Source organism: Phoenix dactylifera, chromosome 12 (assembly GCF_009389715.1).
Source record: "Phoenix dactylifera cultivar Barhee BC4 chromosome 12, palm_55x_up_171113_PBpolish2nd_filt_p, whole genome shotgun sequence".
Lineage (NCBI taxonomy): Eukaryota > Viridiplantae > Streptophyta > Magnoliopsida > Arecales > Arecaceae > Phoenix > Phoenix dactylifera.
The window spans coordinates 2,853,953-2,920,995 of record NC_052403.1 but is presented as its reverse complement, the minus strand read 5'-3'; the positions used below and the strand labels follow the sequence as shown (position 1 = coordinate 2,920,995).

The 67,043-nt window shown below is 40.6% G+C and overlaps 4 protein-coding genes and 1 non-coding gene across 20 annotated transcripts in view; 2 read left to right on the top strand and 3 right to left on the bottom strand.

The window, feature by feature from the left end:
• Positions 1-6,528: 6,528 nt before the first annotated feature.
• On the bottom strand, positions 6,529-11,497 carry LOC103705053 (protein FLX-like 3). 2 transcript variants are annotated; one of them, XM_039132301.1, is made up of 5 exons: positions 11,379-11,497; positions 7,992-8,527; positions 7,720-7,865; positions 7,026-7,105; positions 6,529-6,891 (listed from the first exon to the last, which is right to left on the bottom strand). In XM_039132301.1, exons 2-5 carry the CDS (start codon positions 8,516-8,518, stop codon positions 6,811-6,813), a joined length of 834 nt encoding a protein of 277 aa, XP_038988229.1. In that variant the 5' UTR covers positions 8,519-8,527; positions 11,379-11,497; the 3' UTR covers positions 6,529-6,810. The 2 variants fall into 2 exon arrangements, with proteins under 2 accessions (XP_038988229.1, XP_026659652.1); XM_026803851.2 differs by having other exon boundaries at positions 6,542-6,891; positions 7,992-8,524.
• A 2,765-nt stretch (positions 11,498-14,262) lies between these two features.
• TRNAA-UGC lies at positions 14,263-14,335 on the bottom strand. Its single transcript has one exon. It is a non-coding gene; the product is annotated as a tRNA-Ala (tRNA).
• A 1,870-nt stretch (positions 14,336-16,205) lies between these two features.
• Positions 16,206-36,617, bottom strand: LOC103705055 (protein DGS1, mitochondrial-like). Of its 2 annotated transcripts, XM_039132300.1 has the most exons (15): positions 36,304-36,416; positions 34,123-34,417; positions 31,559-31,673; positions 31,235-31,438; positions 30,780-30,917; positions 30,473-30,640; positions 28,034-28,228; positions 26,793-26,893; positions 24,293-24,382; positions 22,041-22,113; positions 21,917-21,945; positions 21,692-21,815; positions 21,005-21,115; positions 16,686-16,786; positions 16,206-16,590 (listed from the first exon to the last, which is right to left on the bottom strand). In XM_039132300.1, the coding sequence occupies exons 3-15, from the start codon at positions 31,625-31,627 to the stop codon at positions 16,470-16,472; spliced, it is 1,524 nt and encodes a 507-aa protein (XP_038988228.1). In that variant the 5' UTR covers positions 31,628-31,673; positions 34,123-34,417; positions 36,304-36,416; the 3' UTR covers positions 16,206-16,469. The 2 variants fall into 2 exon arrangements, with proteins under 2 accessions (XP_038988228.1, XP_008786869.4); XM_008788647.4 differs by lacking the exon at positions 34,123-34,417 and having other exon boundaries at positions 36,304-36,617.
• A 17,344-nt stretch (positions 36,618-53,961) lies between these two features.
• Positions 53,962-57,801, top strand: LOC103705056 (p-coumarate 3-hydroxylase-like). The gene is made up of 3 exons (XM_008788648.4): positions 53,962-54,585; positions 55,803-56,197; positions 56,904-57,801. The coding sequence occupies exons 1-3, from the start codon at positions 54,096-54,098 to the stop codon at positions 57,546-57,548; spliced, it is 1,530 nt and encodes a 509-aa protein (XP_008786870.1). The 5' UTR covers positions 53,962-54,095; the 3' UTR covers positions 57,549-57,801.
• Positions 57,802-61,529: 3,728 nt separating this feature from the next.
• The window catches only part of LOC103705058 (dr1-associated corepressor-like), a 13,817-nt gene continuing 8,303 nt past the window's right edge, over positions 61,530-67,043 (top strand). For 10 of the 14 annotated variants that reach the window (XR_003385267.2, XR_005514329.1, XR_003385269.2 and 7 more), the window contains exons 1-2: positions 61,530-61,866; positions 65,520-65,591. Coding sequence is in view for 4 of the 14 variants with exons in the window: in XM_008788652.4 (XP_008786874.2) it covers positions 65,537-65,591 (55 nt within the window). In the remaining 10 variants the exon portion in view is untranslated. Of the gene's footprint in view, positions 61,867-62,579; positions 62,675-62,899; positions 63,091-65,519; positions 65,592-65,939 lie in introns of all 14 variants that reach the window. The other 4 variants (XM_039132298.1, XM_039132297.1, XM_008788654.4 and 1 more) reach the window with 4 other exon arrangements.

The window sequence follows — 67,043 nt, the reverse complement described above, 5'->3', positions numbered from 1 at the left end:
GAATGCCCTTGTTTCACACAACCATTATTATGGAGAATTTAAGGTGGAAACTAACCTCTAGAAAACTGAAACTAGTTGACATTTAGTTAATGAGTACCAGATTCTGTTCTACATAATTCGTTAATGGATAATTGATTTTTAGTATTTTCAATTTTTTATGTTGGTCTGCACTCTGGAAGCTTAGAGTGAAAAGGGTAACCAGTGATGGCTCCTGCCCTCGCCTGGGCGAAACTTAAATTCAGTTACAGACTTTATCAATCACATTTTCCAGTAGATGATCTGGAGTTCTCAGATGTTTTTGACAAGTCAATAAATGTGAGTGGGCCTTATAACACACAAGCTGGAAGGTCAGTCAAAGAAGCTAAACATCATAAAAACAGCGCAGAACTTGCACTACACCATGCTCATGAGTAGAATATAATAAACAACAGGCCCAAGAAGGATTGAATTATAGAATAATAGTTGTCTCTGATAACAAACCATGAGGCACATATAATCTGCACGTGGATCACTAGCATTATCAATATTGTAAGTAATATAATCAATAAAAGTTGACATATTTCTGATTTATAAAAAAATATATAATGTTTATGTAGTTTGCTGATGTTCCCACTAGATCAATTTGTTGGAATAAATTGTTCTTTTGAGTCAATAAAGATTTTTCTCTTTTTTTCTTTACAAAAAAGAGAGCAGTCTCAAGAACTGAACTATTGCATACATGTTACACACTTTTTTACTAAAGAGTCATTTAAGTAGACACATCTATTTAAAAGACTTCGCATGTTAAATAGTGGAAAAAGAAGGTTTGAAGAAAGGAATTTAGTTAGCCTCAGCACTTTCAATCTGCTTGGTGATTCATTTACGCAAAGATGCAAGATGCATTATTTAAAGCATTTTTCCTTGGAAAAAGAAGTGAAAATAGGAATATAGCCAAAAGCCACCATAAATGTATTTAGTGAAAAGAAAACCATCAAAATGAGAGAGGTTCTTCATGAATTGAAGAGGTGTGTGATGTTCAGGATGCACCATTACGCCGTACAGATGGTTGATGAGGCAAACATAAGCTCACATGCTAGAAAGCAGAAAATAGACAACCAGTAGCCAATATGCCAGATGCCTGGAACCAATAAGTGAAGCAAATAAAATAAGTCACAGTGGCTCTGATAAATATCAGACAATCATATTACTGGCAACAAGTACAAGGTCGTTAATGCTCCTTCACTATTCCAGCCAGCGTCCATCCTTCTATGAAAATTTGGTGTATGGAAATCAAAATACAGAAGTGATCCCATAGAAGGGTGGTAAAGGGCCCAAGACTAAGCAGAGTGCCAAGAACAAGGAAAGAATGCATTAACCATCACATTATGCAACATTCTAGACACTCAATGGGAGCAATGTATCCAATCAGAAACATTTCCCAGGAAACACTTCAGAGAAGCCTATTGCATACAGTTCCACAAGACTAAAACAAAGTGCACGTGAAGCAGACACAGAAGGGAATAATAACACAGAAATGGCTCAAAACACTAGATACTAAAATAATGATAAGACATGAAATGAAACATATACTCAATGGCTTCAGTTTGTGTATCAGTTTTCATACTCTTTCCTCTATGCTGCAACTGTGATTCTAACTCCAACATCCTGCATGATCTGGACTATGCTCTACTTTAGGCATACCGTTAAGTTATAATGGCCTGGACTTTCCAATTTCTTCTTAAATTTCCCTCAAATATTTGACTGCCTTCTGTTTTTCCCCAATTTCCTGCATGATGTTAACACTCTTCTTGACTGTATCTTAAAGCCACCTCATCACAAAAGCAGACTGTTTGATATACAAAAACTCATCCTTCATCAAATCCTAAAATCCATCATCATGACTCCCATATATTACTCTCGCAGATAGGGGAGAACTAAATAGAATAATATCCATCCAAATCCATTTTCGTATCTGAATCTATTCGGATATAGATAAAAATTTGAGCATCAGACTAATATCTGTATCTGTATTCAAAATTGCCAAAGAAAAATCGATATGGACAACTATCCGATCCATATCCAAATATCTGATTTTATTTGTAATCCTATTTAATTTTATACAGCACTCATAAACTTCTAAGAAAAATATATGACTATATTAACATGCTATTAACTTAACTTACCATCCACTTAGTAATATTTTTGATTTGTGGTCATAAAGTTTAATTATCCAACTTATACCTGTATTTGTATCTATACTTCCTCCAATTTGTATTCATATTCATTTAAACAAATACGTAAATGAATTTTTGCATCCAACTAATATCATATCCATATGTGTATCTGTCAAACAAAATAAATATGAATATAAATATACCAATATCCAATCCATATCCGATTTGGTTTCCGCCCTATTCATAGATGACAAAAGAATAGTAAAATAGCCTCCACTACCAATATTAGAGCGTTCATTTTCCATCACCTTGTTAAGACAATAGTATGTTTTGTAATACTTTTGAAAACGTGCAAGCAAGATTCGCCATACCGGTACCAAACCTGTATCGGTACCATCATATTACAGTGCTGGTATGTGGTACAGTACGGTAAGGTTCAACATCCCAGATGTCGGTAACGTAAGGTACCACGTACCGGTATGGTACCATATACTGGTATGGTACGATACAATACCACACACCGATACGATACGATATCGACCGGTACGGCAAACCTTAGTGCAAGAAACTACCAAAAAAAAATGTGGTACTCTACAATCCTAAGTTACCAAAAGAAGAAAATCACACAAATCATACAACTCTTATCTTCAAAAAATGCATAACAAATCATAAACTTCCAGCCTTTTTCTAGTGCTTAAGGCTCGGCCTCCAATTGCCCGTTCCATCAATGTGCACAGAAGCAATCAAACTACTGCAAGGTATCTCATCTAGAGCTTTAGTTTTACCATCAACATCAAAGTCCTTTCAAGTTGTTTATTAGTCATCTTCCACCAGCAGTTTTATGGAAGAAAATGGGGTTGCTATCCCTCCTCTTCAACTACAACCTTGGATTTCTATCTCCAAGCTAGTTTATTCCCCTCCTGACGGTTTTACTCTTTCTTGAGATTTCTATGCAACACCACTAAAGGCCTCTTTCTTGTGGTTAACACCTGACTGTTTCCAGCATCAATGCATTTGGAATTCAACATTCGCTAAAATCTCCTCAATCCGCTGCCTGAGCAGAATTATTCTAATCGGTAGCTTCAACCAACGCACAATGGTAAAGGTTTCAATATTGACAAGATCCAATCTTTGATATGTCCCTTACTCCAAGGTTCTGGTACCCATCAAGGGCCCTTAAATATAATAGTGGGTTGCAGCAAGCTTAATTAGCTAGCAAGATAGAAATGTTCTTACCAAATGTCAAAACATCCATCAGTTGGTCCAAAACCATCCAGATGAAGAAGAACTTACTGCAAATCCTCTTCTAGCTCATAAAAAAAAACAAGTTGTCAACAGAATACAAAATTTAATTGACAAGAAATGAACATAAATTGTTCAAACACACAAAAAACTCACATGAGTAATATAGTATAATGTAGCCATTAAAACCATGAGACACTAGCTGAGAAGCTAACACTATATTACCATTAACTAATTATAATCCTGTCACTAAAGCATTACTCAGGCATGGGGGGCGTATAAGGCTCTCAGCATAGCTGAATATTCAATTGGTCAGTATAAAGTTGCCACAAAACAATTGAACAACTGGAGAACAAGATGATCAACTTCTTGCTTTTAACCCTCTCTTGACCCAATGCCTTATAGCTACCTATACCACCCATTTAGCCCTCTTCCACGTAAGGAGCACACAGATCCCTAAAAACCTATATCTAGATCATAACTAGCACGCAAGAATGTTTTATTTTTCTTTTTTTTTTTTACAGGAAGATAATTTCAGACAGCCACTGTTGTATCATGTCTTTGGTAGCCAGTCCAAATCATGTTGCTCAACTTCCAAACCTGATCCTTTCAAGAAAATGCAGAGCATGTTGGTGTCATAATTATTCAATTTGCTGTCCTAGGTCTCTCACAGTTCAGGGATGATTAAGTAAATAAATCTTGACTAAACAAAAGTCCAATATGCACTTAAAAAGCTAGAGTATACTTCAGAATTTGTTAGACTCCTCTTGTTTCTGAGGTAGATATTTTAGTCATCACCTAGGCCAAACTCATGTAAGAACTCAAAAGAAAGGATCTTAAGCCCCAAAATTTTTCCAGCTCAAATTGTGGTAAATAATACATCGTTCATGCCCATTGCGTTGATTGACCAAGTAATAAGCAAAAACAAACAGGTGATGCATGAAATTCAGTACAATACAACTGGGTTTGTATCAGAAGCAGCAGAAATATGTACAGGAGTGCTGCAATCCACTTCAGAATCCAGAAAGCTGTGATAGAAGCAGCTCTTGTGTAAACTATTCAAGGGTCTATGCTGAAAGTAGTTAAAGCAATCTCTAAATATCTAAAGGATAAGAATAGGGGGTGATCACCGATCAACTAATACAGAAACTACCATTTATAAGCGTATGTAACAGTCTCCGAAAGGGAACATTTATGAATAATCTTATACCTGACATAGAAGAAAAAAGTTACTCGCCTTGCGATAAGTAGCCAGCTGTCTGCAGATGATCCGCATCATTTGAAATAATCCAGGATGATCTCCAATCATGATAAGACACAATGTATATCATAATGTGTGCACATATTTTTTATCAATAATTTTTATAAGGCAAACTACAAATTAATAAATAAGCATTAGAAACTTGAAACAGATTATGAACCTAAAAAACCTAAAATCCTGTTCTAGATGGATAAAAGATTGATCAAGGCAACTTGCTGGACACTCAGATACACCTCTCTAAGGTTCAATATTCAATCACAAGCTTGGTTGACGATTCTAGATAACAAAGTCCAGAAAAATATTGATGCTGCTATCCATATTCATTTCAGAAGCACCATCCCTATTGAGCACCTTTAAGTAAAACCTTGCAATTTATTGCTGAATTATCATTTGAAATAAGTAAATAAGTTTGGTCAAACAGGCTTTTCCATGCTATATTGGTGCCTGCAAAGCAACATGAACATCAAATTTTCTGTTAATGAAATATCATGAGCAAGCATATTCATGGCACTTCAGCAAAAGGCCCTTTGTAACACACAAACTAGCACATTTGCAATTACTTGGCTGCAACCCAGAAACCATACATATGGTACACTTTTTTTGGCTCATAATCTACACATCCACACCCACATTTTTCAACGGCATAGATCTCCTTGTAATTTAGCATGGCAGAGTGAAATCAGTTTTACCCCACTCATAGTATGGAAAACTGAAAATTCTGAAAGAGCACAACATCAAACCACTTATACCTGATCCGAAATAGGTCTTCTTGGCCCATCAATCATACTGACTCTGCACTCCAACTGCAACTAAAAGGAGTCATAAACTGACTTTACGACACCTATGGACAGAAAAAGGACTCCACCAACAAATAGTAGGTTCTACAATAGGGCACGTTAATATTGCACATGTCAAGAGGTGATATGGTAAATGACGCTGTGCAGATCCATTGAGAGAAACCTATAAAGACAGGCTAGTCTTTACACTACTAAGCCATTCAGATCCACCTCTTTGCTTCAATGACTAACTTCATTAGTCCACAAATTTATAAAGATAGTCCACAAATATACTAGAGAGATGAAGACCATGTCTTGTTTCTCGACAACATGATCCACCAGCTTGATAAGTTTGGAGATATAATATTCTGATCAAATTACAAGGTGGATGCATCAGAGGTAAATGATGACTAATTTTCAGTAGGTTATACCTCACTATTTTCCATCAAAACCTAAAGCGTATGTCCTGTTTCTCATCCATCTGTCGCCATAGATATTTTTCTCTGTCACCTCAAGAGGAAAATGTCCAAGGAAACAATATGGTAACAATTATCAGGCGAAGATGCCCAGCAAACAAATTGGTCCTCTTAGATCATTTTGGCCAAGGAAAATCAACTAAACTCTAACAACTTGACAAAATCATGTCAAACATCATGCATAGCCACTGGATGTCACTTACCAATAATCTGTCACATTATTTCCTGAAGAATTAATGATATTAACCATCTTGGATCACAAACCTTGATGCCACAGTTACCACTGAATAAGCTAATATCATCTGAATAGACTAGCAAATAATATAAGCTTAGTATCAAAAGAACTACTTAGAGGGTGAGCCTTGGCACAATGGTAATGTTGCTCCATTATGACCTGAGTGTCACGGTTTTGAAACATGGAAATAGCCTCTCCGCACGCAGGGGTAAAGTTGCGTATATTTGGCCTTCCCCATACCCCACAGTGGCGAGAGCCTTATGCGTTGAGCCGCCCCTTTATTAACATGAACTACTTAAGTATTAAAGATAGACTATATACCTTTTTCATGTGCTTAATCCAAGAGCATGAATAAGGTAGAAACAACTATTCTCACAAACCACACTAACAACAAAACATGTAAATTTTGGATCAAAAGTAAAACCAGAATATGCCAATATATAGCTATTTGATTTCACAAGCACTATGAAATACAAAATATAAAGATTAGATCACAACTGAAAAATATGTTTAGTTCGTAATGACCATAAGCATCTTGTCAGGTGAACACTGGTGGACTATGCACTAACTCAAGATGATAAGAAATTCTAAACCTTAAATATATAACCATCATGAGTAAACTAAAGCGCATCCATGTGCATTTTAGAGGACAATTCAACTGTCATTCTCAATGGCGTCCAGGGCGAGACTTGTCAAATGCTCCCCACGGACCAGAACGCCCGCCATACACAGGGTCCTTGTCAACACCCTGATTATCAACATTCAGAACATAATAAAATAACAAAACAGAATCAGTATAAACATGTTTACTGAAATCTTTTAAATTAATGCCATAAGCTAGAAAGGAACTTCCAGTACTGGACATCTTTGATGAAATCATACCGAATGAAGGTTGTAGTTATCCCCAAATGATGGAGGGAAGGGTCCTTCAGGACTACCAAGTATCTTCCCATAGGCTCCACCTTAAATAGTCAGTAAAGAGAACAGAATTTAAAAAAAATAAATAGAGGGGAACTTCAACTAACTAACCATGTGTTAGCCCAGGCAATAACATGACCACAAAAATTACCAAAAGAAAACTAACACAGAAAGAAAGCAGGATCACACAAATGCAACTATATGCCACATGAGTCAGAAACAGTAGATCAAAAGAAGACATCATTCTTCAGTTTTCATATCAGTAATTTCCAGCAGTTTGAATAAGTTTGCCCTAAAGACTGACTAATGTGGCAGAAAATCCATGTAACAACTAATTATAAAAATATCACGATGTACTCGTTTACAGCAAACTCTTGGCAACACAGCATGGCTTCAAATAATAAAAGCAACAGTATTTAAACAACAGTCGGTTAAAATGTTATAATAGATACAACAACTCAGTAACATTCTGAAAATCAATCATAACATTGTCACAAAAAAATGATAAGAAAATAAACATAACCAACCAGCTTATCCTTAATTATGGGTAGAGCAAACAAAATGAAAGAAGAGATGATGCTAAACCAATCAGATTAGGTGACAACATAATAACCTTTTGCTTCCATTTAAGCATAAGCATTTGAGGGAAGCAAATTACCTGCAGCCCATGGTCTCCCATCAATGGTTGCTAAGTCAGCCCTCAGCTTTTCAATTTCACGTGCCATGGATACCAAATTATTCTCCATTGCTTGCCTTTGTTCCATTAACTCAATATTTCCCTTCTTCTCATACTCAAAAGCAGTCCTGCAAAGAAACAATTTTAAGGTTCAAGCATGCATGTGCTTCCATACCACTCAATGTGTATGGCAGGTAACAGGAGAAACTATAGAAAGATAATATGACATGGAGTGTAAAAAGATAGGGCACAACCTAGCCCGCATAAGTTCCTGTCGCAGACCATCAATCTCGCTCCTCAGAATGGTGATCTGTTTGTTATCAGCTTGTGCCCTTGTCAGTTCTTGTTGAAGAGTCTGGACCTGTCCAACAAGGTCTTGTCTCATGACCTTCAGTTTTTGAATTTCTGCTCGAAGCTGTATTGCCTCCTTTCTTAAAGGTTCAGTTGCTCTAAGATCAGACTCTAGCTTCAAGCCTTTCTCGATCAACTCTCTGCAATGAACCTCCTTATCAGCACGGATATCTGCAATGACCATATTCATGCGATGAATTTCTTCTTTGGCAGCCATTAGTTCCTGCTGCAGAGCAGCACGATCTTCAACGAAAGCATGACGGTCTGCCAAAAGCCTCCGGATTTCAATTTGCTGCAATTCAAGTTCCTCATACAGGGCAGGATGGGGTGGACGTGGGACAGGGCCACGAACAAAGGGCCCTTCTGGCATGTCAGGATAACCTCGCCGCCCATCATTAACATTGCGAGGTACACGACCTCTACCAGCCATTGCGTGCTACTGGAAAATGATAGCACAGGTCATGACCAAACAAAAAATGCACTTAGAGAATTACATATTGAACACATGAAGACATCAGAATGTTGGATCAGCAGAATTAAGCTGATGAGATCTAGAAAAGTTCAAAATAGATCTACCTTCTACCCCTATAAACTTTTAAGTGACCGATCCAACAAATAAAGAACAAAAAAGATAGAGAACATACATACAAAGGACTATGTACTTGAGAATGCAAACCAGAGAACAGAAAAGATACATCCATTGAAATGCTTTTATTAATATCAACACTGCAGTAATTAACCATTGAAATCAGCATCCATTTCTTCTACTGATTTCAACTTATAGAATATTACATACACTAACTGTTTTTAGGAATTATGTAAAGAATTCGCAAAAGCTCATTTGATTTCCAATAAAATAAAAGGAAAACAAAATAAAAATCGAAGAAGAGAAGCTTGAGAATTTTCTCCTTTTTGTTGAAATAAGAAATAAAGACAGTCTAAATCGCTGGTCTTGTCCTTATGTTTTCTCAAATGCAACACAAATAGGAGGAAAAAAATAGGACACAATTTTTTTTCCTTCCTTTCTCTTTGAATTTTCTCTTAATATCCAGGCCTTTGAGAGGTAAGGGAGGTTTTTTCTAACCTGGTTTTTTATCTCAACTATCAGTTTGCATTGGTATCAAACACTCAGTGCTTCAATGTATATGTAATCTTGGCCCTTATAATCTCGGAACACCAATTAATCTCAAGATATCAATCGACAGAATGTTAATATATCGGCTAGCATTCTTAGTCCTTTAGGTTCAATCATAGCTTTGTTTCTTGATTATGAAATATGGAAATCAATGCCTCCAAAAGGTAATTGATTTCAGTTTTGATTTCAGTTTTACTTTATTGGCCAATATTCTCATATATCGGGCTCAGAGTATCTCAGTTTTTGCAAAATTTTCCAGCCTTCCATCTCAATCAAGATAAGATTAAGATCTTGATTAATCTTGGGGACAGCCATCAATCGAGATTGTCAATATCTCAGATTTAAAGATTTTGCTTCGATGAAACTTTGTTTTCCTCCAATTGATAGTCAAACAAAGTACAGTTGGTCAGATATAAGTTCGATATTGCTCTAACTCAGCTTCAAGTTAAGAATCTAAATTAAATCCAATGCTTTCACATTATCATGTCTGATTACTGGTCAGACTAGGATCTGAATTGATTTTCATGGGCTAGCGTGGACTTTTTGCAGGTTCTTTTCTTCTTTTTGTTCCCTCTTTGGGGGGAGTGAGGGTAGCAGGGCGGCAAGTATAACTAGATTAGTCTCCTGGCACAATAGAGGTTCACTTGCAAGTTTAGGGCCCACACCAAACCCATAAGACTCATTGCTTCATTGCAAGGTTTATCGTATTGATACCAAAAACCATTCCAATAGCCTACTAGTATGGTACGGGTCCTTACGATAAACCCCATATTAATACATGATACGTTGTTAGAACCAAGACAGCAACTGTACCATGTGTCCTAGGGTACTGTATCAAGCATGATACCATACCAATACCTTACCAGTACGTGTTGGTATAGAAAACTTTGCTTCACCAATATAGATTAATATTATTATCCCAATAAATGATCCACCCATTACCTTTGTTAAGAGCATGCTGTCAACACCACTCCTTTTTCACCCACAAAATAAAATTGGAGGTGTGAAGTAACCCACTCTCATCACTTGAACAAAAAATAAAAAATAATCCACACCTAATATATTTAAAAAAGAAAGAAAAAGCAAATGTCAATAATCGAGTTTTGTTCAACCAAGTTCCCAAGATTGAATTTGCCAGGACTCAGCATCTCTTTGACCAAAAAGAACGATCGATAAAATGAAGTACATTTGGAAATCAGTTACTTTGTACAGAACCAGATTTAGAAAACCTAAAGACAATAATGAAATGAAGTACGCCTTTAAGATATTGACAAAATAACCACTGAGTACGATTGGCCAGTCTGTACATAAATTTCCCATATGCTTTGCATGGAACCCAGCTGATTATTTTTAAAAACAATAAGTCTATTTCTTTATTTACAATCATTAGGAAAAGGAACATGGAAGTTTGACTTCAGAATGCCATAAATTTTGTAAGAAGTCAAAGTCTTCCACCTGCAACATATGCAATATGATGTCACAGGTACATTTATCGACTCTTCGTCATTCAGTCGCGACTATGCACTGAGATTGAAATTTATCTGATATTCGTTTAATTTACTAACTAAGTTCCAAAAGATATGAGCGAATTTTCAGAAAATAAATACATTTGTAAATAAGATAAGACTTTCTTGCACAATCCTATGCGGCCATAAAACTAACTTAGAATATGGCGCGCAAATATACATATATTTGCGTGTATGTGATTCTTTTGTGCCGCTTTATGGAAAAAGAAACACCGTGCTTTGGTCACATTGAGATCAAAAACCATATTATGTCTAAGAATCATTATCAGAAGCCGCTTATCTTCTGTGTTCCTCGCCAAGAATATCATTTCTACTTTATTTCATCTGTCTTATTTGTCCAAATAGATCATCGAGAAAAATCATTCCAGATTCGTCGCATTGATAACAAGAACAGCCCGAGGGCATCATCTAATGGAATCATTGCTAGGGTTTGAAAGCGAATCGAACTTAAGAACAACAAAAACCAAAAACAAACTTGGGCAAAAATAAATAAATAAATACATCTCTTGATGCATTCGTCAACGAACCAAGAACCAGAACTGATAGCTCGAGATAAACGATCTGAAACCAAAACACGAAACGATTGCCACAGAAGAAATCGAAGAAGGAAAAAGGGGTAAGAACCGAACCAGAAAAATGAAAGGAGAACGCGAGGGAGAAGATCTTTCGTTTCTTCCTTTCGCTTGGAATAGAGGGATAAAACCCTAGCCGGCCTTCTATTACTTGTTTGCGAAATGTGGAAGTGGGAGGCCCGGTTCTTTTCTCGGGGATGTCAAATTATTGTGAGGTCCTTTGCTGCTAGTGGTCGGATCGGGTTCGGATTCAAATCCGACCCGAACGGCTTCATTAATAATGTGTACTGGTAGTACGGACCCGGTAACGTGCGGCGCAGGGGATCGGCAAGGGGTCTGAACGGGTTGGACATGGATCAGACCCAAAAAAGATCCGGATCCGACCCTGATAGTATTAATTGAGTTCAGTTTCGGTTTTGGATTTTTCTTTTTTTTTTAGAGATTTGATTTGGATTAAGATTTATAACCGGAAAAATTCAGTAACGTTTTATATGTTTGTTTTTTTATGATTGAAAACTAATAAGAAAAATCTACCCACATTGCTTTTATTGTCTCTTAATCCAGGACAATCTCTAAGGGCTTTTTGACAGCGTTACCGGCCCTTTTGATCATGAAAGATTTTATTTATGGAGTAGTTATACCCTGCATTGTGTGCACAATATGATCGTACACCAAGCTAATCATTTTATTTTTTTTTTGATAAACTTTATTCATCATGCGCTCGTCTCAATGATTGGCCTACAGAAAAAAGATGTGCTCGCTGGCATGATGCACGGCTATGTTGGTGCACATGGTATAAGATATAACTTACTGATTTTATGTGGGTGGTATCAGAAGCAGGTCGCTCACCGAAGACATTCTCTCGAAGAAAGGTTATGATGTGAATGCCGGAAAATTACCTACTTTGCGGTTCTCATGCGAAAAATATTAATCACCTTCTATTACATTGCCCCTTCTGGTGTGAGTGGTGCTCATTGTTTTCTTCTGTTTATATCATAGGCGGACCTAGCAGCTTACATTCCTTTTGGGCTACTTGGAGGATGAATAGAGTCCATTCTGGCAACTTTGGAGAGAGAAGTACTAGGTTTTATTGAGCTTCTTCCTCTATGCTCGTTTCCGTCCTGAACTTGATTTCTCTCTAGGGCCAATGCTGCTGTGCTTAAATCAAAGGCCTTAAGGCCCTTCTTATGAATACCTCTTGGTCGATTTGTTTAATAGAAGTTGGGGAGGAGAGCTAGTTGCTGGGTCCCTCTTGGCCCCCTTTCTCCATTTCATTCTCAATTTATAAATTAAAAAAAAACAATCTCATAGCAGTGAAACTATAACAACAAAATTTTTTGTGTTTGTAATATCATTTCTTTTTTTTGTATATGGTTTTGCCTGATCGAATTGGTATTGAAATGAAAATATAAAGTGCATATACTGACATTTATAAATTGTTTATCAAAATACAGTACACTCCAGTAATTTTGTTCAGTCCTTCATGATAATTCCAGGGACTGCGATTTACACGCATGGAGTAACATGATTCTAGGGACTGGGGTTTAGACATTTTTTTGTATCTAAAATAGATAGCTATGAAGCATGATTCCTCTAAAACATGGATTATAAAAAAAAGGCATGGAGTAACATGTTTTCGTAGACCATATTTTTTATATTTTATATTACCTAATTTGGCAAAATAGATTTTTTGAAATACAACTAAACAAGCTTTTTTTATAAAACTCATTCATTTTAAATTTTTTATAAAGTTATTTAGATAAAATTTACCAATTAAACGGCCTCTTTGAGCTGTACAAAAGCAAGAATTTTGAAGCTAGGGAAGGCAAGTTTGATCGAGGATTGAAGAGGAGAGGTAGAATAAAAAGCTTGGAATACTTGTTAGGCTTGAGCTTAACAATCCTTTTTCAAACAAAGGAAGTCTACAGAGCATCACTTTTTAGTATCGAGATGTGTTTGCTCGAACATATAAAGAAATGCTAGCTTTCTTCATTGTATCTTAAGCCTCTTTGGGTTTATAATACACAAGTCCTACGCATCTTGAGGCTACTCTTGTAGCTGCCTTGAAATCTTCTTTCTATTTTAAATACTCTCAAGATTCAAAAGTCCATAGTTAAGGAAAGCCTCTTCTTCATAAAATCAAGAAAATCCTACATAATCTTGAATATTACCAGTTCCACTGTGTAGAGCAATTGATAAAATGTAGATTTTTTTTAAAATTGCTCGTTGTATGATGCAAAAAAGATAAAGTGAATTAGAATTGTAAAGAGATGTATTTCGAATTTTTATTTTGTCCCTTGTGCTGCAAGAGAGTTATTAAAAAAAAAAAGTGCAAATGGAGAAGCATAAAAATGTAAATCGACATTAGATAAAAAGTAAATGTATGGTAGATCATGAAGGCCTATGTCAATATCTATAGGCTACAGTTCTAAATCATGTCATGCAACATTTTTTTGGATCCTCCATAAATTACAATATATTAATCTTAGTCATGGTGGATAAGAAGCTTATATATTATGCTATTATCATATCTTATTGTTTTACCTTGCATGTTAAATTATTGGTGTCATGAACTATGGGGGTTGTTTGATTATTTGTGAGTTCTTATAAAACAGGTAACCACAAAAGATGATTTTTCTAAACCGTGCTTTAGAGAAAAAACATGAAGCAACATGTTTTCATAAGCCATATTTTTAAATTTTATAAATTAGCAGATTTGGCAAAATAAATTTTATGGTACACAACTAAACAATCATTTTCATAAAATTCATTCATTTTAAATTTTTAATAAAACTTATCAATCAAACAACCTTAGAGAAACAAAGAAGGATAGCTCTTCCCTTATCCTATAAGCAAGTTAACAGCGAAAAAGTCATTTGGAAGCATAAAAAAGTAAATCCAAGTTAGAGAAAAACAACATAATTTGTTATTTTAACTAAAATGGAGATGCAGGGGATCGAACCCTGTACCTCTCGCATGCAAAGCGAGCGCTCTACCATTTGAGCTACATCCCCCATGAGTTAAGCTACTAATCCATAATCTACTAATTACACTCTATTTAGGCAAGCAACCTCGTAAGACACACCGCGGTAACCTTCTTTTTGCTCCCTTTTTTCTACAATAATTTTCTTCTAATCTCAAAGCATGGTAATTTAGCTCTCTGTTGAAGTTTAAGTTTCTAAAGCCTCTAAGAAAGCCTTGCCCGTCGTCCTGGTTGAAAGATTATTGGGTGTGAGAACCTGTTTTTCCGATTTTGGCACCATAGGTGAAAAATAGATGGTGATATATAGCAGCACCCGTCCAGCTAACATTAGATATGTATGGTGAAATGGTTTATAGCAAGGACCGTATACAATTATCTCCTCAAAATTGTTGTTGCAAGTATTCTTTGCCCACAATATATATGTGCATGTGTGTGTGTGTGTATATAATATATATAATTTTGAATTTTCTTCATTGCCAAGGCACTAGATACTCCTTTATCAAAAGCTCTATTTAAATAGTGCCTAGCTTAATTGGAAAAGACAGTGATCAAAGCTACTTGGCTTATATTTTGCACTATTTCTTATTGGCCTGTCAACTGTTGCAGCTGCGAGGTTAATCTAAAATCAATCACTTGGGGTGTAATTGTCCGACAATCTTTCTTTGAAGTTGATTGTTTCATACTCATGGTCATGCTAAGCTGTTTAGATAATGATTAGGCATTTCTAATAGTGTGCCTTGTTTGTTCTGGCTGCGCTTTTGAGTTTGCAATCTTTTCATGCTTCCAAAATCAACAAGCCTTTAGAATTAGAAATATAATTAATGAAAATGTGACTGAAAATTTATAGATGTTCACCGCAACAGTATGACTATGGATAGAGGGGTGCTACTGAATTGGAACAACTGCTTCAGCTGCTTGTGTTCTTATTGCTTAAAAGAGGAAGCTTAGAAGATTGAAAAACTAGACATTTGGTAGAGGAGGGAAAATTTGATGTTTATGTATAGCCCATCTATTTGTTACGGAGACAAGGGAATTAGCTTACAAAGAATGCATTGGTAATGTTGCTTGTATTTATAAATAAAGGTGATGATGCTAGGCTTGGGGCACAGGTTGTTGGACTCCTGCAGCCTAAGCAGTATGAAGATTTTCTTAATGCCGGTTTTATCTATCTGGTCCTTGAAATCCAGTCAGAGTTGATGAATGTTCTTATAAGTGGATTATCCTTTTTTGGGGTTTCAACTGTCTACATTCCGAGTCATGGTTTGTGGCAGGCATTCAACTGCCCTGTTGTGTCATTAAATAGTCATTTTTTTGCTATTTATTGAGGTTTATAGCTGTAAGAGCATGACACTTTGATGTTGAACTTCATTGAGCCTTCAGGAGAACATTTAGCAGGAGATGCACCTTTCCTTTCTGCCACCAGGAGGATGGTCATGGTTTTGTCATACATGCATTTCTATGCAAAACCATGGCCAACAAAATTTCATTACTTAGATCATGACAATAAAATAAAACCCACATGATCACAGGCTAGTCATCCCTTAGTACGGGTACAGTTTCTCAATGCCTCAAACACTGTTTAGTTCATCAATGTTAACTCTCTCTAACCTCAATTAGCATTCCTCCTTTATGTTAAGTTCAAGTTCAAATAAACAATTGGCGGGCTATGATACTTTCATCTGACAAATACTTGGCGTGTATAATATTTTCTGCTTAGCAGCAAGTTTTTTACTGCCACAAAATGTTTTTTATAGAGCACGAGATTGGACTGGGGCAGGAATTTTTGCTGGACGACAGGGATACATTCACAAAAGGATGCAGGTAGCGAACTCAAGCTAAGAAATATTTGATGTAAATAAGACCTTGTCATGCAAGCATGGCCAATTCAATTGAAATAAGTATTTGATGAAATCCCATTAATTAAGATTACCTTTTTTTTTCCTCAAGCAAATTCCTATCAATGAGAAATACAAAATTCATGCATAGAACTGCATGCAACTCATGTGCTTAATGATAGTTTCTCCTAATTGAAGCTTTTTAATGAGTTAAAAAATAAAAGAAAAACAAAGAAAAGGAAAAAAAAAAGGAAACGAAAAGATGGGGAAAGAAATGATCTTCAAAATATAAAACATCCTGGAAGATGACCAACAAAACAAAGGAACGATTTACTTGCGTTTTGAGGAAGGAAGCAAGCATTCATACATCCTCTCCATTCGCGATGTTATAGCAAGCTTGTATGCAGTTTTCAAACCGGGCTTCCCAATGTCAACAATATCCTGTCTCAGGCTGCACCAGAAAAATCAAATGGACTCTACTTCAGTAAACTTTGTTCTAGATTTTGCAAATCTTCAAAAAAGAAACTTAGGAACGAAGCCACTAACCTTAGCCACTCGCCTGTTTCCTTTGCATGCCCTTCCACAGTCTTGTACAGACGATCAAGGCTATACAATACCAATCCAAACATGCATTGAGCATCATCCTCCTACATGACAAAGAAAGGGACAACCTTCATGAAGCATGTTTCAATCAGCACTTAAGTTCAGCTCACTCTGATGCACATATTCCATTCAAAGGCATTGTCTCAAAATTGTAAGCCATACAATACCTTCCATAAGCTATAAACGAACTTTTTTAATGTGAGACTGTTTGGTTGTCAATCACATGAAAGAAAGCTCAATGGGTTCAATGTGTAAGCAAATTGCAAAATAGATGTCCGTCCGCTGAAAGAAAATATAATCTTCTGAAGTGTTGATCATGGTGAGGTGAAGCAACCCGGTTTCTGATATCTTAAAACCTCTATAGAAATAGCTAGCCTAAGTTCTCAATTCAATTAGTTCTCATGTGTACAGCATGTTTACTCATCTACAAGACTAATACCAATGCTAGAGAAGGGGCTTTTTGGCAAAGATTGCCTAGGCTCAAGAAATAATTGAAAAGATTGAACAAACCGATGATGGCGTGATGCTTAACAGCAGTACTGCATGATAGGCAACATTTTGTTGATGGAGCTGCAAATGAAAGCCTCCCTAGTTGTTCTGAAGAAGGGAATCTTTTTGCTTTGATCAATGTCCAACAGACGGGAAGTTATAACTTATTGTATATAGATTTATCAGAAAAGATACTAAATATACTCTCAGTAAGTAAATACGAACATGCTTACCTTTTGTCTCCTGCAAATCACAAGCATTTCTATAACCTGTCATTTGTCTTCTTAGACATCACAAAAACGCAATCCTATTCTCCCAAATGACATAATGCCTTTGAAAACTTGTCAAGCAGATAATTCCATTGGATATGCTATGATACCATTTAAAATTCTACAACCTCTTATTACATGCTTGCCACAAGTTTCTGGACCAAGCTTATACCACATCTTTATTGTACTTGAGGTTTGAAAACTTGCGGTTCAAAATTGACATCCATTCCTAATAATTTGATTTCAACAAGTCAACATGCTGACCCAGATAGATCATGTATGTTTAGAATAGGTGGTATAAATCAAATATAAAAATATATTTTTTAAGTGCAGAATAATTAAAAAACATATAATAAAACTCAAATTCTAATTTCAAAGCTAGTTCAATTGTTAGAAATTATGAGCTTTTTAATGAATAATAACAATGTTTAAGTTCAATGCTCGATCTCAATTATCGCTTAAGACAGCATTTGAATTCAAAGACTCATAGTCCAATCCTTTTTAAAGAGAATGCAAAAATCAAAGAACAATATTTCTTCTTTTACATGGATAATGACAAGAATATCTACAATCTAGATGGAGACTAGCATATTGAATAAGATATCTTTTCTTAATCTGATTTAATGAATGGAATTACTAGCTAAATCCTCTAATATAGAAAAACATTAAGAAGTTAGAAGCCCAAGTGAGAAAGGTGAAGGGTTGACGTTAGGTTCACAAAGAATTGTAAAAGGTACGTCAAACTATGAATTGATTCCAAATTTGATTTCTAATTTTCAGGGAATTAACTTCTTAGTCACTCTAAAGTTATGAGGAATGGACGTTAAATAAATATTAAAAAAAATAATGACAATTTCATCGAACCAACTTGGATTAATGCCTAAAAGGTCAACAGTGGAAGTGATCTTCTTACCTAAGCAATTGATAAAAATAAGGTTCACTATCTCGGTACAAGACCCCGTACCAGTAACCCACTAGCACTGTGTCGATACAGTACGGAATCTTTTCAGCGTACCGACTTGGTATGCCTCCTGTATCGGGTACTGGTACTGGACCGGTTGGTACGGTACGCCTAGTACCACCCGATTTGGGCCGATACGGTGAATCATGGGTAGAAGAATACCGAGGAAAATAAAAAAAGTATGTATGGCCACCTTTATTGACTTGGAGAAAGCTCATGATAGGGTACCAAGAAAGATAATTTGGTGGGCTTTAAGAAGGATTACATAAATAGTGCATTCAAATCATTGTGGGCATGTATGTTTGGGAACTAACAAATGTTAGGAGTTATAGTATAAGTGTATTTCTAGTCACAATAGGTTTGCACAAAGGATCAATAAGCTCATACTTTTTCACATCAATAATAAAATAAACTTATTGCGAATACTTGAGAAGTACCATAGTATATAACTATATATGTTATTTGCAAACAATATACTGTTGGTTGATGAAGAAAAAACTAGATTAAATACAAAAATAGATTTATGGAAGAAAGCTTTGGATGATAAGGGCTTAAAAATCAATGGAACGAAGATAAGTAATAAGAAATGCAATTTCAATGAATAGAAATAAAAATAAAGTCCCAATTAAGATTATGGACAAGAGATACCACAAAGTGATCGATCTAGTAATGGATAGATAGATGAAAATATATAGAACAGAATTAGAGCTAGTTGGATGACATGGAGAGATGCCTCTAGCATATAACGTGATCAACACATACCCGGACAACTTAAAGGAAAATTTTATAGAATAACAATACGATCTGCAGTTTTATGGCTTAGAAAGTTAGCAATAAAGAGGGTTCGGAGAAAAGTTGAAGGTAGCAAAACTAAGAATGTTAAGATGGATTTATGGTAACATTAGAAAGGAATGATTAAGAACTAATTATATTAAAGGAGATCTGGGAGTTGCACAACAAAAAATCAATTTAGATGATATGGGCATGTACGAAGAAAATGTCAGAGGGTTTCAATAAGGATAGGTACCTTAAGTTATGCTAAAGGATGCAAGAAAAGAAGGGGAAAACCTAAGATAACAAGGATGGAGATTGCGAGAAAAGATATGCAATTGTTTGAAATAAAAGTAGAGGTCATCCTACATAGGAATGCTTGGCGAATGAGCATCTATAAAACCAAACCCAAATAGGTGGGATGAGCTGGATGTTTATGGCTATAGTTTAAGAGCTTTCAAATAACAAGGTAGTCTAACAACAAATCTAGATGTGAAAGTAATAGCTGCACATAACTAGAAAAGTTATTACCTCGATTTAGTAATGAAAGACTGTTTACCAAAACTAGCATGAGAAATTACCAAAATAATTAGCATTGAAAAACCTGTTTTAGTTGGCAAATCAAAGCAAATTGAAATAAATTGCTTTAACTTGACAAGTTAGAAACATCATTTAAGGGGGGATATGACTAGGACAAGTTTCTAAGACTTGCTATTTCATCAATCACAATCATAGTCAAAAGTGTTGATCTGGTTTTTAAACAAGTCAGCTAGCGATAAAGATCAGGACTTCAAGGAAAAGGCAAGAAAAACAAACATAAGGGAAAAACAACACCACCAAAAATATATAGTATCATTTTTTGTAAGATACTAAAATTTCTTCAAATTAGTCAGGAACAAATTGTAAAACATTATAATTCAGGAACAGCTAATTTACTTCATATTTGATTGTGGAGAAAAAAATGAAAGAACCATTCAGCCAAGGAAAAAACTGAGATAAGTCGAGAAATTTTCAATAACATCAAGAATATTGTTACTAGGGTCATGATAAATTTAGTTAGACTTATAGACTAAACCAAAATTTATATATTTTGCAAGGAAATCTAAGTCACATGGAAGTTCTACTTGCAAGCAGTGTTGCATTGATTTGGGAACGAGAGTCCAATTTGGACACATCCAAATGTTTAATTCAACAAGAGAAATAAAATTCAGATGCAGGGCTACATTAAAAAGAAAATTCATAAGATTACATCTATGTTAATATCTTAAATTGTAGCATTGAATATTTAGAAAATAGTATTATTAAGGTGTGCATTCTTCTACATATTTGCCGATCTTAAAAAGTGACCATAAGAATTCCAAATTCCAACTCTGTCAACCTCAATAATTGAACTCCGTAAGTATCTAAATTGTAATTCACACTTCCATAATTTAGCAAAAACAAATATTGCTAGCCATGTTGCATCGAAGTCATTTTTGAATACTATGAGCAAACCTTTCTTGGGCTTAGTAATATGTTTTACAAAATTCCTGTACTTCTAGTCCTTTATCATATTTATATTGCTAAAGTGGCAGAGATATAGTGAGGAATGCTGAAAACTTGTATTTTATTGGATGTATCGCAATGATATTTTTTGGTCAAATTAGCTCAGTTAGATCCCCCCCCCAACCCACAAAAAAAAAAAAAAAAAAAAAAATTCAAAAAGGGCTGCTTATATATGATCGTTAACAAATTAAATATGCTAATTAATGAGTAAGTCATTCAAACTTTACCATTCCTTGATCCACGAAAGTTTGAAACTGCATGAGTCTTTTCTCAACTTCAACCACTAAAAGCCTTCTTTGACGGCGAGCAATCCTTCCTCTGCCTTCTGCACTTTTGTCCTGGTTTATTCCAACTTTTAGTAATTAGACCGCATGTTGCACAACAAAGATTAACAATGGTGTATTTTGTTGAGCCTATAACGGAAAAAATTTTCTGCAAGGTTAGCTCAAAAGGGAAATGTGGAAACAAATTCTATACAGAATTCAATAACAATATTCTCAGCTAAATATGTGCAGACACATTATATTCTGAAATCTGAATGAAGATGCACAAGACAATAAGAAATTTACCTACCAGAAAGAAAAGGAAAAACCTTCCATGAGGATGATTCAAAAAGTGTCCACTAACAAGTTTTAGACATCGCAAGATCCCATAATGAAATCAGCAAGCCGAAGTGATGATGACAATTGTGAAAATGAAAAGTACAGAATGGATGCGGACAACAATGTTCACAGAGTGCCTATCAAATGTTATGTCGACCAAGACTAAAACGGTGAACTAAATTATATCGAGAATGTTATTGACACCCAAAAGGTGCCAAAGAAATTTCAGAGACAATAATGTTCCGGAACAGAATTTAATTGAGACGGTAAGCAATTTGAGATTTTAAAGATGTAATAACATCATATGCTCACTTGCCGAACCCATGCCCGCACTAACATGATCAGAAGAATAGAAATGAAAAATGCTGGTAGAGCTGCAAGAACTGCAAAATTGATTTCATTTGCCTTGAGAATCTGATCTAATTCAAGCATTGCCCTGTTAAACAGCAATAGCATTCAGTCCTGTGCAGAATCAGAAGTAAATTTCAACCATTCATAATCACATGATTCTCAAACAACTGGAATAACTCAACTCACGTCTCAAGATCCAGTTTCAGTTTTTGAATCTGCAAATCCACACAGTCCATAAGCAATAGCATGATAACCAATTGTAAAAGATAATTAAATTTTAGCAAAACTAAAAACAAAAAAAAGGAAAAACCTGAATAAGCATAGCACGAGCAAGCTCTCCACTAAGAAGATTTTGGAGTGGATGCATCACCTCCTTCTCATATCTGTCCTAAAGGCATTTACAAAATGAATCTGAATGCAAATAATTATGGTACATTATCAACAACTCGAACAAGAAAGTACTTGACAATTTGGCCTTAAGTGATAAAATTAGTAGAAGTCAAACTGAACGATAACTTCCATTTAGCGGTTAAACTGTCACTTATTGAGAACGTCCAGTTGCCCTCGATAGAAAGAAGCATGTTTCGTTTGATTGTTTGCTGATGAGGTGATGCAAAGAATCTGAACTTGTGGTCTCTCAAACAACTACTATATTATGTGCCTTATATGGAGCGATGAAAAATCATCTACTACTAGTCTAATTCTAATTATGATCCATGTTCTTGCCTCAAGGTTCAGGGACATCCTTTGGGCAGTTGGCAAGGCATGCTATTAACTGAGTACTTATTTCACCAATATCGATAAATCATTCAAGGCATAACAACTAACACTTGATGAGAGAGAGGGGGGGGGGACAATTGTTCATGCACCAAGATAAATCTCACAGTCACAACACCATTGATGATGCATCCTGAATACATCATTCATAATTTATGCAGTATATTCCACATCATTGTAAGCGATAAAGACATCCTGCAAGGCTAAATATAGTTCATGCCTCCAAGCTAAGAAACATCCTTTGGGAAATCAAAGGATGCAGGCTACCTAAAAGTTAATTTATTATACCGATATTGATAATGTACCTAAGATGTAATGATGCTTGCCAATACTTCTTTGACCAAACAATATAGCTGAGTGATTTATGCAACAAGAAATACTGTCATAAATTGGGTCCACCTTCCTGTCCCATCACCTATGAGCCCCCGGGTCACTCAGGGACCCAGGATTCCAAAAACCCCATTCAACCTGTTCAGTCAAACAATTAAACCACTTGACCTAGGAGCAGGTCAACTCCGTCTCCACCCGACCAGGTCATAGGCCAAAAAATAATCAGGAAAAGCAGCGATAGAAATGAGAATCAAAATAGTGATGAAATAATTTTAATAAGTTGTGATATTCCAATAACCATAAAAATAAAATACTTTCTCTTTGACAACAAATGAAAATATTCATTTATTATTTTATACATATTTAAGAGTTTCCTATTAAAATAATTAAAAATATTAATAGTTTCATATATTTTCTTAATTATATAAAAATTTTCTTACAATCTTTTTGCTAAAAACTCAATGATCGAATTATTATTGCAAATTTTTCATGTTTTTCACTATTTTCCTTTTTTAAATTTTTAATATTTTCTCTGTTTATGAGTATTTGTTCATTTTTTTGTTTCTAATGCCGTGGGTTAATGGAGTGACCTGCAGTTGACCCACGCTTGAACTGTTAAGCAGTGACCCCAATGACTAAACGGGTTTGTCCGGGTCATTGAGTTTCTTACAGTGGTTTAACCTCTAGGCCATAAGGGTTTCCAAATAGAGTTAATAAGATAGTTACCTGGAAATATGCTTGGTTTAGTAAAAATTCAGTATTTAAGTGAATAAGGGCATTCTCCATGGAGACAAAAAATCAAATCATGTTTGAAGTGTGATTTACTTGAAAGTGTTTACACGATTTTTACATCTACATTCTTCTGAACTTTTGGTTGATTTTTACTGGGCTCAGCATCCAGACCATGATAGTTGCTGCCTTGAAGGCTTATGCCTTAATTTACACTTCAGATGTAAAAAACTTTGTGGTATGCTTATCAAACAGTGTTATAGGCAGGAAGAAAAAAAAATGGACAAGAATGGAGTCATCCTGGTCTATGCTCAGCAGATCGAATGTATCAAGAATAATATAGGAATAGAAGTCAAACTCAGATCTTGTTGAATTTGGCATGAAGGAGAGACTCAGACTGATATACAAATAAACAAATAAAATACTATGTTGATATGAACAATTGAGAATGAAAAATATTTTAAAATAGTTATATGTTATGGTAGCAATAGGCAACAAAATAATCATATGTTAAGTGCAGGAGCATAGCATATTAAACAAACTAATATCATATTCTTGATCACAAGAGAGATGTTTAAAGGGACAATAAAGTGAAACATCGGAGAAACAGAAAAGCAAATCCATAAAAGAAAGTTTAAGATAGATAATTGTTTTGGCGAGAGAGTCAGTTCCTTGATAAATTGCACTTGGCAGCTATTTGTTAAAATCTTAAAAGAAATTTGTCACCTTGCCATGACTATTTCCAGCATTTCCTGATCCGGTATATTCTCTGGTAGCTTTTGACCTTTTGTTTGCTCACAGAATGCCAACAACATCCTACCAGGGATAAATAATTGAAGTGAGAATAAAACACAAATTTGAAAAGAAATTAGATGTGCATTTACTGCAAGTAGAAAATATAGCATTTCCAGCTCTAACATCAAATCGAGTCAAAAGATATCCAGCTACAATGACCCTAAATTCATCCATATTCCAAAGGTAGCAAGTAAACCATAAAGCAACAAACTAGGAAAATGGTGTAGTTGCCTATAACTATTAGCTTCATTTCCAAAATGCATTGGTAATCGAGGATCCAAGATTTCAACTCTATAACTGAAGGTTGCGGTAATATTAACAGTGAAGTGAATCGTTGCTTTCTTCCATGATTTTTGATAATGATCAGCTAAGAGGATGCAGGGCTTGCTATTATGGATGCACACTTCTTTTCGAAAATTCCATTGGATACTTTTCTTTCAAAACAAAGTGTAAAACACAGAAATAAAATTATAAGGAACCTCAGCTAGTCTGTCTGATGCACCTCCAAGACTCTTTACCAAACTGTAGGTGAAAATGTTGTCAACTATATGTTTCTAACCGCCTCTATGATCATTGATATAATGTCAGAAGAACATGTATAAATTTCATTTTTATTGGTAAATGTTGTTTAGTCAAAGATAATCAAATGCAATTATATACATCTCGGGAGAAAAAGAGATAAAAAATAGTGAGTATCAGCATCAACAGCCTTTTTAGATGATACCAAAAACCAAATGGAAGATCTAGTGTATTTTTAAATTTGGCATAAACTGACAAAAGTTACTGATTCTAGTCTACTTCAAAAATGATAGTTGCGAATTTTAAAAGGATTCTACCCCCATAAATTTCCATTAGTTTTCGTTAGGTAATCCTGAGTTTCATTAAAGCAGCACTACACGTAGGTCTAAGAACAAGCATATGCCTTCCCCCTCTCACGCACATATGTATAGGTGCACCATGCATACAAGCATGTATACATGTGCGCATCAATTAGTGGATTCTTTTGGTCGATTCACCTCTCACACTAAATTTGTATCTTCAGATCATCTAGTGTTCATATTTTACTGGTGCATCAAAAGCATGCAACAGATAAAAAATCTTCTTTTGTTTTCAGTTCTTTAACTAAATTATTGTTAACAAGAAATACCCGTTTTCAGTGTCTTAATATCTTTTCTTCCTTGTTCGTGATATGTATATTTTCTTATATCCATTTACAGTTTATATTCACCCTTATTGACTGTGAATATAATAACTTACATTGTTTTTACATACAAATTCATTGAGTCTTACTTAAATTTCCACGCATATCTTTTCTTTCCTCAATAAGTTGAATACCTCAAATAAATAAAAGTAGATTAATTTTACTGTATATCAGAAAGTTCATGTTAAAAATGAGGTCCTCATAATTTCATTAGTATCATCATATATGCAACAAATTTTAATTGTTTATCCTGTCATAGATGCTATAAATAATATGTTTACTATTTTTGTTTCACATTCCTACTCATTTGGTTTAGCTCAATTAAAATTCTTCACAATAAATGATTCTCCTGTTACTTAGTTCCTATTAATATTATCCATTTTTATTTGACAAAGAAGAAGCTATATTTACGTTATGTTGGGTTATTGTTCCTCTCAAATCATTTCTATCCTTTTCTTATTATTCTTTATCTCTTTCTTTTGAAACCTTGAAAATTTCTGTGTAAAAAATAGCTTAAATTTAATGCATTTTCTTTCACATTAAATTCATTTTTATCAATTTTACGAGAAGGAAGAAGAGTAACTCTTTTTGATGATATGAATCTAACAGCAGATCATTTTTTCGTAAAGACCCTCAACAAAAAGACTCTAACAACTTACTTGACACTTTCTCTCTATTATTGTTCAATTCATTAATGTGAAAGCTTAAAAATGTATACAGGGTACAAGGGTGTGAAAATTCAATGATAAGCATGCCTCTAACATTAAGAGCACAATATGATAAAAATTTAACAACTTACATGCTACACACTGACATGTATGTACTCTACTAAAATCAACTATAAATTTGAGACTTTTAGATGATGATATGAAGAACATGATATGAATAGGATCTTTTTTCTTTACATTTTCTCATCATTCTGTAAATTTAGTTTTTATCACTAAAAAAACACATTAAGTGCAGATCTGAAAAGCCACCAAAAAGAAAAATAAACTGTTATCACTTTATTTTTTCTTGTCATAATTTTCCAATCTTTCATGAAGTGAGCCGGCATATTATTTTTATGTTCTTATCTACATAAAGTCCCATAATCTCCAAAATGTGCTTTCTCACAACACATACATGTGTTTCATCCTTTGCATCTTGGCAGGTAAGTGGAGCAAACTTCAAACATCATGGTTCTCATTAGACCCATGGACTGAGTTAAAACATGGTAATACTGAGGCTTACCTGTGCAGGGAATCTTCAGTCAACTTCACCTCGTCAACTTCCATCACACCTTTATGTCTCCTCCTGAATGTCTCGAAAAGCTCATCTCTGATGGAAATAAGCTGTGGATTCAGGTTAGAATATGATCAAAATTTCACCATCAATTATGCAAAAAACCCATTTCACATGTGCAATATCAAGGAAATTCAATGGAGAAACAAAGTTCTAATATGAAATGGAATACAGTCAAAATGGTGAGGGAAGAGAATGGCACTATATGAAAGCACACCATTCAGGGTAAGGCTTCTTCCACAGAAAGTGGAAAAAATAATGAGTTATGTACTAGATCAACGTGATGGCAAATGATAGAACTCCCTAGGGAAGAGACAATGAATTTGTGCTCTTTGAAACCCACAGTTACATGAGGTCCAACTATACGAGGAAGGTCTAGATGACTTCAAGATACTTTAGACAACAAAAGTAGATTGAAAAAAAAAAAAAAAGATTTCCAAGAGGACCAATCCATGGTTTAAATGGTAAAGTGACTTCTTTTCATTATTTTGATATCATAGCATGTACAAAGCCCATGCTCATCTGAACTCTTTATGGCATTAAGAGAAATTGCAGTTGTCAGTGAAGTCTCAGGAAACTTCATTATCGATTTTCACTCAAGAAAAATTGTAGGGATGAATACTGGATCTGACAATCCTATATACACATAATTGCACAAACATTATATATGCATACCTTAAACAGCCATAACCATACATGCATCTGCACATACATATACAGGCTCGTACCAAATTTATACACATGTCAATACCACAGACATGCCAACAGACTCACAATCTTCATGGTTCAGAACATCAGATAAATACTTGTAAATAATCTTGGAAAGTATATGATTTCCTGCTTCAGTCACAATAATCGACATCCAATTTTTTTAATAAGTTCTATACCTAATTAAAATACTTACTTTACCATTTATCAAGAAAATAAAGATCAATCTCAAGAGGAAACAAATTTTAGGCATGAACAAAATCATCTAGTGCACACCAGGATGTTATGTCTGAAAGTACTAATATACCAGTGATGCATAATTCATTCTGTTCAGGATATCTATTAGCAGAATTTATTTTCAAGAATAGAAGTTACGAAAGATTCTTAATACCACACAAGATCCCGTCAGCATCAAATACTAACAGTTGTTCAAAAGAAATAAAATACTTCTATTAATAAGCACCTAAGCATGGAAATCTTACTGGTTGTTCCACATGATCTTTCCAAAATCCAGCTGTTGATTCTTTTGCTTCACGGATCCAGTTGTCAATGTCAGAGCTTCTCATCAAACTACTGTGATGCAAAAGCCAAATTGAGCATACTGAGAGGCCAATTGCTCCACAGGTATAATGCAACCAGTATAAGGTCATTCTCCTTGGTTTTTGACAGCTGGAAAGCTAAAATGAACAGTAGAAATTTCTCAGCTAAGAAAAATTTTATCAGAGCTTGGAGACAGCTTAACAAAAATCCAAAATAGTATAAAATACCCAAGCAATCATAGTGAAGTATGAATGATGTCATTGGAAATCATTTAATAATTTACATCTTATTCATGTTCAACTCTCTATTATTTAAAAAACAATATGAGAAACCACAATAGCAAAGCAGAAGATAGTAATCTCTTGTGGAGCCAAAATTTGGCATAGAAAAGTCAGGATACATTAAATATTGATGTAGCAGAAGGCTCCTTGCACAAACAATATGATTGGATGCTACAGATGATTCACAAACATTTATATTACCTACATTTTTTGCAGTTCTAAGCCTCATGTTAAGTCTAGAGAAAAAGGATTGATACTTGTCTATTTAATTCTATAAGGATACATTAAATATTGATGAAGCAGAAGTCTCATCACAGAAATAATATGATTGGATGTTACAGATGAAGCACAAACATTTATATTGCCTTCATTATTGCAATTCTGAGCCTCATGTTGTCCAGAGAGAAAAGATTGATACTGGTCCATTTTATTTATATTTATAATGGATACTTCCAAGTCTGTCTCCACCTCATTGAAATGGTCACTTTGAAGCAGTCCAATAATTCTATATGTTTCTATATTATATGCATAACAAACCACCAATCTTTGACACAAATGCAATTCTCATGAACTTAGACAACATTATAAGAAGAGAAACACAAGATGAATGAAATATTCTAAAGTGGAAGCACATAGAGCTATTAGGCTAGCCTCTATTTTATTTTATTTTTTTTGGTGAAAACGCAATTTATATAGCTCTAACGTGAGTACATCCTGCCAAGTCAGAAGAAAGTAAAAAGTACAATGATAGCGGTAAATCTACTATGGACGTCCAAAATATCTCTCCGGAATGTCGCGTAATAAAGGAGGCGACCCAGTCTGCTGCCCTGTTCGCCTTCCGGAACACATGTGCCATCTGGAACTGACTCCATAACCAGCCTGCGAGTCTCACGAATAAGAGGGTGACCATCTCCATACCTATCCGCACCCAGAATCCAATCGATCACCATCGATGAGTCCCCCTCGAGGTACACCCGCTCGGCACCAAGAGCCCGCCTCGCGTAGGAGATACCCTCCCAAGCTGCCCATAGCTCTGTCCCAACTGCAGTAAGTCCGGTCGTACGGCATCCCCCGGCTGCAACCAGCCTGCCAAGATGGTCTCGATCACAAATCCCACACCTCCGGACATCCTATCCATCAACATACTGCCGTCAAAGTTTATCTTGAGATGGCCAAGGGGTGGGGGCACCCAAGAAACAAGGGCGAGATACTCCCTTCTTACTAAAGACACTCCCTTCTTTACTAAATACAACCTCTAGATACTCTAACCCACACTCTCTCACTATAACTTTTTAGGGAAAGAAATCAGAGTGCATTAACCAAAAGTTGTTGATTTAACATCTTTTTTGGTGGTTGTTGATTTAACAATAGTAAGGTTGCTCCATTTTTACATGTGTATCGCAAGTTTGAAACATGTAAATAGCCTTTCCGCAAGTAGGGGTAAAGCTACGTACAACTGATCCTCCCTAGACAGCATAGTAGCAGGAACCTCGTGCACTAGGCCACCTTATTGATGGTGCCATGGCGGGCCTTGGCTCAACAATAAAGTTGCTCCATTGTGACCTGGGTGACATGGGTTCAAAACATGGAAACAACCTCCCTGCATGTAGGTACAAGGTTGCGCACATGTGACCTTCCCCATACCCCACAGGGTACTTTGTGCACTAAGACGCCCATTTTATTGATTTAACAATTTAAATAAAGAAACACTCTGATAGGGAAAAATCAAAACACCAAAACTCCAAACACATCGCCAGTCATGTACAGTGTTTACTTTGTCAATTCAATATGTTATCTAATTAATCCAATTTGTCAATTCATAACCTAGCATCCAAAAAATTCTTTAGGAAAAATCGGTTTATATACCAAATGTCCTTTTTTTACATCCTAGCACATGATATATTATAAAACACTATGTTGTGTGCATAAATATTAAGCAGCCAACTTAGTATAGCTGGTCCTCTAACTTCGTAGAAAAGGAAGAGCAGAAAAAGAAAGAGTTGCAGTTCTTACAGTTTCAACATTAATCTAGTTATCAACCTACATATATCTTACTAAAGAAGGCAACTATGTAAAAATGTAAAAGAGATGTCCACTTACAATGAAAGATAAATATGAATCCATTTTTTGAAGATTTTCATAAATCAAGTTGGTAGCGTCCCTTATTTCGGTATCAGTCCACTGTGATCTTTCAGGGTCTATTTCAGGTATTTTTTCAAAGAGAAGTGCACATGAGCTGCCCCTTTCTGTGGAGAATGAATTACCACTCTGGCACCCAAGATGAGGTAATTAAGAATTAGAGCCAAGAGCTAGTAGCAGGATGCCCTTTTTTCTCAGATTTTATATAATTGAAGTGTTTGGGATTAGTAACAAAAAAAAGGATTATGACAAAGTTAGAACATACAACCTTGTAGATTTCACGTGGATGGCATACTGAAGCTTCCAGTTTTAAAAAGAGGCTATTGATGGTAACCAGTAATGAAGGCAATGACTTGTCGGAGTCCTCTGTCAACACTTCTCTGTATTTGTTTACCTCCAAATGTACCTACAAGAACAACCAATGGTAGCAAGTTTATGATATCTAACAATGGCATTTATCAAGAAGAGAAAAAGGCTCTGGCTTCATAATTCATGCACTAGACAAATGGCACAAAGAAAACAAAAATAAAACAAGGAATATTTCAAATGAGTTTCAAATGAATATTTCAAATGAGTTTGAAAGAAACCACCTATAAGAACAAATTCAGAAAAGCCAAGTGTTGGCATTGACGTAACTGTAAGCATAGCAAAATTGAAAGAATTAAAGGTATCTCTACCATCACAAAGGTAATAAATTAACAAATATGTTGGGATCATGCTAACCTGTGCAAGAAAGGTGGCCAGGTAATGTTGTAGGCTTGTTAAGACAGCTATCTTCTCAGATATCATATCTGATGCAGAACAACATAGATGCTGTATTGGGGACCCATCAGTGACAAGTCTATTTATCAGTTCATATGTTCCATCAATAAATGCTCGTGGTCCTCTTTCAAAGATCATGAAGTATATTTTTTGAGTTCTTGTTCCCTAAGAAACAGAAGAAATTAAAATTATTCCAACAGAAGTTACAGGAAAGTGAACGAGTTGGTTTGCAATATTAAATACATTAGTTATATTGACTGAGAAAGTATAGAGAATAAATATCACCTCAGCCCGGGACTGCCAAAATACCAGACTCTTCTGAATATTATGCAGACAACACAGGGTGTGTTCCATAATATCTTCTAGTATAACAATTGCTCTGGATGCTTTTGCTGCAGTCCTGCAAATATGGAGTTTGCAATTAGTTAGCATTGTGTAGTCCTTCTTCACTATGATGCAGCTGTACCAAAAAAGTGTGCATTATTTAGTTAAATGCACTATGTGAATTTTCAGCAGCAAATTAGCTGGGAAAACGGAAAAATATTTCACATTTGTGTATTATATCAGTAGTATATGTTCAGTTTTGACATTGCGTTTGGTAATCATAGTAGTTCTGCAATATAAGCCACTAGATAGTTGAAAAACTTTTATACTGCATCTTGTTAGATATCCTTTTTTTCCTTTTTTCTTGCTTTTCTTTTTTGGTGGAATGGTAGAAGAATACCACATGCGTAGACTTGACCACGGTTCGGTTCTAACCGGGGAACCGGATCGGAACCGGAACCGTGTCTCACGGTTCTTAATCAAACCGGAACCTTGAGAAATATGGTTCGGTTAAGGTTCTAGGTTTGATGGAACAGAACCGGAACCGGAGCCTTATTTTTTCTTTTTTTTCATTTATAATAAAATAAATTAGTTCCAATTTTATTTAATGTAACTTATTATTTTTTAATAATGTTATCTAGTTGTATTATTAAAATTTACTTTGATAGTTAATAATAAAATGAGGTACAAATTATCATTTTGTATTAATTACACAATCTATTTGTATTTATAATTTTTTTCTAAATTAATTACACAATCTATTTTTTTCAAAATTTTATAATTTATGTTGAAAAATCGGAATCGAAACCGTCTAAAACTGGAACCGGAACCGGCGGTTCTAGAACCGGAACCGAACCGACTATTTTCGGTTACGGTTAAGGTTCTAGATTTTTGTGGAACCGGAACCGGCGGTTCCAGAACCGTAGTCAGGTCTACACATGCGGTTATAATGATCACAAGTAAGGTTGGTCACATAGAAGGCGTATGCCTTACAACCCACAAGGGATACAAAAGGTCCTAGAATTTAACACAATAATAATGAAAATCCCAAAAAGAAGGCAGTAGTAGTTAGATACATCCTACAAATTACAAATAACTCATTACAATCAAAAAAACCTACATTGAGATACACCCTATAAGCTTATCTTAAAATATCATGATGTTGTGAAATCCTGCCCAAGATCTTCAGCTTTGAACATCATTTACCACATGATATGAGGAAAGATCAAGCCATTCTCCCTTTCTTAACAACAATAGAGTAAGTGGGTAAGCTCCCTCTCTTGAAGCACAAATCAAGGAATCCTGCATTAGCAACATCCCTCACAGCATCTACCTATCTTTTCCACCAAAGGCAACCAAATCCTAAGGTTAGAGAGATAAATGCTATTAGAATGTCAGCCATATAATATGTCTTATAGGTTGTTTCTTGATGGTTTGCTTCGCCATGGTATCTTATAATCTAACTATAACAACTTAGGACCTCCCCCAAAAAGGCTAGCCAAGAAGGTATTATTTGAGTTCTTTCGCCCTGTATAAGTAACAAAGATCTACCTAGTTCATAGCCTATGTGGGACTAAACACATGCCTGCACGGGTTCTCACATGCTCTCCCCGTTTAAGCCTTGGAATCCTCGCCGGACAGCGGGTCCAAATCCAATCAAATCTAATCACAAGCAAACACAATCACCTATGGTCGGCCCCAAAAGGACCCGTTCTGCAATGTTCCCCAATCCACATAGGCCATTGGCTTGGTTCATTCTACTACCATTTGTAGCAATCCAAAACCTCACCCAAAAAGGCTAGCTGGAAATATTATTTAGGTTCCTTGGCTCTATATAAGTATCCAAGATCCACATAGTGCATAGCCGATGTAAGTAAATACATGCGTGCATGGGTCCTCACACTAACGTTACCTCATATAAACTTTTTTCTGACATAGAATATGACATTTTATCTCTTCCCATGATCATAATAGCTTTCTGATATCACAATCATGGTTCTTCTAGAGAAAACTTGGAAAATAAACTCTCCTCTCTCTCTCTCTCTCTCTCTCTCTCTCTCTCTCTCTCTCTCTCTCTCTCTCTCTCTCCATTCCACTTTGCTTAGATGACATATGCCAGAAAAACTCTTGCAGGAGGTCAGGGCACAAAAAAAGAGGAAAAATCTAGCATATAAATAACAAACAATACAATGTAAGGATCAGCTGAATATCATCAAATCAAAAAAAAAAAAAAAGACAAGGATACAATATAAGGGCAGCTGAATTTTAGCAGATGAAACAGATAATAAGACACATTCTTGACATTGGCCAGAAAGAAGGTCTTCAGTTCTTTTATCTATAATAATTTAACAGAGGCTTAAAGCAGAATTAGCATGTAACATTCAAATATAATCTCCATATCGCATCTCTAGTATGTGGCTGGAGTTTTCAATTCAAAATCTTTTCCTCTTATTTACCAATAGTTATAATGCACATTGGCTTTCCGATAAGGCAAAGAAACCATGACAAGTTCTGAGTACACCTACCAATGGATTGTATCTAACTTGGCTCCACTCTGAGTCCAATCTGATTAAACCTGATCTTCTATGTATTTGTTGATCCAAGTATCCAACAAATCTGATAATTACTTGATTTGCTAACCCAACTACTAAACAGATGTGACTTCGGTAATGCTCGGCCAACCCAATCACCCCTACATAATAAAAGCTGTGTCCCACATCCCCTTCCGTATATATTGCCACTTCTTCAAAAGGATCGTCCTCTTATTTATACAAAAGTGCCTGCTGTTTTCTCTATGTTGAAAGCGATCAAGATGATCAGCTGAAGGAGAATGATAAACCACAAATGAAAATGAAGGGAGATACGGCATTAACAAAAGGAAATAAAAGAAGAATTGGACTACACAATAAAAGAAGGATATTTGGTAGAAGCTCTAATAATTCCAATACAACTATGAACCATCCAAATCGAAGATCCACAATGCTGGTTTTGATCTGCACCTCTAAAAATGCATAAAAATAAAAATAAAAATCATATTTTTTAAAGATCTCTAACTTATATATCAAGTGAGTGTAAAAATGGATGGTACTAATTATGGTAGTGTGCTAAAATGCATGATAGGGCATTTAAATTGAAAATATACCTTGTTGATAATGAGCTACACATCTTAAATGACTGGTTATAATGCACATGGAAATGCACATGACTGTAAAAGATTTTAGGTTTAGAATTTTAACTAAAATCTGAATTCTAAAAGACCTAAAATAATTAACTGAAAATTAGCTTTCTTCCTAATGCATTATATCTCACGTTCACCTCTTTGTTCAGAACTATCTCTTCCTCCCTTGAAAGTTCTTAGAGCCAGATATACTACAATAACTTTTTTAGAAGTTTACGGAGTCCCTTCTACTATAGAAGTCCAACATGTTTTCTTTTTGAAAAGAGCGAAATCTAGTTAGGGTTATTTTTTAAATTGAAGAATTGGGAAATTAAGTTGCTTTTTTATATAGTTTAAGGATGTATTGATCAGAAATCAATATGTTCAATGCTTAAATTATTGCAAAACACCATTTTGCCTAACAAAAAGATAGCAAAAGTTGGAAATCCAATCCAGGAACATATTTTGATTCATTCTACCATGGATGGTGGGTAAATCTGTTTTCCTCCTCTTTTGATCATTTGAATAAATATGGAAATACTGATAGAATATAAATCCTGCATCATAGAAGAAGCACAAATTTCAAGCCAAAATAAATAGTGAAAATGAGAATTTAAAAAGATCTCAGTATTAAACCCTAACTTTTAGAACAGCAACTCCCAATTGAACATCTTCGATCTAAGTTCGACCAAACCAATGTGAGGATGAAATCATTGACTGCTCCGTGTTCTTATAAAACTACAGAATGGACAAAAGTTTTAGTACTAGTTTCCATTATCATGTTCTGTGGTCTCAAAAGTCAAACAACTCCTGCTAAAGTTTCCTCCATTCAATGAAATTTACACTTAATAAATTTAAAGCAATTTGTGATTAGTTTTTAGTCAACCTGATGATTGTATTCACCCTTATTCAGTGCCACATTATGTGGCACGGAATAGTGATTGATAGTTTCACAAATTTTCATGAGGCAATGGTAGTGAAAGCATGAAAGTGGAGGAGAAGGTTAGGGTAGAACTGGTTGCACTGAAGAATGATACATCCATATTATGGTGTAAAACTTTCCTAAACAAGAAAGGTTAAAGTCAGATACAGGAAAAGAAGAAACAAGAAAGAAAGATCAAGGTCTTTTACCTAAACCAGCTACAATTCAGCTATTAGGCCTAAATTATCTAATATTAAACTTCCCAACGCTAATACGGAACACTAATCAAGAAAATCATTACAGATTATAACCATTCAACTGAGATTGGTCCAATGTCTCACTGAACCATTCACAGCAGGCATTACGGCATGTACTGATCGAGTCAAATAAAATTCCATTTATTTGGCACATTCTATAGCTAATATGTCCAAATTTTGAGTCATTCTGCGAAGGGAAAAAGGAAAAAACGTATATTCCACTTAGTAGAAAAAAGCAACAGGTAAAATATAATCCAAATATCTATATAATTCCCAAGATCAAGATCTTGTTCGGTTCTTGCGTTAATTTTGTTCTTGGAGACGGCTTATATAGAGCAACAAAAGACGAGGAAGAGGCGAAACGACTTACAGAGAGGATTGGATGGCGTCGGAGTGCAGCGGAAGCGGGAGGCCTGGCTTCCGCCTCCGGGATCGGCCGCGGGACCGAAGAGGGAAGAGATTGGAGAGCTTGGCGAGGAGGCTCGAATCAGGGGAGGGGAGGTAGCTGAGGAAAGCTCGCCAGATTCGATTGGGATAGGAATGTATTAGGGTTTCCGAGTCAGGGAGAACGTCTCTAGGGTTTCCAGGGGGCGAAGACGCCATGGCTTTCTTGTCGAAGCCTTAGGGCTCCTGAAAGGTCGGACTTGGAGGGGACGCCGGGAACGGGTATAAGTAGGTTCTGGTTCAGCGTCCTGAAATTAGATTAGTGCTGCATGATGAAAAATGTCACTTTTTTTTTCTTCCTTTTTTTTTTTTTTTGTGAAAGAGAGGGAGAAAAGGGGTGAGGAGAACCTCATCCGCATAGCAACCTCACACTGGGCCTCCTCCCCTTGTCCTCCACTGGAGCATGTTCGATTCGGATCGCAAATTTCCGCGCGCCCTCCCCATCCGTGGTTACCCACATGTGAGTACGTCATCCCAGCACCACTTTGATTGCCAGCAGACCCGTAGCGCTCTCACCAGCAGCGTCCAGGCGTGAAGCATCCGGTCCCCGAATTTAATTAACGCTCACGCATTTCAAACCTAGATAACTCTGATGGAAGACATGCCCTATTCCCACTAGGGTACCACCTCGGTGGTATGTCACATTTGAGCCATCCTTATTCTTTCTTTGAGATGGGAATAGATATCACATTTCCATACAACTTATTCCTGTATTTCATAACTCAATTGGATTTAGGAATTCTGATTCCTATAAATATAGACTTCCAATAAGAAAGGGATAAAACCATTTCTAAAGAAAGGGTTTGGATATTATTTTCCCTAACCTTAGGTATATACCCGCAAACAGTAAAAATATATTATTAAATTACTTATTCATTAAAAATATATTACAATAATTTAATATATGATAAATAATATAATATTATATATATATATACACACGATATTATGTTATTATTATGTTGTTGATATTAATATTTTATAAAGTGTATTATATTAAGAATATGCAGTATTTAACTTTTATAATTATCACCATTATATATTGTATCTTATATGTTATATATTATTCAATTACATTCCTAAAATTTTAATATTCTATAATTATTCCATTATTAAGTAAATTTATTACTTAATACAACATTTTTAATATTATTTATTATGTTGCTTCTATTTGCATTCTTTTAAAATTTATATGAAGTGACATTAAATAATATTATTAGTTATATAATATTATAATAGAATATTAAAATCTTATTATAACATTAATGGTAATTTTATGCTGGTTGTCGTGCATTGCTTGCTTCTGATACATGCAATATCATGTTGGTTATTGGTTTCCGGTGCAAGCGTGCCGTAACATGTCACTAGTAGATACGAGGTCTTAAGCCCTATTCCGTAGAGCTTTTAGAGGGGTAGAAAGCTCTAAAAGCATTTTTAGATAAAATAGAAGTGTTTGATAAAAAAATTGTAAAGCTGTTTTTAACTTCACCAGAAAGCTAAAATAGTAGTTTTTTTTTTTTTTTTTTTTGGGTGGGGGGGGGGGGGGGGGGCAGAAACCAGTTTGGAGCTTTTTTTGGAAAAAGAGAGATCATAGTTTAGAATCGGAGGAGCAGGGCATCGGAGTTCGTTATGGCGTCGATAACTCAGAGTGGGGGAGCACGCTATGAAAGTTATGTGCTCAGTGTTGGGTGACTAAGTGTTGCTGGAAATTGGACCCGGGGGCAATCTTCGGTCGAGGAGAGGAAACGACTGTTCGTTCTCACGGCTGGGCGGCGGTCTGTCGGCGGGCGGCGTCCTCCGTCCGGGGCTGTCGGAGAGAAGGAACAGCAGGTCCTCGCAGCGGGGCGGCGATCCGTTGGCTGGCGGCGTCCTCCGTCCGGGTGCCTGCACACGAACCGGTGGCCGGGTTCTCCGGCGCCGGCCCTCCGACGCTCAAGTCAGGGAGGGGGCAAATAGTGGGGAGAAGGAGATAAACAGTGATTTTTGGGTGTATGAATGTTCCGATCCCCTCTTGGGAGGCCAAGGCTCCCTTTTATATGCGGGGGTCGGTTTACCTGTGATGTAACAGGGCGAGGCCGTAGTACGGCTTGGCATGTTGTTCAGGTCGGCACTCAGTCAGGCGAGTCATTGCACTGATGTCGGCGGTATGGCCGAGATCAGAGACTTATCATAGTCGACTAGACCCTGCTGGGTCGATTTGCCGTGGAGAGCCGGGGATCCGTAGATGTCAGGAGCCATGCGCATTTATTGTGGAGTAAGCCGGAGATCCGCATTTATTATGGGGTAAGCCGGAGATCCGCATTATTGGTGGAGTAAGCCGGAGATCCGCATTTATTATGGAGTAAGCCGGAGATTACAGCGGCCATGCGCAATAAATGCCGGAAGGGTGTTAGAGTACGGTCCTCGAACATCGGGGTTTCTCTTAGGTCGGAGGTTTCGGGGTCGGTCATCTTGTGGCCGAGCGTTCCGAGGTCGGACGCTGACTTCGGTTGTCCGGGGTCGGAGGTTGTACGGCTTCTTAGGGGTATTTATGTCATTTGGGGAAAACTTTATTCCCCCCAACACTACCCCCCGACTTCCGAGTTCGAGCGGCTTGTGGAGCTCGGACGTGGGAAGTAAAGTCTGTCACTAAGGTTGGGGGGAAGGTCTCGCCCGCCCCCTTGTGCTTTCCGGAGCTTTTATGGTGAGATATGCGCCCTTTGGCGTCTCGAGGCTGCTTTATTCGGTGAGCTAATGATGGAGCTCGCATCATCATGCTTCTTGAATCGCCAGGATCATTTTACGGCGGATTAATAATGGGGGACCTCGAGCTCGTCGAGGCGGTGTCTCGATTCCGTAATCGATGTTTCTGGCCCATTAATGAGTGTGCCGTTACGGGGTTTGAAACGGGCACGCGGCGCGACCCGAGGTCGGACGCTTTCGATTTCATGTTACTGGATCATAATTCCGAAGAAGTGGAGGCCTCATCGGGGCTCCACGTGTCCCAGATCTTATTAAACGAGGGGAGCGGGGGTTACGTCCGCTCGTTCCTCAGGACAATTTGATTCTGTGGGCCCATGATGAGGCCCCGAGATCCGATGGGACAACGCTTCGATTTCGTATCCGATTTATTAGACCGGAGTGAATACGGTGCCTCGGCTTCCGAGGTCGACACGTGGCGCAACCCGGGGGGATGGGAACCGACCCCGTCGATCTGGGCCGTCAGGGGGGTCTATATAAACCCCACGAGTCTGCCCTAAAGGTCTTGTTTGGCTGCCTCTTATTTTCGTCGTCTTTCCCCCCTGCTTTCTCCCTCAGCTGAGTCTTGCTGGTGGTGCCCGGAGCGATTTCCGGCAATGTCCAGTAGGTTTTCTTCCCGTTTTCACTAGGGTTTCCTCTTTTCTCCTCCTCGTCAACCTCCATTTTCTACTCTTAACTTTAGCTCCACTCTTCCGTGAGAATGGGTTCCGGTCCCGAAGAGGTTGGGTCGAGTCTGTCGGAAGAGGAGCTGGAGTTAATCCGCTCCCGTTTCTTCTTCCAGCCCGGGTTTCGCCTTGAAACCGCAGGGCCGGAAGACAGGGTGACGCAGCCGCCCCCAGGTCGGATCGCGGTTTACCGCGAGACACTTTGGGCGGGCCTGCGTTTTCCCGCCCATGAGTTCGTGAGCAACTTGCTGGCCGAGTACCAACTCGTCCCGGCGCAGTTGGCTCCGAACTCATGGAGGACCATAATTGGGTTTTTATCCCTGTGCCTCGGGCACGAAATCCCGATTTCGGTAGGCCTTTTTCGCCGGTGTTTTCTGTTAAAGAAAAATCCGGCGGACGTAGGGTGGTTATATTTCGCCTTTCGGGGCGGTATGTCACTCTTCCGGGGCGCCCCTTCCTCGATTCACGAGTGGAAGAGGAAGTTTTTCTTTCTGGCGTCTGCGGCGCCTTGGGGGTTCGAGCCAAGGTGGGGACACCCTCGGCTGAAGGCCCTCAACAAACTCTCCGAGCCCACGGGGAGGGAGCTGAGGACCCTGGACTCTTTGCGAGCCCTCGGGAGGGGCAACGACCTGACCGAGCTCCTGCGGGAGGACGCCCTGGCGAGCGTGGGTCTGAGCTCGGCGCGCCCCGAGGGTAAGGGCGGTTGCATTATTCTATTTATTTATTTCTTGTTCTCCGTCTTTACGGTCACTGGTCTGACTCTTAACAAAATTTTTGATTTCAGATATTCCACGCATGCCGACCAGCAACACATCACTTTTCTCTCGCCTGAGGAGGCGAGAGGCCGAGGTCGGGGGCGCAGTGCCCCAGCCTCGGAAGAGGGCGAGGACGGACGGCGCTTCTTCGTCGGCCGGGACGAGTGGCCCCGAGGCGGGAGCGGGTTGTTGGTGATGCGGGCCCGTCGGCCCCTCCTTGCCCTACCCCCCTTTCCCAGCGGGGGGAGCCGTCCGTGGTCCGGCCGCAGCAGCCAGGACCCGGGCTTACCCGAGGCACCGAGGCGAGCGGCTCCGGGACCTTGGGTTCGATCGTGTCGAGCTCTTCTCGGGCTTTCCGAGAAGAGTCGGCCGAGCCGGACTCTCCTACTCCCGAGGGGCGCTCGGCCTTTCAAGATGCCGAGGTCGCACGCTCCATGTTGCGGCGTGCGGTGCTTCCAGCGGACCGGGCCGTGTTCCGGGGTATTTCGCTGGAGGAGGTCGTCGGCAGTGCTTACTGCAACACTGCCCGGGTAAGCTTTCTTCTTAATTTTTTGGAGTTTTTAGCGTACATATGTGCTTTTCAACTCACAATACCCTCGCTTCTTCCTTTTCAGCATATTCTCGAGCTCGACACCATGGCGTTCATCGCCCATGGGTATCGGGAAGAAGTTCAACAGCTCGGCCAGCAACTGGAGCCGGCCAAGAAAAGAGTCGCCGAGCTGGAGGCGGCGTTGGCCGCGGCCGAGGCTCGGTGGACAGCCACCGAGGCTGAGCGCCTTGCCATGGTGGGGGCGCTCGAGGAGGAGAAGGCGGCTCATGCCCTGACCAGGGCAACCATGCGCGGCGCGGAGGCGCGCTTAGGGGAGGTCCAGGCCAGGGTCGCGGCTCTCGAGTATGAGGAGGGGGTCTTGCGCCTCCGACTCGGGCAACTTGAGGCCCGGGAGAGGAGGGCCCTCGAACGAGCCGAGCATGCTGTGGAACTCTTCAAAGAGTCGCAAGAGTTCCGCGACATGTTGGAGGAGGAGACGGTCGACGGTTTCCTTCGAGGCTTCGAGAACTTCCGGGACCAGGTGCGCCGGTACTGCCCTCAGTACGACTTCTCGACGGTCCGTCCGAGGGAGGACCGGGGCTGGGGGTCCGACGTGCAAGCCCTTCCTGCCATCCTGACGTCCGAGGCGGGAATATACGAGCAGGACCCCGCCGAGCCTTCGACGGGGGTAGCCGAGGCGGACGGTGTCATGGAGGCGGCTCCGGCAGCCGAGTTCGATGCTGTCCCGGAGGCGGCACCCGAAGCTCCTGCTCCCGGCCCCGAGCCTGTTCCGGAGGAAGATCATGAGGTCATCAATGTGCCGGATGACCCCCCGGATGTGGCCCCCGCCGCTTAGGACTTAAGCATATTTTTCTTTTCTTTTTCATTGTATCCGGGGTCGGCCCTTGAGTGGCCGACTTCTAATTTTGTAATTGGCCTTCCGGCCTTTTGTTAATGAAGAAATGTTTGTCATTCTGTGTTCATCTTTCCCTCTGTTGTCGTGGATGAGGCTAGAACCTTGGCTAACCGCCTCGACGACCTCTAACTTCGTATTTTAATCTTTGGGCTGCTTAACGAAGCTGCCCTTTTCCCTGGCTATATCTTAGCCTTCTCGGATTCCAGTCGTCTCGACCAAAGGGAGCTCCGAGCTTAGGTTTCTAAAAAATTTCTCTAAGTCCTATAACTCGGATCTTAGAGTCGTGGGAGTTGCCACGTTTGGCCTTTAGAAAAATCTTAAGGCACCGAGGTCGGGCCTTAGCCCTTCAAGTGGGACCGGAATAGGTCTATTCGTGCCGCTATTCGGGGAGTTTAGTCGGGTTTCCGAACTCAACTCCGAACCTCTCATAGGGAGCGCGGGCTAATAAACAAGTTATTGCCGAAGGTTTTCATAGTTATCGTCCTCGGACCCTGCCGAGATTTCGGCGAACAAGGCTGGGATTCCCAAAGATCGCCTTGGTACCTGTGCTTGGCTGGTACATTCGTGGTCGGGACCACTTTCCCAGCTGGACGTCGGAGTTTACTTAGAAGAGCTGAGTTGGGCCCTACTTCATAAAGCCTTAGTACGGATTACGGAGACTTGACGAACAGAGCAAGCATAATGAGGTTGGGAGGTCGGTCTTAAGCCGACCCAGCGAAGAAGCCCGGCTTTGGGGCAAAATAAGACTCCAACATTGGACGAGATCCCGCTTGGCAATATGTAGATAAAATTTGACAAGGGGGGCGTCTAGTTGGGTGTACCGCTTGCATTCCCGGGGTCATGCTTCGCATGGTGGAGTAGGTCGCTTCCCTTCCTCGTCGACCTCCGGAGTCATTTTTGACTGGTAAAAGGGGCCCGGGCTTCCCATGGACCCGGCGACTCTTGCCGGAGTTGAGAGGATCTGGGGAGGCTTTGTTAATTTGTAGCCCTTTGTGAGATCGAGGGGGCTTAAGACCCTATGGTCGGACCTCGGAGCGCCTCAGCCTTGGTCGAGGGATCTCACATCAGGTCGGCGGGTTTGTGGACGCCTTGCTGACCTGTGATACCTCCCGAGGTCGAGGGAGTCTGGTTCTCTACGGTCGACTCTCGGGGCATCCCGACCTTAGTCGAGGGATCGCTCGCTTCGGGGGTCGGGGATCGTCGACCGCTCCCGGGGGTCCACTTTGTGGCGCCCCGGGTGGAGCCACCCTTTCCACCCCTCACGGCGCCTTCCCGAGGTCGAGGGAGTTTGGTTCTCTACGGTCGACCCTCGGGGCATCCCGACCTTAGTCGAGGGATCGTTCGTCAGGTCGGCTGGTCTGGGCACGCTCTACCGACCGGCGACGCTTCCCGAGGTCGAGGGAGTCTGATTCTCTACGGTCGACCCTCGGGGCATCCCGACCTTAGTCGAGGGATCGCTCGCTTCGGGGATCGGGGATCGTCGACCGCTCCCGGGGGTCCACTTTGTGGCGCCCCGGGTGGAGCCACCCTTTCCACCCCTCACGGCGCCTTTCCGAGGTCGAGGGAGTCTGGTTCTCTACGGTCGACCCTCGGGGCATCCCGACCTTAGTCGAGGGATCGCTCGCTTCGGGGATCGGGGATCGTCGACCGCTCCCGGGGGTCCACTTTGTGGCGCCCCGGGTGGAGCCACCCTTTCCACCCCTCACGGCGCCTTCCCGAGGTCGAGGGAGTCTGGTTCTCTACGGTCGACCCTCGGGGCATCCCGACCTTAGTCGAGGGATCGCTCGCTTCGGGGATCGGGGATCGTCGACCGCTCCTGGGGGTCCACTTTGTGGCGCCCCGGGTGGAGCCACCCTTTCCACCCCTCACGGCGCCTTCCCGAGGTCGAGGGAGTCTGGTTCTCTACGGTCGACCCTCGGGGCATCCCGACCTTAGTCGAGGGATCGCTCGCTTCGGGGATCGGGGATCGTCGACCGCTCCCGGGGGTCCACTTTGTGGCGCCCCGGGTGGAGCCACCCTTTCCACCCCTCACGGCGCCTTCCCGAGGTCGAGGGAGTCTGGTTCTCTACGGTCGACCCTCGGGGCATCCCGACCTTAGTCGAGGAGGCGCTACGGGGGGCCGCGAAGGTACTACCCCGTTGTTGGTGTCGAGCGCCACGGGGGACTGCGAAGGTACTACCCCGTCTTTCCGAAGTATCGAGGGGTCTGGGCACGCACTGTCGACACTCGGGGCATCTCGACCTTAGTCGAGGAATCTCGCTCCAGTCGACGTTTCACCGTCCTGCGATTCTTCCCGAGGTCGAGGGAGTTTGGGACTCTACGGTCGAGCCTCGAGGCATCCCGATTTTGGCCGGGGGATCTGAGGATCACAGACGATCCAATATTAGAAAAGGATTACAGTCATCAAAATGAGAGAAATATTTGCAGAAAAAGGAGCTGAGTCCATTATCCTGATTATCTTGAACTCCTTGGGGTTTCACTGGTAGTACATTCGTAAATTCTCGGAGTTCCAGCTTCGTGGGATCAGAGTCCCTTCCAGGGACTTCAATTTGTACGCCCCTGGCCGTTGTACCCGGGCGATTTGATACGGTCCTTCCCAGTTTGGGGCGAGCTTTCCTTGCTCGGTTGGTTGAGAAGCCTCGGCTTTCCTGAGGACGAGGTCCCCTACTTTGAAGAGCTTGGGCTTAACTCTGGAGTTGTAGTATTGGGCCGTTCGCTGTTGATATCTTGCCATGCGCACCCGGGCGACCTCTCTTGTCTCTTCGACGAGGTCCAAATTGCTCCTGAGCTGGGAGGAATTGGTATCGGGGTCGTAATGCTCCACCCTCAGAGAAGGCAAGCCGATCTCCAATGGGATGACGGCCTCAGTGCCGTATGCTAGGTTGAAGGGGGTCTCTCCCGTGGGCAATCAGAACGTGGTCCGGTACGCCCAAAGGACATTGTACAAGTCCTCGACCCACTGTCCTTTGGACCGATCAAGCCTAGCTTTGAGTCCCTGCAAAATAGTTCGGTTAGTTACCTCAGTTTCCCCGTTTGTCTGGGGATGGGCAACCGAGGTGAAGCGATGATCAATGCCGAGCTCAGAGCAAAACTCCCTGAAATGAACATTGTCAAATTGTCGATCATTGTCAGATATAAGGATACGGGGTAGTCCGAATCGGCAGATTATAGACTTCCACACGAAGTCCCGCATCTTTTGCTCGGTGATCCGGGCGACAGGTTCGGCCTCGACCCATTTGGTGAAGTAGTCGATGGAGACGACCAGGAACTTTCTCTGTCCGGTGGCCAGGGGAAAGGGCCCCAGGATGTCGATCCCCCATTGGGCAAACGGCCAGGGGGCGATGATGGAGGTCAGCAGGGCTGAAGGTCGGCGCTGGATATTGGCGTTTCGTTGGCACCGATCGCACTTGCGGACGAAATCCGTTGCGTCCTTCTGGAGTGTGGGCCAGTAGTATCCCTGCCGCAGGATCTTGTGGGCCAAGGCTCGACCCCCAGGTGATTTCCGCAGATCCCTTCATGGACCTCTCGGAGGGCGTAATCCGCCTCGGAGGGGCGGAGGCATCTGAGAAGGGGAGAAGTAAATGATTGTCGATAGAGTTTATTCTCGTACAAGACATACCGGGGAGCCTGGCGCTTGATTCGGCGAGTCTCCGTCTCGTCATGAGGTAGAGTTCCGTCCTGAAGATAGCAGACGAGCCCGTCGATCCAGCTTGGCTCGGAGTCGATACACATAGTGGGCTCGGGTTCCTCCGTGCTGGGGACCCGAAGATACTCGAGCGCTGTTCCCTTGGGAAGCTCGCTCATGCGGGAGGTGGCCAGTTTGGATAGCTGGTCTGCCCTGAGGTTTTCCGCTCTGGGAATATACTGAATATTGAAAGAATTCAGGGCAGATGTGAGTTTCCGCACCTTTTGGAGATACTTTTGCATGGATGGCTCTTTAGCTTCAAAATCTCCTTGGACCTGGTTCACCACCAGCTGGGAGTCGCGAAAGGCCGTCAGGTCTCCCACTTTTAGTTCTTTCGCCAGCTTAAGCCCGGCGATGAGAGCCTCATACTCGGCCTCATTGTTCGAGGCCGGGAACTCGAGGCGCAGAGCTTGCTCGGCCACCACTCCATCTGGACTGGTGAGGATAAGTCCGGCCCCGCTGCCCCCCGGGGTCGAAGACCCATCTGAGTGCAGGACCCATGGCTGTTTCGGGGTCTCCTCCACGGACTCGGATGGCGGCTCGGGGTCGTCCGGAAGGGTGCACTCCACGATGAAGTCGGCGAGTATCTGAGCTTTGATAGCCGGCCTGGGCCGATATTCTAGGTCGAATTCCCCGAGCTCGACCGCCCATTTGGCGATCCTCCCCGCACGATCCGACCTTTGCAATATCTGCTTCATAGGCTGGTCGGTTAATATAGCTATCGTGTGGGCTTGGAAGTAAGGCCTGAGTCTCCGAGCCGAGTTGATGAGAGCGAAGATGGTCTTCTCAAGTTTAGAATATCGGGTCTCAGCATCCCTGAGAACCCGGCTGGTGTAATAGACCGGCTTTTGGAGCTTGTCTTCTTCCCGGACGAGGACCGAGCTTACTGCAGCTGGGGAGACGGCCAGATATAAGTAAAGAATTTCGCCCTTCTGGGGCTTGGTGAGCAGCGGGGGAGAGGCCAGGAGGCTCCGAAGCTCTTCGAAGGCTTGCTGGCATTCTTCTGTCCACCGGAAGTCTTTCGGCCGTTTGAGGCTCTTGAAGAAGGGGAGGCAACGCTCGGCTGATCGAGAAACAAACCTTCCCAGGGCGGCTACCCGCCCCGCGAGCCGCTGCACCTCCTTAACTGTCTTTGGAGGCGATATCTCTTGCAGTGCCCGGATTTTCTCCGGATTGGCTTCAATTCCGCGTTGGGTCACTATGAAACCCAGGAACTTGCCCGAGGTGACTCCAAACGCGCACTTCGCCGGATTGAGTTTCATTTGGTATTTTCTGAGCTTGGCGAATGTCTCGCCGAGATCGGCTATGTGGTGTTCCGCCGCTTGGCTCTTTACCAGCATGTCGTCCACATAGACTTCCATGTTCCGGCCGATCTGGTCTTTAAAGATTTAGCTGACCAGTCTCTGATAGGTGTCCCCAGCGTTTTTCAGGCCAAAGGGCATCACCTTGTAGCAGTAGGTGCCCTTGTCGGTGATGAAGGCCGTCTTCTCCTCGTCTTCTGGCGCCATTCGAATTTGGTTATATCCTGAAAAGGCGTCCATAAAAGTTAACAGTTGGTGTCCTGAAGTGGAGTCGACGAGCTGGTCGATGCTCGGGAGAGGGAAGCTGTCTTTTGGGCAGGTCTTGTTCAGGTCGGTGTAGTCCACGCACATACGACATTTTCTGTTGGCCTTCTTTACGAGGACTACATTGGCGAGCCAATCCGGGTAGGAGACCTCCCGGATGAAGCCGGCTCTGAGGAGTTTGTCTACCTCCTCGGTCGCAGCTCGCTGTCGCTCAGGGGCGGAGCCTCTTTTCTTCTGCTTTACAGGCCTGCTGGTTGGCCTCACCTGGAGTCGGTGGACCATGACCTCGGGGTCAACTCCTGGCACGTCCGCGGGCGACCAGGCGAAGACGTCAGCGTTGTCCCGCAGGAAGCTGACGAGGCGATTCCTCTCATGGGCGCCGAGGCCGGAGCCAACCTGCACGGTTAGCTCGGGAAAATTTTCTTGTAGTGGGATTTGAATAAGGAGCTCACCGGGCTCTACTTGCTTCTTCCAGAGGGTGTCCCTCGCATCGAGGGTTTCTATGGGCAGTGAAGGGCCCATCGGGCGGTTTGGTGCCTCGGCTGGTTGCTTTACTGTGTGGGCCGCCATGTAACATTGCTTGGCGACCAGTTGGTCTCCGCGGACCCCGCCCACTCCTTGGCCGGTGGGGAACCGCATGAGCAAATGGCGAGTTGAAACCACGGCTCGAAGGGCGTTTAACCCTGGGCGCCCAAGGATGGCGTTGTAGACCGAGGGCAGACGGACCACCAGGAAGTCCGTCCTCACAGTGCTCTCCCGGGGGGCGAGGCCAACTGTGACAAGGAAGCTAGCCTCACCTTCAACCGGGACCGCATCTCCGGTAAACCCGACCAGCGGGGCATTGATTCTCCGGAGGTGTCCTTCTGTCAACCCCATTTTTTGGTAGGCATGGTAGTACAAAATGTTGGCTGAGCTTCCATTGTCAACTAGGACACGCTTTACATCAAACCTATTTACAATCATTGAGATGACCACAGCGTCATCGTGAGGGGTCTCAACCCCTTCTAAGTCCTCGTCCGAGAACGAGATGACTTTATCAGTGCGTGGGCGCTTCGGGGGTGCTCCCTGGGCGGCTGTTCCTGTCGAGGTCCGCCCAATCATGTTGATGGTGCCGGCGATAGGCCTGTTGCCGCCAGGATTTTCGGTTGGTGCGTCATTCTCCGCCGGCCTCCTTTCCTCATGTCGGTTCCTCACGAACCGGTTGAGTACTCCCCGTCTGATGAGCGCTTCTATCTCGTCCCGGAGTTGGAAGCAGTCCTCCGTGTCGTGCCCGCGATCTCGGTGGAAGCGGCAGTACTTCCTGGGATTTCGGGGAAATCCCGTGTCTCGCATAGGAGGCGGGGGTCGGAAGAAGTCCCGACCCTCAATTTCCATCAGGATCTCGGCCCGAGGAGCATTGACGGGTGTATAGTTCTCATACCTCGCCTGGTACGTCCGGGGCCGTGGTGGAGACCTCGGGTGAGGAGGTGTCCTCTGCTGAGGTCGCCCCTGTTGACGGGGCGGGCTCCTCAGTCTGGGGAGATTCTTCTCTCGGCGGGGAGACCGGCTTCTTTGTCGACCGCGCTCCTCGCGGCGCTTCTTCCGCTTCTTCGAGGTGGGCTCGATTGCCCCCCGTCTGGAGGCGACTGCCTCCTCGGCCTTGGCGTACTTCCGGGCTCGGGCAAGCATTTCGGTGAAGTCGGCCGGGAAGCTCTTCTCGATGGAGAAGAGGAATCGATAGGAGCGGACCCCAGTCTTCAGAGCCGACATGGCTATCGATTGGTCTAGCTCGCGAACCTCCCATGTGGCGGCGGTAAAGCGATCCAGGTACTCTTTGAGGGACTCCCCCTCCTTCTGCTTGATGTCCAGGAGGGAGTCTGATGTTCGTCGCTGGCGCCGGCTGGCAGCAAAGTTGGTGGCGAACTGCCTGCCGAGCTGCTCAAAAGAGGACACCGTGTTCGGCTTCAGACCAGAGAACCAAAGCCGAGCGGTCCCTCGGAGGGTTGCTGGGAAGGCCTTGCAGAGTATGGCCTCCGAGGACCCTTGTAGGGCCATGAGGGCCCGATAACTCTCCAAGTGGTCGAGGGGGTCGGTGATTCCGCTGTAGGGCTCCACCTGAGGCATTTTGAACCTCGCGGGAACTGGCTCGTCCTCGATCTGGCGGGAGAAGGGGGACTTGGTAGTGAACTCAAAGTTCCCTTCCTATCTTGCCTTCTTGCTGTGGAGTGCCGCAATCTGGCGCTCCAGATGCTCGACTTTTCGGTCGAGCTCCCCCACCCGTGGGATTGTCGCTGTGGTTTGCGCCAGCTCACGGTGATCCGGGGCTGACTCCGCCTCAGAAAGTTGGGGTCTCCGGTCAAAACCTTCTCCCGGTAACTCTCTCCGGGGAGAAGCTCGTTCTCCATCGTTGGCTCTGGAGGAGCCATGCAAATTTTGGCTGGGGAGAACCGGGCCGTTGGGGAGACACTCCGGCGGGGCTTGGGCCTGCGGGGGAAGTGCCGGTAAAGCCTCCACGCGCCGCAGGCCCTGAACGGCGGCGGCCAGGGCCTGGACTTGCTGTGCCAGGGCATTGAACTGTTCCGGCTGGACCTGAGGAGCTGGGTCAGCCGGAGTTGGAGAATTCTGGACGGAGTGTCCAGGACTTTGCGGGGGACGCCGGGAGACGTTAGAGGTTCCCTTACTTCTCAACTTCATGACTGCTACTCGGGCCCTTCCTCTAGCGCCAACTGTTGCTGGAAATTGGACCCGGGGGCAATCTTCGGTCGAGGAGAGGAAACGACTGTTCGTTCTCACGGCTGGGCGGCGGTCTGTCGGCGGGCGGCGTCCTCCGTCCGGGGCTGTCGGAGAGAAGGAACAGCAGGTCCTCGCAGCGGGGCGGCGATCCGTTGGCTGGCGGCGTCCTCCGTCCGGGTGCCTGCACACGAACCGGTGGCCGGGTTCTCCGGCGCCGGCCCTCCGACGCTCAAGTCAGGGAGAAGGAGATAAACAGTGATTTTTGGGTGTATGAATGTTCCGATCCCCTCTTGGGAGGCCAAGGCTCCCTTTTATATGCGGGGGTCGGTTTACCTGTGATGTAACAGGGCGAGGCCGTAGTACGGCTTGGCATGTTGTTCAGGTCGGCGCTCGGTCAGGCGAGTCATTGCACTGATGTCGGCGGTATGGCCGAGATCAGAGACTTATCATAGTCGACTAGACCCTGCTGGGTCGATTTGCCGTGGAGAGCCGGGGATCCGTAGATGTCAGGAGCCATGCGCATTTATTATGGAGTAAGCCGGAGATCCGCATTTATTATGGGGTAAGCCGGAGATCCGCATTATTGGTGGAGTAAGCCGGAGATCCGCATTTATTATGGAGTAAGCCGGAGATTACAGCGGCCATACGCAATAAATGCCGGAAGGGTGTTAGAGTACGGTCCTCGGACATCGGGGTTTCTCTTAGGTCGGAGGTTTCGGGGTCGGTCATCTTGTGGCCGAGCGTTCCGAGGTCGGACGCTGACTTCGGTTGTCCGGGGTCGGAGGTTGTACGGCTTCTTAGGGGTATTTATGTCATTTGGGAGAAACTTTATTCCCCCCAACACTAAGGATTGCTTATTGTTGGTACGAGTGGATCGGTGCCCATAAAGGGTGAAGATCCATCGGCTTGGGGCAGAGGAGTCATGGGTGAAGAGTGTTCATGAATGCTAAAGCACTCGGGATGCATAGAGTTCCAAGGCATGCATCTCAAGGTACTAGAATCTCTGAGGAAGCAAAGGTAATAGGATGCATGGGTCCATGGTGCAAGAGAAAGATGCACCATCTGAATCTTGAGGTGCAGGTTGAGGTGAAGATCCGGATGAAAAGCTTTCGGGTTACATCTTAAACTATAAGTGGTGCCTCTAAGGGGTCATATAAGGTTCTTAATATTTTATTAAGAGAGAAAACGGGATGAGATATCATGGGCGCAAGAACCACTGGTTGTTACTCACGCACTTGTTATGTGATCAAAAGAATATGAGGGATTGCCACCTTGGCTGGAATTTGATGGAAGAGAAACAGCAGTGGATTCTTTTCTCTCGTTCTTCAAATGCATTTGTGCTGATCAGACATTTTCTTTGGTGTGCAAGTTATACCAAGTTCTAGGGACAAGGCCTTCTTCTCGCACCGTCAAACAATGTAGGTTAAGAAGACGTTGATATATCTTGCCATCCTATTAGGAGTAGAATAGTTGTATAAGGATGACTGTAAAAGCCTCATTAGTGTCTTATCTCTAGAGTCAGTAATTAAATGGTCGTGGCTTCCTCCAGAGAATAAATTAGTATTAAATTAAATCTCTACAAGCACGTCGCAGCATTTTTTGTTTTAGGCTAACTCCACTTGGTTGTGTCAGATGGAAAAAAAAAATGTTTGCAGAATTTTTTTATTAAAATATTTTTTTAAAAAAATAATTTTTGAAAATATGATGTCTGAAAAAATAATTTTAGCATATTTGGTTGATCGTAAAAAAAAGGGCATATCCTAGAATGACTTATATTTGGTTGAACATCTATTTTTTAAAAAAAATATATAAAATACATATTATAAAAAAAGAGAGACTATATTCATAGGTTTTAATGACTTATGAGTATTATTTTAAAAAAATTCTAATTTTCAATCGATGAGAAGATAGCTTTTTATGTCTTCATAAGTTTTTCTTTTTTTTATGAAATATAAAAATTTTATTCTCATAAAATATTATTTTTGATTTTTTGATTTTTATTTATTTTTTGCGAACCAAATGAACCCTTGGCCTTCCCTAACAAGATGGAAAGGGATAGCTGTGTCATGTAATGATAAGACTATCAAACATCATAAAATACTTCTATTACAAGCAGTCATCCACCGGTAGCTCGTTTATGTTTATTTTAAACATGAAAGAGTTGGGGAAGGAAAGGGGCCTTCGGAGTATCTGGTGATCAAAGGTAATGACGTCGGACCAGTTTTCGGTCGAGAGCACCCGCGTCATGCTTCCGTCGCGAATGCTTTCGCACGCTTCTCTTTTTTTTATTTTTTTTGCTAAAGCTTCGCACGCTTCTCTTCCGGTAGGAATCCACCCAAACCTTATGGCGAACACCTGACCTCTTCAAATGTGGACACATACCCAAATTAAATTGCTGTTCGCTGATTGTTATGCCACCGGACCTTGGACCTTACCTACCCCATTCCACCCACCCGATCCGGGCCCCACTCCATCGACAAGCAGAGAAAAAGTCAACAACAAGTTGAGGTGGAAAAAAAATGATGACTGAGATCGTTCCTCTCTTTTTCATAAATATGTATATATCATAAATGGAAATATAAATAACAACTAGTATTTGAATGTTCTTTTATTACAATAATTATCATATAATGAGAATAGTCATTGTTATTTAACTTAGATATTATTTACATAAATAACACAAATAATTCAAACTTAAAATTTAATTTCAATTGTTAAAAGTAATTATTCTGTTTTCTTAATGGTGAATTAAGAAAATATATTTATAAGATAATATCATTTTCTTATCACTTTTTTCTTAATTTTTAAATGACATATTTAATAATTTTATATTAAGTATTTTTTTACTTCGAGATATTTTTATGTAGGATCTCCAAACAAGTACGTCTAAGCAAACATGGATTTTTTTTGGGGATTAAAAAAAGCATTTGGATCGTGAGTTAAATTTGGGGATGTCTTCACCCTTTACAAATGTCCATGCGATGCCCTCCTCCTCTTTTTTTTTCTTTTTTTTTCTTTTTTTTTTACAACAGTAGCTCATACTCAACGGATGTGAGTGCAGCCCACAAAATCAAAAATAATAAAAGAATACAAAGAAGATGGAACCGAGACATGGTTGTCTCAAATAAAACCTTTAGAATACTGAGCCGCAAAGAATGCCGCCTAGTCTGCCGCATTGTTCGCCTCTTGGTAGATATGAGTGGTTCGAGAGAGATGCATTCATCCAAAAGTCTGCGAATATCGTGAATCAACCGCATTCCACTAACCCCACGATTCGGCTCCTATATCTACTCGATCATCATGATTGAGTCTCCCTCGAGGACGATGTGGTCTGCGCCCAACATATGCCTTGTGTAGAAGACTCCCTTCCATACGGCTCTGGCTTTGACACCGACTACAGTCTGATCGAAGATCCGTCGATCTCCAGCCGCCACTAATCTGACCTTCTGATCTTTGATGATAAATTCGACGTCGCTGCTGCCACCTTCCTCAGTAACACTACCATCGAAGTTCACCTTGAAAAAGCCACGCGATGCTTTCCTCTGGAACAAGCGCAAGCATCGCATGTATAGGGTTTGCTTTCTTTATTCAATAGAAGAGTCATATGCTCTCCCAAAATAATTTATACTTGAAACCACTCTATGTCGGGTCTCCCCACAGAAATGATGTTGGTGATGAGGAGGCCCACCGTATCCACAAAACCATTTGCCGCAAGTGGACTTGCTCCATACTTAAGTAGGTGGGTGCCGTTGGAGTCTACTGATCAAGTGGTTCAAGATCAAATGCGATTCCCCCAAAGTCCAAACTGGAAACCCCTGCCTCATGGACCTACGATAGTATTTTACACCTCAACAACTCCGCAAAGTAGTCCAGAAGTGGACGCCATCTTCTCATACTACGATTTAGGTAAAATTTGTACCGTCTTCCACAAGCCCTTACCAAGCTTGTGTTTGACTCCCCACACCACCATTTTGAAAAAAATATCAATCCTTTCATCGGCTTATATCAAAATAAAAAAGTTGCACCCATCCACCTACCATCTCTCCCCCATCACTCTCTTATATATATCCATCCGTGTCACCCCCCACTTCCTTCAATCAAGGTTCTCTTCCTATCCTCCACCATCTCTCTCTCTCTCTCTCTTTCTCTCAAATGGATCCATCTCTTCTCCCAATAGCGTTGGCGACCCTGGCCGTCCTCGTCTCCCTCCTGCTTTACCAGCGGTTCAGATTCCGGCTCCCACCCGGTCCACGGCCATGGCCGGTGGTCGGCAACCTGTACGACATCAAACCGGTCCGGTTCAGGTGTTTCGCCGAGTGGGCCCAGACCTACGGACCGATCATGTCGGTCTGGTTCGGCACGACCCTGAACGTGGTGGTGTCGAGCTCGGAGCTGGCCCGGGAGGTGCTCAAGGAGCACGACCCGCAGCTGGCGGACCGCCCCAGGAGCCGGTCGGCGGCCCGGTTCAGCCGGGATGGGAAGGACCTCATCTGGGCCGATTACGGTCCCCACTATGTGAAGGTCCGCAAGGTCTGCAACCTCGAGCTCTTCTCTCCCCGCCGGCTCGAGGCTCTCCGGCCGGTCCGGGAGGACGAAGTCACCGCCATGGTCGAGTCCATCTTCCGGGACTGCACCAGGACAGGTAAAATTATTCATTATAACATTATGTTCTTCCTTATTCTTCAATATCTATTCTATTTCTTCAATTCGGGTCCCATGGCTGCGGAGTTTGGTGGGTGGTGGGTGGGATGACACGTCAGTGTGGGTCCCAGATTTTTTAAAGATTTTTTTAGGATGTATGGTGCGGAAGGGCATTGGCTTTTGACTTGTTAAGGCCCGCTGGATCCGAGGAACGTAGAGTGGAATCTAAGAAAAGAGACCGCACAAATATGATTTTATGTGTTTTATTATTTTATTAGTTGGGTGGCAAAAATACATGGAAGAAGAGACAGCAGCTGTTGGTTGTCCTTCACTTTTGTCGGCCTCCCTTTTATATTAGAAGAAAGAGTTTCTGAAAAGAATAGAGATATGGAAATCATAGAGAAAGTCAAAGGTATTTATGAACAAGGGTGATTGGTGGAATTCAAGTGGGGGCATCCACAAATTCAAAGCTTCCATTCTATATATACTTTAGATATGCACTATAAATAATTTCAACCGATTTAAGAAAAAATTGCTGTTGATGCTTTTGAAGAGAAATTGATCAGAATACACTCATATACACATGCATACATGCATGCACGTATATATATATATATATATACACACACACACACATACATACATACAAGCTAACTGACATTATAAGTTTATATAGCTCAAGACCGTGTTATTGATGATAAAGAAGTATATTAAGTTTTTTGCTCAATGGGAAAGCATATAAGTTAGTGGTCATTGTAAATTATCTCACACAAGGACATTCATTGTGTACAATTGAAATCTTCTGTCACTGAGGCTGGGGAGAGGCTATGTGACCATTTCTTCCTCGGAATTGATTTAGGCTGCAAGATATTGTGAATGCAATAGGTATTCCACTGGCAGATGTGGGGTGCTGTTAAAATCCAATGACCTCTACTTATTGTGCAGTTTCCAAATTTTTTCTTCACATACAAGACTAGTGGAGCAGTGCCTTATTATCCGTTGTGATTAAGTGCATAGAAAGAACTTTGATTTCGTGGGAGAGCACTTGTTTAATTTGTTTTTTTTTGTTTTTGAGGGGGAGTGGAGGAAGGGAGACACTCCCTCCAAATTTATTAAAAAGAATTAGTGAGTATAGATTACAGTAGATGCTGTTTGTTTGTTTGATTGCTTTGATGTATTATTCAACTGCTTTAGCGTTTAAAACTTTGGGTTCTTCAGTTAAGGTTAGGAAGAGCTTGGTAGTGAGGGATCATCTTGCACCCGTGGCATTCAACAACATAACGAGGCTTGCATTTGGGAAGCGATTTGTGAGCTCAGAAGGTCTGACGGATGAGCAAGGGAAAGAGTTCAAGGCGATTGTGGCGAATGGCTTAAAATTTGGTGCATCACTCTCCCTTGCAGAATTTGTATGGTGGCTAAGATGGATGTTCCCCATTGATGAAGACGCCTACTCCAAGCACAATGCTCGAAGGGATCGTCTTACCAAAATCATCATGGAAGAACACACAAGAGCTCGCAGCAAGAGCGGCGCAAAGCAGCACTTTGTCGATGCTCTGCTCACCTTGAAGGATCAATATGACCTCAGCGAGGACACCATTATTGGACTTCTTTGGGTGTGTTACTCTCTCCTACTCTTTTTCTCTTCACATGTAATCTTTTGTTTTTTTTTCTTTCCTTCTTTCCTCCTCCTGGTGGTAATATGAAGCTCGTAGGCCGTTTGTTTCTTACTCGGAAGGATACAGAAGGTCCCAAGTTTATATCACCTTGACATCTAGTATGAGTAAAACCAACAAGCCATTTAAGTCATCCCATAGTCCCACATCTAAATAGATGAGGCATGGATTTCTCAGAATTTGTTTCCCTTATAGTGGTTTCAGGAATCCTATGCAGACCGAGTAAGCCAAAACCCAGCCTTGTCCAACCTGTAGTTTCGTGGAGTTGGGTTGGATTTAAGTTGTAATTTTCGATCTGATGTACTTCAGGTTTGCTCAATCCTAAAACCAAGACCCACCTGAACTTCTTTAACAGCATCCCAACTCAACCAAATTCCAGGGCTCCCTGTCCAAAATACAATCTAACCATAGATTTTACTGCAGGCTTAATGATTAAAATCACATTAACAGAAAGTCTCTACCAATCAGGGCCTAGAATAGTTCAAGTTGGAAATTTTGGAGCCAGGAAATATAGCAGTGCTCTAATTGAAGTGTAAAAATCCACATGAAGGCTTTTGCTCAATCCTTTTCTCCGTGCTGATCCTTATTTAGAGTTTACGAACAGGAAGCTTTGATTCTCTAATCTCTGATAGCTTGGATGCTGCAGGATATGATAACAGCCGGAATGGACACAACTGTTATAACAGTGGAATGGGCCATGGCTGAGCTGGTTAGGAACCCAAGAGTGCAGGAGAAAGTTCAGGAGGAACTGGACCGGGTAATCGGAGACGAACGCACCATGAGTGAAGCTGACTTCCAGAACCTCCCCTACCTGCAATGCGTGGTGAAGGAGTCCCTCCGGCTGCACCCCCCAACTCCTCTCATGCTCCCCCACAAGGCCACAGCCAACGTCAAGATCGGCGGGTACGACATCCCCAAGGGATCCAACGTGCATGTCAATGTCTGGGCCATTGCTCGCGATCCACAGATCTGGAAGAACCCACTGGAATACCGGCCGGAGAGGTTCGCCGAGGAGAATGTCGACATCAAGGGTAATGACTTCAGGGTGCTGCCATTTGGTGCTGGCCGGCGGGTGTGCCCAGGGGCTCAGCTAGGCATCAACTTGGTTGCTTCCATGCTGGGGCACCTCTTGCACCACTTCAAGTGGACACTGCCCGACGGGGTCAAGCCGGAGGACGTCGACATGTCGGAGAACCCCGGGATGGTCACCTTCATGCATACTCCATTGCAGGCCGTCGCCACGCCGAGGCTGCCAACCCATTTGTACAAGCGTGTCCCTGTCGACCTGTAATCGTGCACTTGCTATTCTTTACCAGTTAGTGTATGGCATTTTATTATGATGCTCGTCTTGTTTCCCACAGTGCAAGTATATTCTGAAATTTGATTTTACAATGGAGAGGAGCGACTGCCAAGAGGAAGTAGTAGGGAGGTGAGATTTTGTCTTCTGTATCTGAAAGTTTCTATATATCCTGTCTGCATGTTAATTGATCGGTATTCAGTTTAAATGTTAGAGAATGCACTCTGAAGTGATGGTTACTCTTGAATAGTGTAAATTAATTTGTCTGGTCATTATGATGGGGAAGCAATGAAACATATAAATGTTTCTGACATATTGTTAACATAGATTGTAAGATATATATTGCTATTTTTTTGAAGTAATTAAGCAGATATCAAACAATTAAGTATCGCTTACATTTGTTCGGTTCGTACTTTGGAGATATACTGGAGGAGCATGCTTCAAGTTTTTAATCTGAGCAGATATTTGTTGAGCAAGTAGATTTTCTGGGTCTAGAGTGGGAATGGAATTCCAACTGACTCCAGAAACTAACTCCAGAGGTAGCATTATATCAGTCAATTGCAATGGCTAGGTTTGCAATATCCTCATGCCAGTTTATCTCTAAAAAACAAAAAGAAAAAGAAAAAATTCCTCATGGTAGTTCCTGATAAATTTTGTGGGACTTGGAATATTGATTATGTCAACATGGTTCAGGTTTTGAATTCTATGGTTTATTTGTTCCATTTCAGATTTGCATACTAAAGAGGTAGTTTCTTTGATCTTGTAAACCGAAACGCTGTAAGCTAGTTTTAATTCTAAGGGGTAGTTAGCTGAAAATGCTTGTTCCAGTTTTCTCACTAATGTCTAATTAAGCTTTAACTTTGAACACAGATAGAGTCACAAGCTGTTTCATAAAATGCTGCAACAAATCCTTCGATCTTTGCAATCCTTTCATAGCCTGTCAAGTTTCTATTATTGGAAGGGATCATTCTATTATGGGCAATTTTCATCCCTTTTGGCTTCTGCTATTGCTTAAAGATTATCAGGAAACTTTGATTTTTATATTTTAAATGAAGAGGAAACCTTGATACTAAAGGTTCTGTGAGGCCTTCTGTTGGTCTCGATATGGGTTAAACAATCTCCTTGTCATCTCAGTCAATGCAGTTAAACATTGATTAATGGAAAAGAGTTCTTGAACAACCAAGATTGAATTGCAGCTTGATTCATCTCAGATTGATGCTTACCATCTCTCAGTCAGTGTAACTAAACATTGACTCGAGGCTAAGAGTTTTTAGATAATCGAACACTGAGGTGAAGTGCTGCACTTCCCAAAAAAAAGTTCTGGAGAAGTGAACTTGTTTTTGGAAAGGTGAATGTTTTTTTTTTGGTAGGACGGGTAACTCATACCTAGCGAGTACGAATGCATCCAGTAAAATCAGAAAATAGAATATCTCGAAGTGTCCAGAGCAGCTCTCTATCCCCAGCCTATAAGGTGCTATCCGTATGGCTGGCCACATAGGCGGCCACCCAACCCGCAGCCTCATTGGCTTCACGAAATACATGCTTAGCCTGAGAAAGATAAATGTTTACTAGGTTGAATTTGATTGGATATGCAGCACAACTCCTATGGTACACTTAGTTCGGGTTTTTACCTTACTCAAAATGACTAATGATCTACCTACCATCAGTTAGGTAACTTGTTGGAACATTTGGAAAGAATGCAAGGCATGCATATTTCTTAAGAAGATTTCTGGTGGAATAAGTGTTTACTAGTTGTTTGATATTATCCAAGGATTGGTTGACATTGTGCAATTCTAGGGCGAAGCATGTTTTTTTTTTATTCTACCTCTATTAAAGAGTCTCTTCTTCTTTCTCCTCCTCTACTTCTTTTATTTCTCATTAGAATTTGATAGGATTTTCCTCTCTTTCTTTTGAGATAAAATGAATAAAATATAGGAATACTCAAGCGACCTTGTAACCTCCGCATACCTCTATTAAGGGGTCTCTTCTTCTTTCTCCTCCTTTCCTTCTTTTATTTCTCATTAGAATTTGGTTGGATTTTCCCCTCTTTCTTTTGAGATAAAAATAAATAAAAAAGAAATACTCAAGTGACCTTGTAACCTCTGCATACCTCTATTAAGGGGTCTCTTCTTCTTTCTCCTCCTCTACTTATTTTATTTCTCATTAGAATTTGATTGGATTTTCCTCTCTCTATTTTGAGATAAAAATAAATAAAAAAAGGAATACTCAAGCTTAAATATGCATGATGTGTTATTGCGGCAACTTATATTTGGTTGTTTCACTTTCTTTTTCAATTACGCTTTCTATTTGAGAAGGGATTTATTACCCCATTCAATTTATCAAGATAATTAGATAAAAAAATTTAAGATAGTGCAAGTAGGATTTGAACCCAAGTCACTAGTACCTAACATCGACATACTTTACCAACCTAGCTAATTGGCTAAAAGAACCATGATGTCCATTTTAAATTTTCGATCATATAACTTTGCAGTTATCTCACCAAGTTTATATGCGATTTAGGTAGGCCATTATGTAAAGAATCTAAAATTAAACTAGAATGGCTAATTTAATATCTATTTAAGAATTTATTTGCTGTTCCTTCTATGACTTATTCTATATAAAGTTGGCAAACAACGATGCCCTCTCCATATACAAAAGGGAATTAATGGATAATTGATAGACCAATTAGTGATTCATTATTAATTATTGATTTCAAATGTCTTGATATAGTAATTGGATGATGGTTTTGTGGTTATATTATAAAAACACTGCGCGTGAAGTGAAATATAGTTAAAGGACAAGTGAGAGATATGTTAAATTTTCATTTCATATTTTGTTGACTCTTTAGTAGTCGCTATGATCATTAATCTATATTTTAAGGAATAATTAGTTTGATGTCCATTGATTGTAATAGACTAGTATTATGGTTTATCTTGGAAAGTGTGGCATATGTAATGCATGTGATAGGTATTATAGATTATTATGTTACTTCCGACCAAGATTATTATTTATGTAATACAATAAACACACATCCAACTTTGACAAGCTCACTTCTCTTAAATCATTTTACAATTGAAGTAGGATCTATTAATTTAAGATACGAGCGGTGTCATTAGTTTTGAGATAGCTGATGATGCAACATGGAACTTTACCAATAGCATCATAGATTTTTGGTTTAATATTGGTATAGATTAACAATGGAAATTCAAACAATAATTGTATAATGGAAATAATGGTTGTTTAATCACTGTATAAAGAGAACAACAACTATCTATCTAGCATTCAGACTGTTCACAATATCCAAACATAATATATATCATTAAATTCAAATCTCTAAATTGGTTACAAATAATAATCTTTTATTTGATGAAAAATAATTTGAGCAATTGGCGCTGCCCATATTTCTTATTACATTCTATCATGATAACAAATAATAGTTACTATAATAATTAATATTTCATTCTAAATATATTTGGTCCAAGAAGATATGGTTTTAGAAAATGCTATTATTATAGGATTATTGTGTTATTCAAAACTTTGGCTTGGTCAAAAAAAAAAAAAACAAAACAAATATCTATCATTGTGAATAATAGGGACCTAAAGAATTTATTTTGATGGGATATATAGGGTTGGATGACTCATCCCTTCAACTTGATCCAACTTGACAATTTGGTTCATGGACGACCAGCCCAAGCTAGTTAGAAAACTTTCAAACCTAATGCGAATCGAATTTGATAAGACTTCTTAGATAGTAAAGAGCCCCAAAATCATAGACAAATACATATAATAGGTGGCTGCGGAAAAATCAGTAGAGAAAATTGTTTGATGCGTTTCGAAATATATTATTTTTTAAAATATATTTATATGATATATCCGGTTTAGCTATAAAAAAAAATAAAAAAGAAAAAGGAAAAGAAAAAAAAAAGGAACAACCGTCGGGGCAGGGGCTCTTTCGCTCCTTTTTCTTCGCCTGGCTCCAGCGGTTTAAGAATTGAGACGAGACGACGTCATTGGTCGACCGACCGACGAAGAAGGCAAAGAAGCCAAACCCCAAACTCTCTCTTTTTTTCTCTCTTTTCCTCAAACACATTGTGGATTCGCGATAATAACCCCCCTTTTGTCTCTTTGTCAAATTTCTTCATCTCCGCCCGTGGTAAAGAAAACCTCGATAGGTTCCAAAAGTTCGTTTTTTTTTCTCGGTATCATCGCCTCCACTCCAGTGGGCTTTTGGAGGATTCAAGGAGGAAATTTGGCTCGTTTTTGAGCGTGATTTGGGGCTATGAGGAAGAAGCTCGAAACTCGTTTTCCCGCGGTAAGCTCTTGATGTTTCTTTTGATAAAGATTGCTCCTTTTGGTCGATTTGGTTTCTGAATATTGTGATTTAGGGCTTTTTTATGAGGTTCTGCTATCCGGTTGTTGTCTTGTTTGGTGTTGTGGTTCTGCGAGGAGGGGATTAGGGTTTACTTTTTTGATTCGTTATTGTGGAGAAAACTGGTTTCGAGGTCATGGTTTTGAACCGAGGTCGCCCCAGGAGAGCGTTTTTGATGATTGAATTATTGTTAATTTGTATTTTTATTTATTGTTAATTTGTATTTTTATTCTACGCTTGCCTTAGGGTGCGAGAATCTGTTAGTAGGGGTTCGGTTTTGTTGTGAAGTATGCAAAATTTGCTTATGATGTTAAGCAAGCAATGCTCTTCTAATGTAAAATTTCTCTGAATTGCTGCTTCCGAAGCTAGGGTTTTTAACTATTTATATTATTTCTGTTATAAAGAATCATTCTTAAGGTGCCATGTTTTCAGTGGGTTTTGATTTTTATATTGATGTCAACTTGTTGGAAACCAAGAACGCGTGAGGGGTTGGACGGTGGAACAAAAGTAGTTAACCATGATGGCTTTGATACTTAAGGAGAGGCACCTTGAAACCACTGGATTAGAAAGCTTCTTTGGTTGAAACAATTAAGTGAATGGAGTTTGTATGAACTTATTGAGTTAAATGATTAAGTTTTGTTGTTCTGATGGTACAGGATTAGTAATGATCCAGTAGTGGAACCGTAGCCACCAGTATTTATAGATCAAGCATGAGAACAGCTTTCTCAATATGCTTCCTCCATTTCCTAAGGTCTTCAATCCCTTCTCTTTACTGTTTTACATAAAGGCTTGGGACTTTTTGAGTTTGTTATTACAACTTTATCTTCTCCATGTATGATGTGGAAAGCTTCGTGTTAAGTACATGAGCCTGGACTCTAAAGGCTTCTGCTTGAGAAGCTACCAGTGCTTCCTTTCACTTTGCATTCCATGTCTAAACATTACTATCAATGATATATATTTACTGCTTCTGACATAGGAAAAGGAGGACGCAAAAGAAGATAAATGGGAACAAGAAGAGAGGAAATAACAATGTGCAAGAATCAACCACTCAAGAATGATCTGCAAATTCTCCACCAAACCATCTACCTGTTATAATTTCTAAGATGGCATCCTCTCTCTGTTCATGGACCTTTTGAATATCTTCGAATGAGGAAGGAAGACAGAAATGTAGATCTAGACCATTAGATGTTGAAGAATTATGCTTTGCCATTAAAACCAGCCTGAAAAACTCTACCAAGCCCTTAGAGATTCATATTGTTTTTTTTCCCCTAAACAAGCTGTATTGATTATTAACCTCCATAAAATTCTGCCACTCAAAGCCCAATTTTCACTTGAGCTTTGTGTTTGAAGTTAGCCCTGATTATGTCAACCTTATAGAATTCTTAGCAATTTGAGGTTTTTAAGTGTTTCAAGTTTCAACCATTGTTTTTCCATCTAGAATCAAACTGAAGTGGCCCTGAGTGCATATGAGATAAAGTTTGTCGAATTCTTGGTTTTGCATTCTTTTTGCGAGTACAGCTGAAGCCAATAACTGACCATGTATTTGTTGCTTTCACAATGTCGATGTTACAGCTACTTCTTCTTCAACTTATTATGGTTTAATGTTTCACACAAATGTCTAAGGGATTTTAAGATACAACTTTTGATGCATGATGTGTAGACATTAATTCACGTGCAAACAAATTAGTGTAATTATGTGGGTGATTGTTACCCCGCCAAAACACATGCAATAAGAAAAAAAAAAGGAATTTTATCACTTCACACAGATGTTGTTTTTCTGGACAATACTTTATTTGACATGAAATTTGGTTGTGCATGAGGCTGATATTAACTTTTTGCATTATGATACATGTGTATTTATGTGTGCATGCATGTATACATATATGTTTATATTTTCAATCTTTTGCATGTTGTGTGTCTACACCCATGATGACCCAAGTTACCCTGTAATGTTTTTTATCTCGTAATTAAACACTCTCAATGTCGATACTTAGAGCTGAAGTGCATAACAGTATAAGATGCATGCCTCAATTCTTCCTACATGCAGATTAATGGAAACTATGATGACTAAATTATTGGCACTTTATTCGTGGCTGTATGCAACGAAAACTTTGTGCCTGACCTTGCTGTTTATTGATCATGAAGCTTAATCATATCATCTCAAATGAGATAGCTAGTACTAACTTTAAAAGCATGCGCTTGAATCTGTTAGGTTTGCCTGCTTTGGAATTTTATCAATTTCTATTTACAAACTTTGCAAATCAGAGTTTATAATCATAGGCAGACATATCAAAACATGCTATCTTTCATGCCCAGATGATCTCAGATACCACCTGTTAACTCTACTATCCTTGCTCACTTACTATCAAATCCCACCTATTTGTCGCTTCCAGCTTCTTTTCGAAGCTATCATGCCTATTTCTCTCTCTATTTCTTGGCTCCTGTATCCATTGTGAAACTCTGATCTCTATTCCCCCTCCCCCCTTCTTCCTCCTGCCCTGAACACCCCGTCCTACTATAACAACTTCCAGTCCCTTATCAATTAGATTTCTTGAATAAACCCGCACCGCAGTCATATCCAATTTGATAATATAGAATTAAATCTTTTTTGTACATGATTAAATCTTTTCTAGCATGCAAGTTAAATTTACTGCATACTGGAAATATATTCCTCTGGGTTCCATCATGTGTCAAAATGAGATACATAATGAGCAATGAGGTCTGCATTTGAATAGAATGACAAGGTTGTTCCGTTTCACACTCAAGCAATCATTCTTCAAGCATGAATTAAAATCTGTCGTGTATCTCAATTCGCCCCGCACTGGACTTATTTATGTGTCTGCTCATTTTCTGCTTTCTAATTTTCACCTACCCTTCTCTTGCCTCTGGTTGTCAAATTTATTTTTCTGTGCCCAAGGAGGATGGCATACTGATTGAGATTTCATGAGCATGTATAATAAAGATTCAAGGAGATTCTACATGGAGATGTACTCTAATTTTTGTTGAATGATTGTGAAAATTAGGAGAATGCCTTACTTAACATGGATGGAAATCATTCGTTGATGTGGACTCATAAGGCTGATTCCAAATAGTTGGGATGTGCCTCAATGGTTATGATTAGGCCCCGTCATATATTACATGAGCCTATGCATTAAGATACACCATCCTTATCCCAATTTATGATCGACTTACCTTTTTAAAAGCATTCATGCTGCCAATATATATCCTTGTTCATCACCATCCTCTCCTTATATGCATACATTTATGATAAATCACTAATGTTGATGATGATAGAGCATCTTGATAGCATTGGCATATAATAGTGTGTGCCGATTTACAATTGAATCCAATTATATTTTAGCTTTTTCTCAGCTCATAAGGTGAGTAAATCAGGTTCTTGTCCTTTATAATGACTTTAATTCAACACACTAATGTTCTTGGTTGGTCGTCAGCTGCAACATTTTTGGGTTAAGCTTCAAGATGCTATTACTTTGTCATTATATAATGTCATTTATTGATAATGCTTTCATGTATGAATCAATCATCAATCATTCTATCATGAGCCATGTGGTCTGACATAGTGTATTTGTTGGCAGTCTCGAATAAAAAGATTATGCAAGCAGATGAAGATGTTGGGAAGATTGCATTGGCGGTACCTGTTTTAGTATGTGAGTTCTTTCAATCATTTAACTATCCTAATTAGATATTACTAATGTTAGATTACATTCCATTCCTTTAGATCTAGTTTTTTCTAGGTAAAAGTTTGATGAGTATTATTGATATTATTATTTTGGATGTTTCCCATATGCCACCCAATATTTTATCGATGTTACATATGAAACACTCCCATATCACTATTTACAAATTGACCACAGAAGTCCTATTTATATTGCAACAAGACCTTAGTTTAAAGTTTTGGCTATAGATCTTGATGAAAATATTACTTCTAGACCTTAAGGGACTTTTGTATACTTTATGACCAAAATACCCCTCAAACAACTTTTCTCTGCTTGCAGGTGGGACCACCACACCTCTCTCAAACCCCATCCTCAATTGACACTCCCGCTTTTCACCTCAATCCCACCCTCATCCCTCGAACCCCTATCAACCTTCCAATGCCCACCCTCATTCCCATCCTCTCAGCTATGTCAAGCCTGCTCACCCCATCAATGTTGCCACCCCTTGCCTTGCCTCCATTGCCATTGTCATTGCCTCCAAGCCCAAGCCCTCCTTTTGCTAGTGGGACCATCACCATGCCACCCATGTGCTACCTGCATGCCCCCTCCTGACCTCCCATCCCCCCCCCTTCCTCTCTCTATACATACCCCTCAATCTCTGCTTTCTCTAGGCGTTCATTGAAGTAACAAAGCGGAGAGAGATCTTGACTTGGCCAACCTAGTACCTGAAGTACTACTATAGAAGAAATCTTCTTCCTTCCATGATGTTTAAGATCTTGCTGGTAGTGGAGACTACCATCTGATGGAGGTGTAGATGGAGGAGGGCACCCCATCGAAGATCCCCATCAAGTCCATTGTTGAGATCTATGGCATCCCCTCATCACACCTATAAGGGAGCGCCTTGAATACTATTACTTCCATGGCTAGAACGCTTGCTTCTAGTCCCACTTTAGGTACAGCTCCACCATCATTTGCCTTAATGTGCCCTTGGTCCTTCATGGTCTCTGACCCCAAGGTTGTGGCCGTCCTTGACACCTAGAGTTTCTAGATCTAAAAATTCAGAAAGACTTGTTGGAATCCAGGTTGGGTTGGTCTGACCAAAAAAGGCATGGGGTATCCAAGGTTGAGAAAAGCATCTTCGTGGTGACCCATCGCCTTTACCAGCAGCTTCCGCATCTGGTGCTATCTCAACCACTTAAAGCCCACCCATGCTAACATCTGGCAACTCCTCTTCAACCTCCTCACTTCTTGCAAGTCCCATGTCATCCCCACCCTTGGCACCAACTTTGCCACTCTCTTGCAAGTTGAGCCGATCATGGGCCGGGCTTGGGCACAAAAAATGTCAAATTATAAGTAAATCCGACCCAAAGCCCAACGAAAAATGAATATAGTTTAGGCTCGAGGTCCTGCCCATGATCAGCTCTATTTACAGGTCATGGAGTC

Bases quoted from the DNA above. Each gene is read 5' to 3' on its own strand.
- LOC103705053 (XM_039132301.1), bottom strand. From the start codon at position 8,518: ATGGCTGGTAGAGGTCGTGTACCTCGCAATGTTAATGATGGGCGGCGA. The intron at 7,106-7,719 runs GTAATTTGCTTC...TGACTATTTAAG, and splicing joins TGGGAGACCATGGGCTGCAG to GTGGAGCCTATGGGAAGATA. The intron at 6,892-7,025 runs GTATGATTTCAT...GTTGATAATCAG, and splicing joins ATAACTACAACCTTCATTCG to GGTGTTGACAAGGACCCTGT.
- LOC103705056 (XM_008788648.4), top strand. From the start codon at position 54,096: ATGGATCCATCTCTTCTCCCAATAGCGTTGGCGACCCTGGCCGTCCTC. The intron at 54,586-55,802 runs GTAAAATTATTC...TGGGTTCTTCAG, and splicing joins CCGGGACTGCACCAGGACAG to TTAAGGTTAGGAAGAGCTTG. The intron at 56,198-56,903 runs GTGTGTTACTCT...TGGATGCTGCAG, and splicing joins CCATTATTGGACTTCTTTGG to GATATGATAACAGCCGGAAT.
- LOC103705055 (XM_008788647.4), bottom strand. From the start codon at position 36,536: ATGGCGTCTTCGCCCCCTGGAAACCCTAGAGACGTTCTCCCTGACTCG. The intron at 21,816-21,916 runs GTGAGTTGAGTT...GCTGTTTAACAG, and splicing joins CTGAAACTGGATCTTGAGAC to GGCAATGCTTGAATTAGATC. The intron at 16,787-21,004 runs GTAAAGTTTGAA...TTTGTCATGTAG, and splicing joins CTTTCGTGGATCAAGGAATG to GAGGATGATGCTCAATGCAT.